The sequence below is a fragment of the Anser cygnoides genome, chromosome Z (genome assembly GCF_040182565.1).
Source record: "Anser cygnoides isolate HZ-2024a breed goose chromosome Z, Taihu_goose_T2T_genome, whole genome shotgun sequence".
Lineage (NCBI taxonomy): Eukaryota > Metazoa > Chordata > Aves > Anseriformes > Anatidae > Anser > Anser cygnoides.
This window is the reverse complement of record NC_089912.1, coordinates 55,768,330-55,840,418: the sequence shown is the minus strand read 5'-3', so window position 1 is coordinate 55,840,418 and position 72,089 is coordinate 55,768,330.

Sequence of the window (72,089 nt, the reverse complement as noted above, 5' to 3'; positions counted from 1 at the left end):
TGAAGAATAGTCAAATTTTAGGATAGATCATTTTAAGGTGTGAACTGGAAAAATGACAAGCTGCACCTTTGGTTAATATTATAATTTGCTATTAAAAAGTAAAAAATAGCAGTAATATTTCTGTTTCTTTTAATTTCTTCTCCCTTCTGCCTTTGATTTTTTTTTTTTTCTTGTAATCAAAGTTCTTAATAATCTGGCTTATCCATGTAGACCTCATTTTTGGCAAGGTAAAGAAGGAAATTCAAAGAAAAGGAATGAAAACAGGAAAAGAAAAGAAAAAAAAAAAGGTCTAAACAGTATTCCTTCTGAATGTCAACTTTACTTAGTTTGTAACACAGTGGCTTAAATTGTACAATACAGTGATCTTCCAGGCTGATGTGTGCTTTACCAAATCAATCCAAAGCTGCAGCTGATGATGATTGCAATGCACTAGCTCATGAATCTGAACTTCACTGTTCCCTGGTGCTTCATTCAGAGCGATTGGATACCTTTGCTCCTGCATTGTTAACTCATGACAAGGACTTGAGTATGTTGAAAAGATTCCAATGCTGTAATTTCTTGCTGACAGATTTACAGCAACTGTTGCAAAACTCAAGTGCTTGCAAACTGAACAGGTTCACCTAATTTTCTTCATTGTTATATTCAGATTAATAGATTCAAGAAGATTTTAAATGTAATTGGGTCTAGTTAACATTACACAGAAGTACCACTAAATGTCTCTACTGTCTGCAACAGATACAGACTAGATATTCATCTCTGGTAGAGTAGTAAGGCTGTTCCCACCTAAGAGGAAGGAAATATTTCTGTTATAAGCATGCAGGCCACAAGAGCTATACTGGTAAAAAGTGGTGATAATCCTAGTGGCTACTGACTTTTTCTATCAGCTGTATACTATGCTCTGTTACAAATTATGAACAAATGGTAATGTAAAAAAATTGTGAAAGGTAGAATAAACAGGTGGGTAAAGATAGGGACACTGGGAATTTATACCATGAATCACAGAATCATAGAACCATAGAATATCCCGACTCGGAAGAGACCCATAAGGATCATCAAGTCCAACGCCTGGAACTGCACAGGTCTTCCCAAAAGTTTAGACCATGTGACTAAGCGCACATTCCAATCTCTTCTTAAAGAACTAAAGGTTTTGTTCATTGTCATGAACTAAGTTTTATTATTTTATTTTATTTTATTTTATTTTATTTTATTTTATTTTATTTTATTTTATTTTATTTTATTTTATTTTATTATTTTATTTTATTTTATTTTATTATTTTATTATTTTATTATTTTATTTTATTTTATTTTATTATTTATTTTATTTTATTTTTTATTTTATTTTATTTTATTTTATTTTATTTTATTTTATTTTATTTTATTTTATTTTATTTTATTGTTTTATTTTATTTTATTTTATTATTTTATTTTTATTTTATTTTATTTTTATTTTTTACTTTTATTATTATTATTATTTTCTTTAGCCATCTGTACGTGTTTAAGATCTACTGCTGGATGAAATCTTTGCTCTGGAATTCAGAATGTTGTGAGAAGAAATATACTGCCATTTTTCCAAGATTTGAAATACTATTCTTCACTAAAGGTTTATTTGAATGTTTTGCAGAGACATAGCTTCAGAGTCAATTATTACTTTTCTCAAAGTCAAGGGGAACAAATGTTTTTTTTGGAAAACAGGCAGAAATCCTCTATTATTTTCTTCCAAATCTGATTATCAGACAGAAGATAATTTAGCTAATGTTAGTATTCCACTTATTAAACCTCTGATGTTTCCTGAAAAATAATTAGTTTCAATGTCCTTTAGGCATATTCTGTAGAACTAGGTAGAAATTGAGCTAGACTTAAAAAACAGTGGAGTTGTTTTTATAGCAATTTCTCAAAATCTTGGAGAATTTTATAGAATTAACAAAATGTAGTCTTAATTATATTGTGTATGTATCAGGTGGGCTTTTAAAAAAAAGAACATAGTGATGTGTTCCACTTTAGGAAAGTTAGGAAAGCATAATGCTTACATGTAATTCCTCTGATTTCCCTTTAAAGCACATAGAAGTTTCTTCATATATAAAATGAGAGATAATTTTTTATTAAAAAAAAAAAAATACAGGTTTAACAAAAAGTAGCAAAATAGCTTGATAAATTGTAGAAGTGGAGAGAAGGAAGATAAAGAGGTGTTGTGGTTTAACCCAACAGACAGATGAGCACCACACAGCTGCTTGCTCCTTACCCCCACTCCAGTGGGATGGGAGAATTGGGAAAAAAAAAAAGGTAAAACTCATGAGTTGAGTTAAAGACAGTTTAATAATACTTTTAATTAAAAGTAAGGGAAAATGATGATGATGATGATATATATATTTATACACACACACATATATATAAAACGAGTAATGCACAATGCAATCGCTCACTACCTGCCAAGAGATGCTCAGTTCCCCCACCTCCCCACCCCACCAACAGTTCCCTCTCCCATCGCACCCTGCTCCACTTTTATTATTCAGTTTGATGCTATAGGGTATGGAATAACCCTTTGGCCAGACTGGGTCAGCTGTCCTGGTTCTGTCTCCTCCCAGCTCCTGGTGCAGCCGCAGCCCCCTCACTGGCAAGGCAGCACAGTAATCAGAAGAGTCCTTGGCTCTGTGTGAGCACCACACCAGCTACCAGAAACAAAATTAACTCCATCCCAGCCAAAACCAAGACAAGGTGACACTATAAAAATATACGTATAATGATACCTACATTGTGAAAATGACAGTCTGGGAATAAATGATATGCTTAAAGGACAAAAAATAAAATATGAGATTTGCTATGGAGCATAGCAAATGGAGGGAAGAAAAAAGGCTTGAAATTATTCTCCACATAGAAAAATGTTATAGAATTCAAGAGAGAACAATAAATTTTCTGTATAATTTATATACTGACTTTTATAACAGAAGTATAACTATGCATGAAGTAAAATGGCTAATTAATATGTAGTTCAAAAGCTGGAGAAAAGATATCATTGCATATTGGCATCCTAATTCAATGGACTGCTTAAGAATATTCTTAACTTTAAGTACAAGCAAATGTTCCAACACTGCCATTGAGGATGCACACGTAAAGTGCCTTCATGTGCTGCGGTTTCAATTCAGTGGGCTTTACCTGAAGTTCAAAATTACTCGGTTTAAGTTTTATGGAAATTTTATGTTTTAGTTGTTATTGAATTCAATAATACATTTCCACAAGAATAAAGGTTTCATTACAAACTCTGTCTATGATTGATTTAGGTTTAGTTGCCCCCCAAAATCAAGTTGCTTCAGAGATGATCCTTTTGCATATCAACAGACTTCAGGAACAAATAAGTGTTATAAAAACACATACCATAGCTTGTACATATGTACATGGAGGGATTAAATAAATTTTCTGCAAATAAATTCTATGTATTTCTCAATAACACATGCATATATGTGGTCAGTATCTGCTCTAAGTGAGAAGCATACACTGTCACCTTATATTTGCTCTTTCTTTTTCCTTTTTCATATAATCAGTCTGCTAGACCATTGCAATTCTACGTCTTTAATAGTGGTAAATATTTGAAGTCCATTACCTTGACTTTACAGGGCCACACATGATTTCTCGGGGAAAAAAAAAAAAAAAAAGGCACATTTAAAAGGGCAATTCAAGTTAGGAACAGAACAGAAACCTGCATGGAATAGAATAAAAACTGGTCTACAGGACTTGTGGCATACAACAGCTAGGAGCTACGACACAAAGTCCTGTGCAATACCCATGCTGTGAGGAGCCTTAGCTTTCCACTTACTCCCAACTCTCTTTCACACAATTTAGTGTGTGTGTTTATTACTTTCCCTATTTTTATAATGTTTATTTGAGAATGAATGAATAGAAGAGAAGGGACAGAACTGTAGAGGTTACATCCCTGGGGAAGAGAGGTACAGCTGGTGATAGAAATTATTTCCTTCATGAACAGCTGTGAAAGCCTTATGTGCCAGTAGCTGCATGTGAACCTTTTATTTTTGTAGTATTAAATCTGACAGGAAAGCGTAACTCTGGAGAGAGTATTTATATGCAACCAAACACATCCACTTTGCATTAAACATCCTTGTTAAGCAGGTTTATGTGCTCATGTCTGGTGTCAGTCAGGTTTCTGTGCACTATCAATCAGTTGGGTTCACCTGATTTCCTGGTTTCTTGCACTTGGGTTTGAATTCACTGCATATCTGTTGGTTGCAAGTTAGTTTCATGCCTCTAAAAATGGGCATAAGTCAATCAGGTTTTCAGTCTGTCTAATATTTCACTTCTTTACACGTTTTTCACACTGAAAAAGAAAAAAAAAGTTTGTTTGTTTCTTTCTTTCTTTCTTGTATGTTTGTTTTTCATTAAATTTGAAGCCCCCTAGCAAATCCAGCAATAGCTGTGGAAGGTGCATGCAACATCTTTCACAGACCAAGTCCTCTTACACTTCCAAAACCTCCACGCATGACAAGTTCACCTTTGCTTGTCTTTGAAAAACAGAAACCTAGGAGTACAGCTCTGTCTATGGCGATTCCAGCTATGACCTTCAGAAACTACCTTACATTCACCCAGGGATTATCTTCTCTCTTTTATAAAATGAGGTGAATGTTCTTCTATCTCTGAGTCTATATAAAATAGAGTTAAAATTAAAGTCAGTGTGCAAATCTTAAAAAATGCAAGCCCAGGCCTACACAATTGGTGTCAGTAGGAGTTTTGCCATGGAATTCAACAGGAGCAGGGTCAGGACCCGGTATAATTGAGAGAAGATGTTAATATACATCACTTACTGCCTGCCTGCAGTTCTTGTCTAGCTAATAAAGTCACTCACTGACATAACAATATAAAGTGCAGGAGCAGGTGACACACTCTACTGTGTGGTTATGAGGTCTTTTATAGCACACCTTTCCTTTCAGTACATAGTGGAGGGTATATAAATATACTCCATATGCTTTATACTACTATATTGAGCAACTTTTTGAATATATGCTTTGGCAGCTCAGCATATCTTAAGTAAAAGTTACTATGTGACATCAATAACACATTAGTAGCTTCCATGCATTCAGGAAAATACCAGAATAGATTTGGCGCCATTTGCTGCCAGTTATACCTAACTGGCTTTTGGAAAGCACTAATAGACACACTTAGATTACTAAGAATTGATGGGTTGTTTGTTAGTTTAAATCTTCTCCTGTGTCATCAAAGGTTTATATTAGTGGCATTCCAAATGTAGAACACTCAGAACAAAATTATATTGTAATCAACATTGGAAACCACTTTTTTTTTGTTGGGGGGACTATGAATGCTAGGCTAAAAATTTGGTAGCAGTGTTATGAAACCCCTAATAACACACTCTTCCTCAGACTTTCATCATTTACTATATTATTTAGATTAATACTCATAAAAGATGCTTATTTTGTAGAGCATATTTTCCTTATGGTCAGGAAAGATTATGAACCAAGGAGCAAGATTATACAAGGCAATGTATATAATATATATATATATATGAATTGGAAAAATATTGTATATCTTGGAATGGAATATTATGTTCTCAAACAATTTGACCTGGAGAAAGATCCAGTGGTTAAAAAATTCAAGAGAAGCTTTTAATTATATGAGCCATTTACTGTCTATGACTAAATAACTACTGAGTTCTAAACAAGAATTAAGAAGTTTTATATCTTCATTCATGACAGAGGGGAGCTATGGATGAAAAGAATGAGTTTGTTCTTGACGTCATCAACTGGAAAAAAACAATGAAAAAGAGGAAAAGATTTAGTCATTATCTTTGGAAATGAATTGTGAATTTGAGAAAAATGTTAAATTTGAAAGAAAGTGACTTGCTTAATTTTGCAAAAAGAAGATCAAGAGATGTTTCTGCTATAATATGTAACTACCTTAACAGCAGAAAAAAATCTGTTATGTAACCACTTTACTCACCCAACAGAGAATTACACTATATTCATATTAATAAAAAATAGGAGAAATTAATTGTTTGTTTTTGTTTGTCTCTGTTTATCATTTGTTTATCTTAAATATACATATATAAATATATATATTTAAGGTTTTTAATTCACAAATTTTATTCATTTCAGAATGAAGAATATCTCTTTCTGCGTTGGAAAGCTAATTGGGAACACAGAATGGGGCCAATTATTTGAGCTATCTCTGGATACTTAGATGAAATTCAAGATGCCATAAACATTCCAGTTACCATAAAAAACGTCTTTGAAAGAGTCCAGTTATGCTACTTCAGATGCATGCTGCTTTAATTGAAAACAAAACAACATCTAGCACTGAAATTACAGAAAAAATACATTAAAAAAAATGTCAAAATGTCTTGAAATGTAAACATAATTGAAGTTTCATTATTTACCTCAAGTTTTATTACTTACTTTACGGGGAAAAAAAAAAAGCATAACTTTATTTTGAGAAGCTTTTCTTTTTTTTCCCCTCAGTTTTAAAGCTCTGTTGATGGACACATCCTTTTAGAACTCACACTATGTCTGGCTGCAGTTGTCACTTTACATTGAATTGTAACTTGACAAGAAATTCCTAACCAAATGCAGTGCTTTAACAAGTCGACACATAAGACAATGAAACCCAAAAGGACATGGTTTCTTTTTTTCACTTTTTTTTTTTTTTTTTTTTTTAAGACACAATGTTTTCCTGAAAAAAAGGAATAAGGAATAAAAAGTATGGGGTCTATTATCACTCGCCATTAACAATGACAACACCTAAGTTAACTTGACCTAACCTAACCTAACTTAACTTAAGCCGTACTCCATACTTCTAAATATGAAAATTGAGGTTGGGTATAACGAAGACAGATAATGCAATAATGAGAAATTATCATTGAGAGGAGTTTTGTGTGCTTGTTTTTATTCTCGAGGGAAAAAGAATATAAAAATGCTTAAAATGAGTTATCTATAAAGAAGGGTATTTTTCATTTTGTATTGTTTTGATTCTTATCTATAACAAACCAACACACTACTAGTCTCAACTTAATATATTCATCTTCTGAAACGTGTCATGGTAAGATGCCCACAGTCCTAGATGCTTGCACTGTTACAACTATTTGAAGGCAAGGTATAATTTTCTTTATGCAGTAAAAACACAAAGAAGCAGAAACAGTGTGAATACAGATCAGGTGTATTGTGACCTGGTGACAGAATTCCTCCACCTCATTTACTTTTCATGGAGAAAAAGTAAAGCATTTGTTCTGTTTGGGATTTTTTTCTGCCAGTGGAGTAAGTTGGTCCTTGAGGAATTACTTTAAAATGTAAATTAACAGTGGAGGTTTTTAGCCACATAAGCTGAGGGTACAGTGTGTTTTGGGATATGGTGACCCATTCTACTGGGAAAGTGAAAACTCAATTCTAGTAGACAATTCAGAATAACTGTGTTAACCAACAAAAAGATAAGGTGTTAACTTCATATCAAATAAATGAAAATTTATTTACCTCTATGCTGATTTTGAATCCTGAAAACTTTCAATAGAGCTTGGCACAACATTCAGCAACTGATGCCAGCAAATCAGGTGTCAGGATCTGACCACAACTCCAACTCCCCTTCTACTCTTGCCTATCCACTGCTCACTTCCAATTCATTAATGCCTTAAGTACTGAAGTCTTCAGCACCATTATGTAATAAATTATTATTTATTCAAGACAAAAAAGGGGGGAAGGAGAAAGTGAAAAATCCATGAAGGTTACTTGAGAAACTCCTCTTTCAAAAAGCACTGTCCCCATGATATTTAATGAAGAACAGTTAGCTTCTGAATAATTGTAAAGCACCATTTCCAGTGTCAACTGAGCAGGAGAGGATATATGCAAATGAATGTCTGGGAGGAGGCATGGCTCCCAAGCTTGTGTGTGTTCTGTCTTTTTGTTTGGGGTACTTCATTTGTGAAGTATGTTTTCCCCAGGGTGAAGTGCAACAAAATTCAATTCAGTGTATTTTTTTTTCCCCTAAATTAAATTAAAAGTGATGGCCACATAGCCCCCAAGGGGGCTGAGGCTGTGGGGAGCACACTTCAAATTCTGATAGGATGATGACTTATTTTGAAAGCAAGTAACTTTTGAGCAAATTTGAACTGCATATGACAGGGGAATAGGATGGTGGAGTGAATTAATGTGAGCATTTAATGAGTTATATCATTACTGTCCTACCTGGAAAGACTAAGGCTTTCTGAAGTATTGAGAAGTAGTATGAAGTGTAGAGAAGCTTACTAGATATATTTCTTTGATATTTTCTTACTATTATTCATTTAAACTTTTACTTACCATTGAGACAGGTCCCATGACTGCAACTTCTTGGTTGCTACAGCCATAACTATCGGGAAAGGTTGCCTCCTGTAACTTTTTAGTATTAGAGTATTCAGGCAGGAACAAGTTACCCAAAAGCAGCAGGCCATAGCCTTTAACACTAACTTGCTCATTTGTGAAAACCAATGAGGACCAAGCTAGTAGAAATTGGCTCAAGTTATTTGCAATAATGGTTAAAGGTCTTTTCAGGTTTTTATCTTCTGTACTATGTTATATACAGATACAGATTTTCCCAAACACTCTACCTGATGAATAAACAAGTAAGCTAAAAATATGAGAAACCAGAAGTATGAAGATAACAGTGACCCAAGATAAGAGAGCATCTTATGGTGTTAAAGGACACAGGAGACGTATTTTAGGCAAGTCACCCTGGACTGAATCCATATTTTAATCTAATCAGAAGTTATGCATCTTACAACTTTGTAAAATGCCTGATCCTGTATGAGATACCTAGGTTTCTGTTTAGAATTCATGCAGAGCATAAGGGGATCAATATATGTGGTTACTGAGGAAATTTATACATATGTGTTAATAAATTCTGAGGAAAGGAATGGGACATAGCTCTTACACTATTTTCATCTTATCCTAAATATTTTGTTACCTGAGAAATGTGGTTTGTATTCTTTTTATCTGTGTGACACAAGAAAGTTTCATTCTGATTAATCTCTTACTAATCTTGGTGCTCTTTTGTGAGTATAATAATCAAATTCCAATTAAAAACAAATATCATATAAAATTGTGAGTAAACGATATAATAATTCATATGAAGTCACAGCATCAGTAAGAAATATCTGCAGAAGTCTCCTTTGAACATATTACTGTATGATCACGCTTGTAATAATCTCTTCTTTATCATTACTTAGAGGCAAGAGTCAGAGTGTGGTTGTCAGAATGATCCTTCCCCCCTCCCTCCCTCCCTCCCTCCCTCCCTCCCTCCCTCCCTTCCTTCCTTCCTTCCTTCCTTCCTTCCTTCCTTCCTTCCTTCCTTCCTTCCTTCCTTCCTTCCTTCCTTCCTTCCTCCCTTCCTCCCTTCCTCCCTTCCTCCCTTCCTCCCTTCCTCCCTTCCTCCCTTCCTCCCTTCCTCCCTTCCTCCCTTCCTCCCTTCCTCCCTTCCTCCCTTCCTCCCTTCTTCCCTTCCTCCCTTCTTCCCTTCCTCCCTTCCTCCCTTCCTCCCTTCCTCCCTTCCTCTCTTCCTCTCTTCCTTTCTTCCTTCCTCTCTTCCTTCCTTCCTCTCTTCCTACCTTCTTTCCTTCCTTTCTTCCTACCTTCCTTCCATCTCTTGCCGTAGATCTTCATACTATGGATTTAAGAGTTTAAATTTAGATACAATTCCAGAATTGGAGTTGTTAGATTTTAGATGATCAAAAGAAAGAGCATAAGGTATAGATGTAATAAAAATCCTCATTATTTAATACTCCAGAATGGTAAAATGAGATAAATTATCTTGTCAGCATATATTTAAAATATACAAACTAAACAATGGATATGATAAAATAGAGAGATATATGTGTCCTCTTGTCAAGAAACATGTGATTAACAGAGAAAAACTGTGATACATTTTTGAGAACTTTAAACCTATTTGAACAAATTTTATGAATATGTGGATCATATATCTCTTCCATAAATGTTTTTTAGATAGTAATATCCTTCAGCAATAACAAAATGATTGTAGCTGATCTATGGTATATTTTTCTTTATGTGTTTTATATCTATAAAATGATAAAAAAATTAAATCTCAGTGATAGATAAGGAGAGAAAGTGTAGAAACATAAAAGCAAAAGAGTTTGTATTTGCTTCAAGCCAAAGCTAATTTTGAAGAGGCATCTAACTCAGTGTATAAGAACAGAGAAACAGTTGCACGTGCATCTCTTGTAGGGTCTTATATAGAAAGATAACTTGTGTCAGTAACCAAAAGAAAGATGTGTCAAGACTCATTTGGCACCTGCTGCACAGTAAGTCAAAGAGAGGGATAGATCTAAAAGATCCTGTAAGAGAGAAATTTTGTCTTTATGTATGTCCCTGAGATTCTACTAAATTCTACTAGATTCTGAGATCAACTAAACCTCTGCAGTAGGCTTTATATTTGATAGCTTTGCTATTAATGAGTGGATGCATTATGCATCACGATGTATAATCACAGCATTAATGAACATGCTATTAACAGATATCACATTAGACATTTTTTGTCCTCCCCTCAACAGGTTTCTTTCCAGGAGCAGAAAGACCAGTACGAATAGTATATTAAAGGAAATAGAACATATTTCTGCCAACAGTGACCTTTTCGACTAGATTATTTTAAGTTGATAATGGGATAGGAGAAAGCAAAGATGGAAAGGAATGAAACTTCTTAAGCTGTTCCAGTTAAATCCATAAATACATGGTGCTGTGTATTAGCATCTTTTCATGGAAATCAGATTCAGAAAGTAGGAACAAAAGGAAAAGAAACTGTAAATTTTGCAATATCACCCATCTTACTCCAGCACCAGGATAATGAGAAGAAGATCCTGTCTGTATGGTGACATTTTTCTCATCCTGAGCCAGTAAAAGAAAATAAATAAATAAATAAAGAGAGAAAAAAAAAAAGGGGGGGGGGGGGGGGGAGGGGGAGAAGGGAAAGGTTAACTCTAACCGACACGATGTCCGGATACATGAGGTAACTTGTGTCTCAGGCTTTGTTGGTTAGCTCCTTGAGAGAGTGTAGTGGGTTTACGTGGCAATGTTTTGGTAGCAGGGGGCCGTAGGGGTAGCTTCTGTGAGAAGGATCTAGAAGATGCCCCATGTTTGGTAAGGGCCCCACTGCTGACCAGAGCTGAACCAATTGGTGATGTTGTTTTGCGCCTCTGTGAGAGCATATTTTAGAACGGGAAAAACAAACAAACAAACAAACAAACAAAAAACACCACTGTGCCACACAGCAGCTGGGAGAGTGAGAGGAGTGAGGAACAGCCTTGCAGGCTCCAAGGTCAGTGAAGAAGGAGGGGGGAGAGGTGCTCCAGGCGCCAGAGCAGAAGTCCCCTGCGGCCTATGGTGAGGACCATGGTGAAGCAGGTTGCCCCCTGCAGCCCATGGAGTACCACAGTAGAGCAGGGTTCCACACTGCAGCCCGTGGAGGAGCCCCCAGTGGAGCAGGTGGACCTGCACAGATGGAGACTGCAGCCTGTGGAGGACCCCTGCCAGAGCAGATTCCGGGCTGGACCTGCAGCCTGTGGAGAGGAGACCACGCAGGAGCAGGGGGTCTGGGGGGAGCTGCTGCCCCTGGGGGACGAGGTTGGAGCAATTTGCTCCTGAGGAATGGACCCTGTGGTACGGACCCATATCTGGAGCAGTTCTTGAAGAGCTGGTGCCTGTGGGCAGCCCACGCCGGATCAGTTCAGCAAGGACTGCATCCCGTGGGAGGGACCCCACAGCACAGGGGACAACAGTGACCAAGAAAGAGCGGCGGCGAAGAAGCGCTGTAGACCGACCATAACCCCCATTCCCCTGATCCCCTGCGCTGCTCGGGAGGAGGAGGTAGAAGAGGGTGGATGGGGGGGAAGGTGCTTTTGGTTTCTTTCTTTTGTTTCTCGCTTCTCTAGCTTATTAGTAATAGGCAATAAATCTTACTATCTCCCTATGCTGAGTCTGTTTTGCCCATCACAATAATAACTGCATGATCTCCCTGTCCTTATCTCAACCCTTGAGCCCTTTTCATCGTGTTTTCTCCCTGTTCCTCTGAGGAGGGGGAGTGAGAGAGCGGTTGTGGTGGAGCTCAGTAGCCCACCCGAGTAAAACCACCACAGAGAGACATAGTGTTGTTTTGTTGAAATGGGTAAAAAATTTTGAACGAAAGAAAGAAACCAGGCTGAAATTACCACAAGTCTGAATGGAGAAAAAATAAAGAAAGAGAGGTGCAGAAACATGTGTATAATGCAACTTTTGTCACATTCTTCTTCCTTTCTCAAATACAGGCACACTGGGGCAGTCCTAATTTGGCCTTCTCTGTTTGAAAAGTGCTTTGAAGTTGAAACATACTTTGTAAGTGCTAACTATTATTATTAAAATTAATTGATAGGGTGATGGTTCTGTGCAGCTGCCTGCTAGCTTAAATTGAGTTATACTACAGGATATTGTTTGTGTTGTACTGAAGAGGGCTGTAGTAATATTGTATGCCTGCCTCCCCCCCGGGAACTTTCCCAAAAGTGAGTTGTACATCTGATGAGAGTATCCCAGTGAGCAATGATTTAAATACATAAATAAAATGAATAGGAATGACAAATGTGTGGTAGGAAATTTGAGGGCTTTATAAACACCAGTCTTCAGTTCTGATAAAAAATGACCGGTTTTCATTTTGGAGGTAATGGTTGGTCCAAGGTTGACTTCAATGGGGGAAAGAGAGAGCATTACCTGAACTCTTATGTCTCTTCTGAGATCACTTTCAGACTCTGATAACTCCCAGTCATTTCAGGGTGGTGTCTTCTGATTTGCTTTAACTAGCAGCTGAAGTTGCAGCCTTTTCAAGGCACCTAAAAGAGGTATCTAATTCAGGAACTTCACTGACCCAGACTTCCATTGTAGTCAGGAGAGAGTGTGGGGGTTGACAGAAATGGTTCAGAGATTCACATGGTTCAAGATGATTCATATCTTAAACAGGCTGTGTCTTCTACTGACTGGAGAAGGAGCCTGCAGGAACTGAACAAAGGTGCATCAGCTGAAGGATGTCCTTAAATTGGTATAGTTTGTCTCTCCACAGAAGTAAATCCTACTTTAATATGGCCCTAAATGGGGTAAGTGTTTCCTGTTACTCACTTTCCTAATACTTTCCTTTTTTGTTTTTGTTTTTTTCCTTGAGTGTGAATTCCTTGAATCCTTTATCTGCTGTTCCTGCTTTCCAGTGCTAAGTCTCCTGCGCAAACAGCTCTGCTAAAATGCAGCTGTCTCATTTTGCATAGCAGATTCAAAACACAGCTCTCCCCAGTCCATGTTATGCTAACTTATCATTGAAACATTCAGACCTGAACCCCTGGAATTTTCCATCTGCTTTTCATCAGCTGAGCTGACGTTAGAAGGGCAACCGCTGTGAGAAGCCCTGCCGGGCAGGTTTTGCAAGTGGGTGTAATTGAGAAACAGTAGCTAACACACTCAGATACAGGGCAAGGGGGATGGTTAATAAAAGAAAATATAGATCAAAAAGATATAAATACAATCACAGCATGATCCAAATCAGTGTTGTTGTTAGGTTGTATTTATATATATATATATATATATATATATATATACACACATATACGCTCTCAGATTCTCAAGACCATGTGCGTTACTGTGTCTCACTGGAGAATTTAAGAAATCTGGTGTTTGTAGAACACCAACAGCATTTAAATGGAGAGAAAGGCCTTATTGTGATTCCGAACAGGGAGGAGGGAAAACAGATACGCTTCCTGACCGACAGTGTCACTAGGTTCTCGAGTAAATCAAGTAAAAAAAAATATAAAAATTAAAAAGATGATTTTGATGATTTTAAGTGCTTGACACAACATGCCTTAAAGTCCCAAGTATACAAATCTGAGTCTGCAGTTTGCTGAGCACTGCTAAGGATCCTGAAGCCTTCTTTCAACCTTGCAAAATGAGTGTAGTAATAGCAGGTGAGCTAGTAGTAAAAAGTGAAGCATTATATAGTAACTGTTATATCAGGGGACAAACAGGACTAAGAACATAAGCTCAGTGGCACTAAAGCTAGTGCTGTCTTCTGTAAATTGCATAGAGAAAGGGTCTGTAACAAGCACTGACTAACAGGCTGTAGTTCCTTATAGGTAGTATTAACAAAGACAGCGATCAAGATTTGACATAAATGAACTTTAATTTGCCTCCTTTTTGTTTTTTTTAATATATATAGAAAAGAAAAATAAAACAGAACCAAATAAAATGTACACACACATACAAACACTGAGAAATCATTATATAAAATGACCAAGGTTAATCAAGGAAAATAATTATTGCAGTTGATGGAGCAGAAACCCCATTATGGCTATATGCTAGTTCACAATGTACAGTCCTAGAGGTTCAGAGCTAAATGTATTTTTCAGCATCTTTACCACAATTTATTAAATTATGTTTTAAAATGAATCACATTTCTTCCCCACTCTATTTTTCTCTCCCTCCTCCTTTCTCTCTACTTAGGCGTTTTTTTCCTTGGCTATATTTTGTATTTTTTATAGTCAGTATTTATCACTGTTCTAGTTTGGTTTGTTTCTTCTCATTTTCAGGGCTGATGCTGAAGTGGGCAACATTCATTAGATACATGCTGGAGATACTATTTACACAGACAGTAAACTCTATAATGGTGTGTGAGGTAGAAAGGAAGAAAGAAAGCATCTAGAAATTCTTTTTGTGCCACATGACAAAAAAGCCTGAGGTGCCTCAACCCAGACCAAATGAAAGCTTCAATGTACAGCAATGGCTCCTGGTAAATTGATGACACAACTGAAGCTGGGTGGATATACATATTCACATATTTTCCTAAGGTGGAAATCCATGGCATTGGTTAAAAATGTACCTAGTCTTCACCTTTTCCAGGAAGAAGTTTCCAACAATGGGGGAATGGAGGGTGGGGTAGGTGGATGGTGGTGCTGACTGAATTTCTTAATCTTAGAATAATTCCACATCCATGCTGATTTCAATGCTGGTCTGAAGCAAATCTGTAAGGGACATAACCCTCTGACTGTGCATCTGGGTAATCCCCAGATCCTTTAGGTGAAGCTAGTGAGACTGTACAGAAAGTATGCTGCAGCTATCTTTCAAAGAGAGAAAAACTGTTCAAAATTGTGTAGCATATGGCATACATTTTTAAGATTTTTTTCTTGAGTTTCATTCCTCTTCTTTTGAACTTAATGTAAGTTAAAAACAAACAAAGAAACAAAGCCCAAACCAAACAATTTTAATTCCTGTGAGATATGAGTCCTGTGTCTCCTGAATCTTAACTCACCTGAGTCATTTTATTTTTAGTTCCTCCCCGTTGATATTGGGTCTGTATTTACAAAGAAGTATTTGCTTTTACAGTCAGTCTCTAATTCTCATAAAAAAAAGAAAAACAGTAACCATTTTTCGGGTGGAGAAAAGAATGGGCAGAAGTGAGTGACACATACCACAAAGAGTGGAAGTAGTAAAATGGAAAATGGAAGCTATAATGCCTATCACAGATATTCTTGTTATAGACACATAGTGTCACAGGATTGGAGGGGATGCCTTATCCCTTATCTATCTTGGCAATTGTCAATATATGGATACTGCAAAATGACTCACAGGTTCAGGAAAGTATAATGAGAAAGTAATGGCAACTTTGGGTTTCTGAGAAGGAATTACAAGAAAGGAAATGGGGATAAAAGCAAACTTGGAAATATCTAGCAATGTCTTTCTCTGTTTTGAAATATAAGAAATGAATTCAGAGAATTCATTCATAAGAAATGAATATAGCTACTGACATGGATTTTACTAGTGTCTACTCACGTATGCGTAACATGAGTAGCTCCAAGTACAACCTGGTTGAAGAGTGATTTAATTAATAACACTCAAACTATAAGCTTTCATTTATAGTAAGACCCTCTGGGGCTTATTTCTTTACATCACTGCTGGAATAAAAAGGAGACTTAAAACTAGCATAAATTGCCTTTACATGGAAGATATACAAAGTGGTATGTATGGAAGTTTCATGCAGATGTAAATAAATACCTCTGCATGTGCATGTGTGTATGAGGGGATAAGTGCTGTGGTGAGTGTTTGGCTCACTGTTTGAAGCTACATTTTTTTTTAGCTGTTTGAAGAACATGTTTTTAAAGTTTTTTATTTTTGATGTATTTTTTTTTCCATTTTTTATTAAAAGGAGTGTGACAAGATTATGTTTTGCAGTTATTAGTAAGGATCTATTTATACAGATGCCTTTCTAAATTATGAGTTCAATCATCATCCTACAGATAAATGTTGAGTCATAAAGGCACATGTTGATTTAATATCTGAGAATGAGACTTTTTAGTTAAAGGACTGAATCACATTAGAAGTGTTGGGTTAGAAATAGTTAGGCTTTGAAACTTAATACTACAGCAAATAAATCTGACAATATGTTTTAAAATTATGAAGGGGAAAAGAAGATAAATGGCAGCCATGAAAGTATCATCAAAGTATTTTTCGACCAAACTGCTACATATTTCAAAGGTATATTATCAAGGTAGTTTTCTGTTTGAGGGCCAAATGAATAACTTGTTCATCAGTGTAATAAAACATGTTTTATTCCATGTAAACTTATATGCTTTGCTTAGAAATCAACAAACAACATTGACTTGGTAAGCTCTGGAGTCTGCCCACACTAGCAAGAATATGAATTACCAGAGGAACTTTTTAAAACATAAGTGAAATAAGTGTAAGAAGTTTTTATTTATTTATTTATTTTCCCCCAAAATGAAATCTATCAAATCCCCCCAAAATTCTGACTGAAATTTTATTTACTTTGCACATTCAGGGCCAACTTGCAGAACAAGAAGACAATACATTTGCATTTAAAATTCTCTTCATGTAAAGTTTTGAATGCAAGCTTACCCATAAGGGTAACACTGAAAGTGTGTAATTGGCAGTGGTGTGTGTAAACTGAAATCATTGCATACTTATAATCTATGGCTATCCCAAAGAAATCCGTATTTAAAGGATCGTGCTATATGTAAACACTGTATTATCTCCTAAGGATGTTATCACTTTTTCTCATCACACTCTTTAATTGGGATACGAGCTAAATCCCAAACAACGATGCAGACTGTCTATTTTCTTAACAGCCTAACCTGCAGGTTAGTTAATCCATTGGTGCTTCACTAATCAACATCCATATTCCTTAGGTGCACAAATCCAGATGCTTAAACGGTCTCCAAAATGCACATCCTAAAAAATGCGTGGTAGTCTTTCACCTAAAACTTCTCTGCAATGCAACATAAAGCATAGAGGCACCAACAACTAATGAAATATTTAGGGAGGGCAAAAATTCAGCCCCATCCACAAGGTGTTTTACCCATATTATGGATCATGGGGCTGTTACCAAATAAGTTAAAGATCCAGATACAATTGCTCTCCCGCAAGGGAGCAATTGAAATAGCTTCTCCTATATAATGGTAGAGAATGGTAACAGGAGAGTGGGGCAGAGTTTTAAAGAGAAAAATTCTGTTTAGAAAGGTTGAGGTTTCACTTGACCAGAACGAATTATGTTTTGAAAGCAAATCATCATTTATATAGTCAATGTTATCTGGGAGGAGCTAACAGCATAAAGTTGTGACAGGGAAGGTTCAGGCTGGATGATAGGAAAAGGTTCTTCACTGAGAGGTTGGTTGGGCACTGGAACAGGCTCCCTAGGGAAGTGGTAACAGCACTGAGCCTGCCAAAGTTCAAGAAGCATTTGAAGAATTCTCAGACACAGGTGTTTTTTTTTGGGTGGTCCTGTGTAAGTCAATGGTCGTGGTTTGCTTCCAACTCAGGATATTCGATGATTCCAGGAGCTAAAATAGGAAGAGCAAAAACAAGTGACAGTTTTCAGAGATATTTTCTTCTCGCTACTTGATATTTATGGAGCTCTATGTACCCTAGATTAATGAAATACTAACATTTCCATGAGGCAGGATCTAAATTAATTGCATAAATTAACTGGGTTAGGTTCCACTGTGAGAGAATGTGAGAAAAATATTGTCACCTTTCTCTCTGTCTTTAAAAAAAAAAAAAAAAAATTAAAAAAAATCAAAGTTTCCAGTCTCATAGCACAAAGGTATTAGTCAATTGCTGGAATCTACCAAGGTAAGATTTTTCTCATTTTACCAATTAACACTAGGTCTACAGGAGATAACATTAGGTCTACGCAGAGACTGGGGAACTATCCTTAGCTGATGCCTGATGCCCCACCTAAGGAAATGTTAATGTATGGATTTCAGAGATGAAAACCTGTGAATTAGTGATTTTGTTCTCTTTTGGTCTGGTCTTTGTCTTGACTTGTTCTGAAAATATTTTGAAAATGTTTTCTGTATTATTAGCAATTTGGAAGGTTCAAGGGTTGCAATGATTCTAGGCCAAAATTCCAATGACTTAAACACTTAACTGTGTTGACAAACTCCCTATAATCTCCTGGATACACTATGCTGTGTGATTCTATAATCTGTAATGCTAAAATGTATATCTAAGTCTGTGCTGTCACAGTAATATTTTTAGGAAGCTTCTCAGTTAAATGTCACATCTATAAATAGGTCTAGTTGTCTGAATAGTCATTTGTGAGTGAAAAAGCCAAGTATTTTTTGTAGATTTCTTAAAAAAAAAAAAAAAAATCAGATCAGTTTTCCTTCTTTTCCATGCTTCCATTTATAGAAAAAGGCACTGACTATGGCTTCCTTTATAATACAAACAAAATGGAAATATTTATGGGGGCTATAAAATAAGATCAGATCCCAACTAAACTAAATATTTTGAAATCCATTTTCTGTTCAATGTGGAGGAGTATCTTGTCCTCTTGGTTTTATACAGAAGTTTGGATTACTTTGATTCAACATAATGACTAAAACCACACATTTACTTTTCAAGTAACATTAGAAATTGTTCTAGAAAGGTCTTATTAGTTATGCTTTTCCAGTTCTCAACAGTGTGACACTATGAACAATGATGGGTTTTACAGACTTAGTAAAATGTGTTATTGTCCTTGCTGACAAGTCCTGGCAAGCTGCTGTATGTGTTTTTACAGAACACAATGTCAAAACTTTCTCACAGAAAGCTTGAGGACCTGTACAGAATAAGCTATAGCAGGCAGAGATTAGCAAATTCCCACTGTAGCTGTTTACAGATTTGTAACTTGTATATTCAGTTGCGGGACATCACGGTTATATACTGAACATCCATAAATCACAAAGCTCTCCGGCCTTGTTATGGAAATATAACAATTCTGCTCAGCACCTGCTCCACCCTCTATTTCTATCACTTGCCAGAATGACAGTGGGATATAAACGTCTTCACATACTAGGGCTCCAGCTCTGATACGATGGAATTAAATGACCTTGGCCAAGATGATATTTTTGATGTGGAGAGCTTATCCCATTCTTCATGCAAAAGAAGCAGAGCTCTAAAACTGAGTGACATAAGTCAAATGTTCTTAAAAAACAGCAGCAACAACAACAACAACAACAAACATTGAGTTTATTTTAATATTTCTTTTCCAATATGCGGAAATTTCACCAGGTGATTGCCCGACACAAATATTTATGAATGTCAGACCATGGAGTTCTATAGCATTTGCTCAGAGAATAGCATCGCTTAATGAATTCTACCATGCACATGGGACTCAGATCTTTAATGAATAGGTCACTCTGATTTCTAGAGATGGCTGTCACTTTGAGATATGAGAATCATTTCTCTTTAGTGAAGAAGAGCTTGGATATGTGCATATTTAGGGGTTCTATTTCCCACAAGTTTAGACCTCTCAGAATGATGCAGAGCCAGGGCTAAGATTTAGGAGATTTCAGGTGTCATATCACTGCCCAAAGACCAGGAGAGGAGAAAGAGGGAAGAAAAAAAATGCTAAACAGATACAATTTCCTCTACAATTTATCTGTTAGTTTATTTATTTCAGAGGTTTCATCCTTTGCCTAAATTTCATGTCAAGATACAGCAATGTTGCCGTATAATATTATAATCATGTTAAAGTAGGTACCTCTTTTACCTTTAGGTAAAAACCTTCAGATCGTTCTTTTTAATGGGATGAAGTAAGTGTGAGCATAATTACTGTATATGGAAGAACTTGATGGTGATTTTCCAGCAACAATCTCACACATAAATATGTACCCCCAAATATACATGGAAAATTAACCTTGAAAATATCAACAATATATCAATAACACTTGCTTCAGCATAGACAAGAACTGAGTTTCTGATTACAGATGAGTATCTCCATAGTTCTTTTATCTCAGTGCTGGGAGGCAATGTAGAGGCAAAGTATCACTGTTCATGGCTCTCCTCTTGGGAACCAGACAAAGATATTCAATTCCCATGTTACCAACTCATTTCTTATTTTTTTATTTTTAACAGCAAACACAAAAAGAAAAGTAATGTCATAAATGCAATTATTTATCAAATCAAATTTAATAGACATTGAAATATTGAAAATCAGTAGATAGTGGGACAGAAGGACAGATATATTTGCTGCAAAATGGGAAATGGTTTCTTTTCATGCAATGGAGATGAAAATATATAAAGTCTATAGAACTGACTCTTGTAATAGAAGAAAAAATAATAGTTTGGATATCACAGGATGTAGAAATGAAATAAGCAATGTCAAGAATTATGAAATGAGAAAAACTGGGTCTTTTTTTTCCACATGCTTTTAATTAAGATCTCCTTGTTCCTTTTGAATTAAAGATACAGTGATATAATTGCAATATATCCAAAACAAAAAATCCACTATACGCAATCCAAATAGTTCAAGTTTGCACAAACCTCTTGTAGAATGTGTTTGAAACAAGAGTTGGTTTCAAATTACAGGACTTCATTCCAGAAACATAACCTCAGTTCCTCCTGAAGAAAGGCATTTGCAAAGACTCTTACCTTCTTTTATTCCTTTTGAGAATTTCATCTTTGCACTCTGCAAATTTGCGGCTATTTTAAGGTGACTGACCCCAAACAGAAAGTTGTATTGGCTGACTCTGCTCTACAGTATCAAAATTACCAGTGTGTCTCTGATAGATTTCCTGTCTAACAGAATCTCTATTCTAACATAAGCACATCATATGCAGAACTTGTCTCAGGACCATCCAGATGTTTTTTACATATTTTTTTCCCCTTTTCTCGGCAAGACATTAAGATCACCTCATTCTAGACTATGTTTCCTCTTTGGAATTCTTGGGGAAGGGAATTGGAAGAATTTCTTTCCATTTTCAGTGCCAGGGAGGCAGTATTTGTTTAAAACATATATGAAGTATAGATTTAAATAAAGAGAATATATATATAATATACAAGTATATATATATAATATATATAATATGTAACAAAATATATAATAAATAACAAAAGATTGCAGAATTTAAATATTATGTAATTTGGTAGGTTTTATAACAACTTAAGAATTTACATTACACATACCGTTTACTGTGCGGTTGCTCTGCTATTTTCTTAATGCCAAAATATTGGATCCTAGAGTTTAGGCACCTCAAATTTAGGTACTTCAAATAGGCGTTTAGCCAGATGAATCTGACAACAACTTGTACAGGGGAAATCAAATAATGTAATAAAATAAAATAAAATAAAATAAAATAAAATAAAATAAATTATAAAACAAAATAATAAAATAAAATAAAATAAAATAATAAATAAATAAAATAAATAAAATAAATTTTTGAAATTGTGTAAGTACAAAATATTTAAACTTTTGTTAAAAAGTCCTTTTCTTCAGGATTTCAGCAATCATTACAAAATTTGTGTGATTGTGATAAATCACACAACACAAATTTATGTCTGGCATTATGGTCAGGAAATACCTGTGAAGAATATCAGTGACTTTAATCCCAACACCCCTTTTTTAAAGATGACAAAACAGCAAATTGTTACCTTAGCTACACAGTTAGCTGAATAAATGCAGAACTGGAACATGGAATAGCCAACTTTGTCCTTTAATAATTTGCTTCTTCCAATTCATCAGTCAATCCCATGCAAATCTTAGAGTAATCTGTTACAGACTTTTTAGTAAGAAAAAGCTTCCACTGGTGAGCAGGAGAAGTATGTTCTCCTGGCTTTCACCGTGTTTTACAGATTTGGCTATAAAGAGGTCACATCCTTTCATTGTTACAGAGACAGGAGTGGATTATAGCAATTTCTTTGGTAACTTCATACAGTAAATCATCCTCTTTCCCACGAAGAATACTATCCAGCTTCTGCCTCCTCTCAGGAAACAGCTCACATTTTGAACAAGAGTTTTTTATTCAAATAAACACCAAACAATAAACTGGTTTTCCAAAAAGGATGCTCTCTTAAAGTGGTGTTGACATCCTGTTCCTTAATCCACTCCCCTGACTCGAGCAATAAAGTGACAAATGAAATCAGTGACTGTTGAGAAATAACCATGTTCAGTTCAACTGGATGCATGCACACACACACATACACTTCCCTTGAACAAATCTGTTCTTTAAACGAGTACTTTTTAAAGTTACAGTGTCACATTGTAAACTATAAGACAAAACAACCAAAACAAGAAAAATCCCAGCCAAAAAAAAAGTCTTTAAAAACATATGGCCAGAGAATAAATAATAGATCAAGTTGGCAGTTGATCAGCTGGTATATCAGATAAGTTCCATAGAAGCAACTGAAGATGTGTTTCTGAGTGTGTCAGGTACACTTGTTCTCACAAAACCCGCCAATATATTAATGGCTCTAAACGCTGTTGGAAACCGAATTGTTATACATATTGCTGTGGAATACCACAGTATTTGTTTTTAATAAGCATCATGTCTAGACTTTCCTCTGGTGTGTTTCTGTTCAGAAAGGCTAATCAATAGTTACTTTACTTACTCTATTGAGTTTCAGCACATTAATTAGTATGTCTCTTAGTAATCATGACATACCTCATCACTGGATCAAAGGGAAGAGTTTAAAATTGGTTTCATTAACAAAAACAACATTTCTCCCTTCTCTCTGATGACCTTATAACAGGAGATTGGAAGTGTAAAAGGCTCTCAGGTTGGAGTAATAGTTTTGTAAACTCATATGGTCAAGGTAAAAATCTCTGTCTCTCCTGATCTATCCTTTGCATTTAATACTGAATGATAAAATCATAATTCTTGGGAAAAAAAAAAAATCAAGAAAGAAAGGAGCATATTCCCCTGACTTCAAAGACTTTATGATTAAACTTATTTTCTTTGTTGTTTTGTTTTGTTTTCTTATTAAAAGTTGCATGGTGTGCAATTTTTGTTTTAGTACTGACGATACTATGAACTAGCACACATAAGGAAAAAAGTTTAATGCTTGTGTGGTTTAGTTCAACACACTGATGATTTCTAACATTTCAATTTCCTGAATTATTGTTTTATGACTTAAAACACTATTTCTTGACTACACACATACAATGTGATAGCAGAAGTCACCACTGCATGTTTATGAACTGAGATGTGGTTATAAATCAGTATTGAAAATCATGGCAGTTTTACACATTAATTTAGATTTCTGAGTGCTAGGCAGGAGTTGCTGCCTCTCAAGTTTTCTCCTTGATTTCAAAACAAAAACAAAAAAAAACAAACAATATCAGAGAAAGTCTGTTATCTCTCATGAGCCACTTGCTGCTGCGGCAGTAGCTGGTGTTGGTGAGATACTTGTTGCAGAATCATGCTGCCAGCGTCCTTACTGTGTAACTGTACCCAGAAGAGGTATGCAATGAGACCTGGAGAAAGGCTACTTGTTTTATGCACCTTCCCAGCTGTCAGTATACATGATGCTGCATGTACTTCTTCACATGTGTAAATGGAAGTTGCCAGGGCAAACTGCTGAAATAAGTTGAAGCTGCAGTGAAATCAGAGATTCCTTTAATAGGCAGCCTCTAACAAAGCTTCATTCCTGGATGTGTTTAATCTGTTGACTAATTTAAAGTGAAAGACAAATGTGTAAGCTATAGCAGAACCCCATCCATGGAAACTTCTTACACTGAATTACTATATAAATAAGCTTGAGAATTTGGGATATTTTGCATGTTTCAGTTCTTTCTTTCATTTCCCTGTTTCCATTGCACTTGCAGGGCAAAATAAACCAGTATAAAACCCTAGTAAAAAAAAAAAAAAAAAAAAAAAAAAAATAAAGACCACAAACAAACACGTAGTGTTTGATCATCTTACTGAAAAATTTTGACAAGTTCCTTTCAGGTAACACCACCAAATGGTCTTCTGATGCACTTTGTTTCTCATTTTCTTATGGTGTACCAGCTCTATTGGCTAGTCTAGTTTACTTATAAACTCACTGAGATTGTTGCCTTTGCTTCAGGACTCAAACAAGTTTCCTAAATTTCTGTTAATAATTTTCAGCTTTTCTCAGTGAATCTTCTGAGAAATCAGTTAGTTGTAACAGCAAAACAACTTTTAGAAATTATGTATCTTCATTATAATTCTTCGATAAGTGAGTACCAGAACTTTTTTCACTTCAAAAATGACTTTGAAACATCCTTTCCCATAAAACCAATGTCAGAACCAGGCAAGAACCTATGATCACAATGCACTCCAAATAATATTGCCTAAAACAGTTTGCTGAAATGGTCTTAAAAGAAAGCTTTCTTTTCCTTTTCCCTGGCAGAATTATTTGTAGAACACAAAGTTAGGATCAAGATGCAATTTCTTAGATATTTCTTTTTTGCTTTTTTTTTTTTTCTTTTGGCATTGATTTAGGCAGACTGTCAGTACTTAACACAAAACAAGAAAAAAAAATCTGCCTATATGATGCCCCTGTAGATGAGGTAGCCATCTTTATCCAGTCTGGATCTATACAATTTCAGATGTTTCCTTCATTGAGTTTTAGAATTTGCTTTTATAGAAACAGACTTCTCTTCTTATAATATAAAATAATGTAATAAATATAATACAATAAATATAATATAAGATAATATAATATATAATACAAGTTAATTTCAAAATCTACACATATCAACATTCAAAAACACAATAGAAGACAGAGCTCTGAATGTCTAATGTGTCATAATGAATATTATTAACTACAAATTAAACAGTACACAGTACATCCTGATTTTCTTCCTCTGAATCACAAGAACTGAAAAATTAGTGAAAACTGTTTTGTTCTTCTTTTTCATTTTATTTCTTAGAATTTGCCAACTATGTATCTTTTTTTTTTTTTTTTTTTTTGCAAATCATGGTTATATTTCATGGTATAAATGATGTTTAACTAAGGAAGAGTCTGCAGTTCTGAACTGAGGCGAACATCTGAATGTCACTCAATAATAAAACAAGATTAACGTAAGAAGCTGCATTTATCTGTTTAGCAATGTGACTGAGAATTAGTCTCTTCCCAGAAGAAATAGATGCATGACAGTACTGCTATACTGACTTGGAAGCTTGGACAATGAAAGTTTAATTGCTTTCAATCTTCCAAAATGTAACTTAAGAACAGAAATGAAAGCAATTTGAACAGATAAACAAAAAATGTGTGCTTTCAGGACCACTGAAGATTTTCTGAAGGTAAGGAAGTTAGTTAGCATACCTAAAAGATGAGGAATCTGTAAAATCGTTCTAACCTTTGGCACTTTGGGGGAATGAACAGAGTTCTACAAAAGGAAAGTTCTGACTGCAGTGACCTGAGTCACAACTGGTCCAAATCAAGTTCACTTGTGCCAAAAATATTGGCTGCAAATTCAGGTTACTGTTTCCATATACACCTTTGCTGCTTCCGTACCTTTTGTATGTTTCAATACGTTTAAAAGAATTGCATTTACTCTTGGTAAACTATCACCAAATATCTTCCAAAAACAAGTACAAGTGCCCTGGTTGTCTATTACTCTGGTCTTTTGCCATAACAACAAAAGGATAGCTGTACTGAGTCAGATGAAATATACATTTAGCCCAGTATACCTCTCTGACAATTGCAACACAAAGCTGCAGGAAGAATATAGGAACAGGACAGTCCCGGGAACATTCAAGATTTATTTGAGGAAGAGATAATGATGTGCCATACTCTGCCATGCAACTTTGTTTTCCATAGCAAAAGAAACTGTGATACAATGGTCTAAACAGAAGCCATTACTCAATCCAGCCAGTTCTCAGGCAAGATAATCACAGTCCGCAATGCAATGCAATGCCATGAACTGCATATTCTTTCAGTAAAAATTGTTATAATGCAGTTTTGAACTGGTACTTTAATAAATCAGCCTCTCTCCCTTTGCTCTTTAACTGTTTCCTTCCTAGGATAAGAGGTGAAATCTCAACATTCTCCTCTATGTCTATGGTACCCCTTGGGAAAAAGAGAGAGAGAACAAAAAAAGAAATAAATTTTGAAAAAGGGGGACTGCACAACTGCTTGATAGACTGCCTCACAGTCATGTCACATACAACACCTGGAGCCTGGGATGAAGGGTATACTGTGAATAGCAGTCATAACATGCACCATTGTGATCAGGAGGCTTCATTAGTTTCTTTTGCTTTATGCTTCTATATTAAAAAAATAAAATAAAAATCAGTCCCCCGCCCCCCCACCCCCCATTTTTAAAATGTTTATTTTATAATGTCCAAGTTCTATCCAACTCTTCTTGAGCAATGACTATTGATATGACTTATTCATAGGTCACAAGTACCACAAAATGTTTGCAAGCTGGCTTATGTATTACACAACTAGATTTTTTTGTTAGTTCGTTTTGTCACCTCTGCAAATTTTGCTGTGTGAACTTTCTTCAGCTGTTCATCTGGTTAAGAGTTCAGTTGAGTGAAAGTATTTTTATCCAGGTTAATTTATGTGTAGTTTGATGAGATATATTTTATGAAGTGGATTATTTGGAGAAGACTTGCCTAAACAAAGCTTTCAAAAATACCATCATATCTCATCTAAGTTTTTCTTAGAAGTTAGAAGAAATACTGACTACAAGTGCATAGTTCTGCTGGAGTTGCCCAGTCTTGTGGTTATAAGCTGTTTTCTCACATGTGAAATGAGATTCCTCTACCTGGACTTGTGCAAAGGATGGTTATATTGAAAGGATTTTGGTCACTGGCTCAAAGTCAAGGTGCAGACCAGTGACATTTGGTGTTTCTCAGGGGTCTATATTGGGACTCGTATTATTTAACACTTTTGTTAGTGACATGGACAGTGGAATTGAGTACACCCTCAGCAAGTTTGCTGATGACATCAAGCTCAGTGGTTTTGCCAACATACTGGTTAGAAGGGATGCCATCCAGAGGGACCTTGACAGACTTACGAGGTGGGCCTGTGTGAACCTCCTGAGGTTCAACAAGGCCAAGTGTGAGTTCCTGCACCTGGAGTGGGGCAATCCCAAACATGGGATGAAAAACTCAATATGAGACAGCAATGGGCACTTTTAGCTCAGATAGGCAACTGTATCTTGGGCTGTATCAAAAGAAGTTTAACTAGCAGGTAGAAGGAGGTGATTCTCCCCCTCTAATCTGCCCTTGTTAGACTTCACATGGAGTACTGCATCCAGCTCTGGCGCCCGCAGTATGAGAAAGACATGGGCTTATTAAAATGTGTCCACAGCAGGGCCACAAATATAATTAGAGGACTGGAGCACCTGTCCTATGAAGAAAGGCAGAAGGAGTGGGGGTTATTGAGCCTGGAGAAGAGAAGGCTCAGGGGAGACCTTACAGCAGCCTTTCTGTATTTAAAGGGAGCCTACAAGAAAGGTGAGGAAAGACTCTTTATCAGGGTGTGTAGTGATAGGACAAAGAGTAACAGTTTTAAGCTATAGATTAGATATGCAGAAGAAGTTCTGGAACAAGTTGCTCAGAGAAGCTGTAGAAGCCCCATCTCTGGAAATGTTCAAGACCAGGCTGGATGGGATCAGACAAGGTTGCTGACCTGGTCTGGTGGGAGCTGTGCCTGCCCATGGCAGGGCTGTTGGAATTAGATGATCCTTAAGTGTGCCTTCCAACCCAAACTACTCTATGATTCTGTGATTCTAGTTAATCCCTGTCTTTTCTACTTAAGGAGTTTGGCCTAAAGTCTAGCCTACTGCTTTGTCTGTCATTCAATGGCTTTGGAATAATCTCTGCTGGTAAAAGTGAGCCTCAGGGCTACAAGTGGTGATAGCCCCATGGCAACTCTGTATGGGTACAGAACTATAAATACATAAACATCTTCAGACCTCTTAATAACTGTTTATATATATTTTTTTTCCAAATTGATTTCTTGTTATTTAATTGGTCTTTCTCCATATGAAAACATGCAAACATATTTTTATTTATTTTATTTTATTTTATTTTATTTTATTTTATTTTATTTTATTTTATTTTATTTTATTTTATTTTATTTTATTTTATTTTATTTTATTTTATTTTATTTTATTTTATTTTATTTATTTTATTTTATTTTATTTTATTTTATTTTATTTATTTTATTTTATTTTATTTTATTTTATTTTATTTTATTTTATTTTATTTTATTTTATTTTATTTTATTTTATTTTTTCTGTACTGCTCCCACCCACAGGATGCTTAGGCTTTACACTGCTTTTAAAGTATTGTTCATCCAACTCACTTTGAACTTTAAAGCTTTTTACTGAGATAACAGGATCTGCAGTGTGAGATCAAGCTTAGAAATCACAGCTTGAAATGCCCATCCAGGGGAAGTCATGCAGAAAATGAAACATATCTGGCAGAACAAGACTGTGGTTGGAGTGACAAGACAAAGTCAAGGAAAAGGGCAATGAGGAGAACCCAAGACAGGAAAAGGCTCCCTGATGCTACTGGGAGAAAAAAAAAAAAAAAAAAAAAAGGTAAAGGTCCAGGGAAAATGAAGAGTTAAAACCCACCTAGCAGGGCTGAGATTGAAGTGTGTGAACAATCCCAGCTCCCCTCTCCCTCCTCCTCCCAGCAAAGGTCATTCTGTGTAAAAACATTTTCCTGCCTCTACCTCTTTGCTTTTATTTTGGCCTTTATCTGAAGGAATTATTTCTAGGTGCAATTGTGTCTGTTTCAAACTATTCAATCTCTTTGCTGTCTCTGGGATTAAAAAAAAAAAAAAGGAATTCTAAAAAAAAGCAGGTTGGAGACAGTATATTTAGTGCTGGGTGGATGGTACTGGATTGACAGCTATGTGACCATCGAAGTTACAACATGGGCAAAAAAAATTTATTCTCTGCTGGCAACTCTCAACCTGTCTCATTTTCTTTAGTGAAGCACTCCCATAAAAGCACCCCGAAATGCTTTGCATACCCCAGCCACTAGCCTTCCTCTCTATCTTTGGTTCTGTGCTCAGTGCCCTGTGCTCTGCACAGGCAGCATTTGCCAGTGGGTTCACTGTAATCCCTTGAGACCAGAGACTTCATTGCGCAGCTATCCCTGACCCATTGACTCCTGGTCAGTATCTACTTACTGTCCCAGTTCAAAACTTGGATCTAGGCAGTAAAACCCATCTGTCTCATAACCAACCTCCTGAATGGACTCTTCCCTACTACCTTGACACTATCACAAGAAAATCAGCTTACAAAATAGTATGCAGTTTGCTCCCCTCATCCTCCATGGTTAGGCTGCAGTAACGCTCAATGTTCTCTGCTTAGACAGTGGAAGAGATATTGCCCTTCTGAAATGATTTGTGCTCATGTGTTCTTCACGAGGAGAAAGGTAAAAATGTAGACATGGAATACATTTTATAAAAAGATAAACAGCTTCCAGTGATTTAAAATATGTTTGAGAATAGAAGGAAACTTATTTGACTTCTGCTTAGCTGTGTTGCTGCTGCTGGGCTTCCTCTTACTGATAAAGCACTGTAGTAGCAATGAGCAGAGTGTACATTCACAGGTTGTCACCTGCAATTTTTAGATTACCTGAGTAGTCCTATCGAAAACAAACAAACAAACAAAAAGCAACAAATGTTTAAAGCATATTCAGAGGAGCTCAAGCTTTCTGCTATTTATGACACCATGACCAGATGCAACTCCAGTGTGAGTACATAGTGTTTCACCTGTATGACCAAGAGTGTGCTTGGGTGGACTGATAGACTAGAGATATGAGTGTTCCCTCACTTAATCCATCTTTTGAAAGCACAAATCCAGCCTACAATTGTAACTAAGTCTTTCTAGATTTTTAGGCAACAAGCTTCTCTAATAATAACTTAAGAGATGTTTCAAACAGTTTTGATAACATTTCATTTAAAAATGTCATTTATATTTAATGAAGAATGAATAAAATATAAGATTTTAATACTGTATTTGGTAACATTTACTAAAAAAATATTTGGGAGGGGAAACACCTTCTATAAATATAGATCAGTTTATTCACATATAATGCACAAAATGAATGTAATTGATTTGAAAATAAGAGAATTGAAATGACACTTTCCCTCAATTCCAGCTAATTTCAGTTTTTTTTTTTTTAAAAAAAAGAAACAAAAGAAACAAAATAACTCACACACAATTGTGAATAATATTTAATAGATTTTTTTTTTTTTTGATATTACTATTGTTAACTACTTAAACCCAGACAGGGGTTATTCTGAGTTAATTGAGAGCAGAATAATAACAGTGGTTCTTAAAAGTTAGCCTGTCTAACTTAAATAGATTAATTTCAGGCAACTTTTAAGATACTAGAAGTGTTCAGAAAAAAAAAAAATAGATTTAAGAAGAAACCTTTTTTCCTTGAAGGAGATTTTCTGCCTTTAAGTGTGGAAATTGCACTGAATAACATTGAGTTGTATAAAAGATCTTTCTGTACTTTCAGCAGGACATGTAGAAACATAAGGCTTTAGGGCAGCATGAAGGCAACTAAATGTTATAAATTATTCTTAGTTACTGAATAAAAAGAATAAAATAAAAAAATATATAAAACTGAGAAAAATGTCTCAGAATAGAATCCCATTTTTGTTAGTATATTACATTTTACTTGACAGCTTTTTCTCTTTCTAAAAATAACTGAAATTAGCCATCTGCAAATTTTACACCTACATATATTAGTTTATAAATATAATATTTACATTTTTATTCATTTTTATAGATATGAATGTACAAACAAGAAACTAGGTGTGGCTGTAAATATATGAAGGTGTTCTTTGTGAATGTGTGTGTACGGATATGTACGTGTCTATCGTTTCTTTATCTTTGTATGAAACTTTAAAAAAAATTCCTTCTTCCATTATTGCTTTGTCTAATTTCAGACTCTTCCCAGCATATGTTCCTGTCTTCTGTCTGCGTTACCATTTATAAATAATAAGAGAGAGAGACAGATTTATTTTAAAAAAAAAATAAATAAATGTCTAGGACATCTTGTTTATTTTATTTTAATTTTTCATTTTAAAAAAATCATTAAAAATGACATTGTCCTCTAATTTTCCCTTTATGCAGCAGCTGCCATTGTCAAGCTGTTGTCTTTGTTACGGCATTTTCGTATGTGAGAGAGAGAGATTGCAAACCCATGGTGTTTTCATGTTTTTGTTTTTTGTTTGTTTGTTTTTGTTTTTGTTTTTTAATATGACAGCTTGCTTTTAGTTTGAGACAGATTTTAATGGAAGCAACCTCTCTTTTTAACCCTTATTTCTCTTTTAAATATCTACTCCTGAAGAAGAACAGAGCCAGATGCTCAGCTGGAGAAATAGCAGTGGCTTCATCTGGTTTACACCTATTGAAATTGTGGGGTGTACAAATTATAGCAACAACCTTCATGTGGATTATATTGAATGGTGTTTTAACTGAGCTCATGTAAGGAAGGTAGCCAGCATATAAACAATAATCTGATCTACTCATTCTTCAGTGTAAGTCTGTTTTTATGATTTTTCACAAGGCTGTCTGATTCCAAACACAAAGGGAAAAAGATGCTTTAAAAATATTGTTCTTTCTTATACAAGGTTAAAGGAAGGAAGTAATGAAGGAAAGTTGTCCAGCTAAATGGGATAGCACAGGACTCCAAAGCGATGCCAGTTTGTGTTCAGGTACCCGAGTTTTGTAAGCAAATAGGTAACAGCAGAGATTTAATGTTAAACTTCGAGGACAAGAATTTTCAGCAGTGACTATCCTTTTCCTGATAACAAACATTTGAAATCTGATTTTCAGAGAACAAATATTAAACTATTTATTTATTTATTTATTTATTTATTTATTTATTTATTTATTTATTTCTAAGTGTGTGTTAGTCTGATCTCTGTGGAAGTAATACAATTTAGGGCTGTTTGTGCAAGCCAAATCCCATTTTCACATTTTCAAATTACAAACAGACTACCACATTTGTACATGGGAAACTGAATGCTTGTAGTTTTGGATATGTTCATCCAGACTAATCCAGCCCAACATTAAACACTTAATTCAACTGCTAAAGTTAGACATATATTAAGGTTTCCAAGGAGACTGATCTGTTTTCATTGTAAATATAGGGGCCCATGGACGGCCCTCACTCACTCACTGACTAGGACTAAAATTAAATGAGATGATTCAAGGATCTCAATCTGGATTCGTTCATCACTCTTTCCTCAGTTCATAATTCTGTAGTTGATCTACATTCCATTACACAATAAAATATTCACAACATTGCGGAAAATGTATATAAAAAAAATAAACCTTACAAACAACGAAGCACAAAAGATATATTTTCTGAAATCTCATCAGTTGCTGAAAATGGTTCTCTGCATGATCTCACAAGCAACTAATTGAGAGGGGTACAAAATAGGAAGAAGGATGGAAGGAGGGTGGAAATTAAACTTTATTGCTGTTGAGTTCCTTAACATACAAAATCATGATTTTAGGGCATGCAACTCCATTTGTCCTAACTTCCACTCCATATTGACTATATTTCCTTCTGGAAAACAACAGAACTAGTATGTTCTTTGTATAAGTGAGGACCAGATTGGACCAGGTCCTTAAAAAAGAGAGATTTTTCTATATGAAATACCAGTCTAACTTCAAAGCTGTCTTTCAGGAGATCTATCTGAAGCCTCTGTTTCAAGACAGGAAACGTGCTTACAGTATTTTCTTAAAAGGAAAGGTATGAAACACCCTCTTCTGTTCTCAGTCTAAAATAACTTAATTTTTGTTACCTAGTATGAGGTTAAAATTACCTTAGACAACTATTTATAAGTTCAAGTCTGTCTGCAATCACTGTGATAACAGGTAAGAGCACATCTAAGAACAACAAACATATTTCTGCATGCATTATCTAGGTATGGATACACATGCTTATATTTAACAAGACTGCAAAATCTATGTATTCCTTTATCTTTGATGTCATGAGTCTCAATAAAAAGCTAATCATATCTATTATTTATATAACACATCAACTCCTATTTACAAGGAGACATATATATATTAATCATATTTCATGATAGAGTAATTCCCAAGAATATAATCTTTTTTTATACATAATCTGTAATGGGTAGCTCAGTTTACAGCTGATGTTTAATTAGGAGCTTGCAGTTGTAATAAACTTTTTTTTTTTTTTATTGCACTCAGCCAAGGTACAGTATAATGAAATGTAAGTGACCCAAACTAAATGGAAGCACTGAAGTAGATAATGTGGCAATATATCAAGTAAAATACACTGATTCTGCAATCAGTTCATGCCCTAATGGCAGAAAAAAAAGGTTTGAAAGCCACTTTAACCATAAGTAACGTGTTTATGTATTATTCACAGTAGCAAATAATTGCAAAATGTCAACATTTCATTTTCCTCTTAAGAATTTCTTTTGATTAGTGACCTAATTAACAATTAAGAAGAGAAAAAAGAGTATGTATTTTTATTTTTTAATTTTAAAGATAAAATATGAAAAACAGGAGTGTTGCTTGCTAGAAAGTAATTCGTGATCTTAAAATGTCACAGTCAACATTAATAATATCTTATCAATTGGAAATAAAATAAATGAATAAAATGCCCTAATGTCTTCAACATATAGAGTTATGTTTTATTTATTTATTTATTTATTTATAGTGGTGGTGAGATTATTATTATATTTTTTTTGTTTTTAACTAATATGAAATAAGTAAATCATTCAAGATTTTCATTATTGTTGTTGTTTTTATTGGTTTGTTTGTTTGTTTGTTTGTTTGTTTGTCTGTTTTTCACTACCTGGAAGAAGTACTGGAAAAAAAACAGCCATAATATGCATAAACAGCATTACATTTCACCAATTATCTCAGGCTTCCTGCTCAGTTTACTAAGTCTTAATTTAGATTGCTATTACAATATACACAATGAAGTAAGGCTGAATTTAGGACCTAGTTCTTTTAGAAAATGAAAAAGAATTAGAGATGTTCTCAACTTTCTTTAATTTGATTATCAGCTGCCTGCAGGTGGCTCTCCTTAATTTAACATGTTTATAGACATTCTTATTACTGTGATTATTCTTTATTTGTTTGTTAAAAAATAACTGTATGGTATGTTTTGGACAATGATCATCGTGTTCTAGACTCCATACAAATACAAGCCTCAAAAATTATTTGTCACTATAGAGGTCCCATGAATTCAATGAAACCAAATGTAGTGAGATTCTAACAGAGAGATTAAAGTTGTCTTCAGTGGATTTCCATATCTGATTCCCACAAATGTTGCCAATGTATCATGTATAAACCCTCAAAATCACTTCTTGCAGGTGCTTACATCTATTAGGAATAAATAAAGTTGGTTAATGACATCTACATCTCTGGGTATGACCAGAATTATATTGGGTCTGAGCCGACCAGCATCCAAACTTGTGAAGATTCCCAGCCTTACTTTTCACCGGTTACACCTGTTGTGAAAGAAAATCTTGTAACAGAACTGTTAGCATACACCTTCCACGATGCACTGCAGACAATATTTCATGGCATTATTAGACAGTTTTCTGACACGTAGGATCTTGAGATTCACATTTCTGTTCTGTTAAACTACACATAACAATATCATCCTGAGTGTCTGTTCTTCCTGATTATATCCTGTGGGTTATATTATATAGCCATTGGACTTCTTTCTTAGTGAGTATTTATAAATTCTATTTTAAGGAGAAGGAGAATACCTGCAACAGATCAGGTGGAGAAAGAGCTTAAAGAGCTTGCACTTAGAGCTTGGTGTGGTGGTGGCCTCAACTGTGTGAGTGCCTGATCAATTTTCTCATTTCTAACCCCATATTTTTTGGTATACCTTGCTTTCATCAGCCATGATAAAAGTATCCAGCTACCTAATTCAAGCTGGACTTTCCCTGACATTTAATGAGCTTTATATCAAGCTTCAGCCTTATTCAACATCACTTAAGAAGTATGGATGAACTAAAAGCTATTTTTTTTTCCTGTGATGACTTCTTGTTCAGTGCTACAAATGAAAATCCAGGTACCTGTTTAGAAAATTATTCTTTAGTTAGTTCATATAAATCCACTCTTTTCTGTTGTGGACTAGCAGTCTTTTAAGAAGTCTGTATTTGAGATTTCTTATATGGTTCACTGCTTGCCAGATAAGTAGTAAAAATAGTGTTTCTTCCACCACTATGCAAACATTGTTCTGTGCTAATTCAGCACTCACAGATATCCTGCTTTATTGTTCCTCCCCATCCCCCCCCCCAAAAAAAAAAAAAAAAAGAACAAACAAACATATCCTATCTGAACTTTGTTACTGAGGTTTAATTTGTTGCTGTATATTGCTGCATTAACTGACCATTAATGAAGTGAACACACTGCAATGAGGTAAAGAACATTCGTTTAAACTGCTTTCCCTCAGGTCTATGTTAAGACATAAATCTTGTGTTTGTTGCACGACATAGAGGTCCAAACTGTGATTTACTGTAACTCAGACCATAAAATAATCCAGGTTAACTCAACCATGTGTCTAAATATATAACTATTAAGGGATAAATATATGGTTTGTAGATTGGAAATACTGCGAAAATCTTGGGTTGTAGGATAACTTTAGGTATTTCAACTATCTGTGGCAGTTAGTGCACGCGCTAACAGGACCGGCTTGGCAGTCAGCGCAGGCAGTTTGCGCAGGGCAGTTCAGGCGGGGCAGGGAGGAATGCAAGGAGGATCCTCTCCTCCCTTTTCCACCTCCCTTTCTCTTCCTCTCCTCTCCTCAGGAACTCTGCCTCGTTGCACCTAGAATTTACCATGATGGGCACCCATCACAGCAGCTGGTCCGAGGCAGCAACCCAAACGGAGGAGATATGGCCTCTCTGGGCTCATGTGGGCACTCAGGTGGATTCCCTGAGGGGTGAAGTGGCAGTCCAGGCTGGAGATTGCTGGGAGCTCCAGAATCTGGAGGCCCACCTGGGTCTTGAGGGAAGAGAGGGCTGTCATGGGTGCAGGTGTGCCCTGCTCAAGGAACTCCTCGAGCGGGTGGCTGGGCTGCAGCGAGAAATTGGCAGCCTGAGGGGCTCCTGGGAGTCTCTGATGGTGACAGATAGGAGGTGTCAACCTGCTCCTGCTGATGTCCAGCAGCCCCCTCCTAAGTTCCTACACGGGGTAGTAGGTGACCCAGCTGATCACATGCAGTACAGAGGGCTTGACTGCCCACAAGAGGAAAGGGGCTGGACCCTTGTCTCAGCTCGAAGCAGAAAGAGACGTTTATCCCCGACACCCACGGTGCCACCAACCCCCATGGTGTCCCTAGGTAATAGATTTGAGGCTCTCAGGCAGGAAAAGGAAGAGGTTGAGGGTCTGGACAGTAGTCGGAACCCAGGAAGCAACCCTGAGAAGCATGTCAAGACTGGGGGAAGTACCGAGCATAAGGAGCAGGGCCGGATGGGGCACTGCATCACAACCAGTGCCACAAAAAAAGGGCAGAGAGTCTTAGTGATCGGAGACTCCTTGCTGAGAGGCACTGAGTCTCCCATTTGTCGCCTGGATAACCTATCCAGACAGGTGTGCTGTCTTCCTGGAGCACGTGTCAGAGATGTTAGGAAGGCTCTGCCACTGCTCATTAAACTGGACGACTACTATCCTCTTGTTGTCATTCAGGTTGGATCCTGGGAAGCTTCAACAAGAAAAATGAGGAATATTAAAAAGGATTTTTCATCCCTGGGAAGGTTGTTGAAGGGATCAGGGGTGCAGGTAGTGTTCTCCTCCGTGCTCTCGCTGGGTGACCGGGACCCAGAAAGAAGGAGCAGAATGGGACAGGTGAACAACTGGCTGAAGGGGTGGTGTCTGGACCAAGGCTATGGATATTTTGATCTTGGGCAGTCCTTTGAGAAGCCAGGTATGTGGGCTGCTGACCGACTCCAACTCAGCAAGCGGGGCACAAGTGTGTTGGGGAGCAAGTTCTCTGGGCTGATTACCAGAGCTTTAAACTAGGTTTGATGGGGGAAGGGATGGGAGCTAAAAGTGACAGAGGAGGGCTGGGGGAAGTTGTCACTGCTGTCACTGTTGAAGAGAGTAAGGAAAAACCTCTGAGTTGTCCCATAGGATTGTCTAAGGGCTCCTCAGAGAAGGTAATGATCCCGATACCCTGTCCGGAATCTTCTTCTTCCATCCCTCCAAGGTTAACTGTGCCTGCTGCTTCCCTAAAGTGCCTGTATACCAATGCATGGAGCATGGGACATAAACAGGATGAACTCAAGATCTATGTTCGGTCGCAGGGTCACAATCTCGTTGCAATCACAGAAACATTGTGGGACAGCTCGCATGACTGGAACACTGTCATGGAGGGCCAAGTCCTTTTTAGGAAAGACAGGCTAGGGAAGTGAGGATGTGGGGTTGCCCTTTATTTGAGAGAGCAATTAGAGTGTACCCAGCTCCACCTGGGGGAGTGTGAAGGACAAGTGGAGAGCTTGTGGGTGAGAATTAAGGAGTGGGCTGGTATGGGGGACATTGTTGTGGGAGTGTACTACAGGTCACCAGATCAGGAGGAGGAGGTCGATGAGGCCTTCTACAAGCAGCTGGTAGTAGCCTCACGATCCCGGGCACTGGTTCTCATGGGCAACTTCAGTTATCCAGACATCTGTTGAGTAAGCAACTCGGCCAGGCACTTGCAGTTCAAATGGTTCCTACAATGCGTTGAAGATAATTTTCTGATGCAGGTGGTGGAGGAGCCGATGATGTGGGGGATGCTTCTGGACCTTGTCCAGATGGGCTTGTTAGGGATGTGAAGGTTGGGGGCAGCTTGAGATGCAGCGACCATGAGATGCTGGAGTTCAAGATGGAACTTGGTGGAAGAGGTAACGTTAAAAGCAGGATTGCTACCCTGGACTTTCAGAGAGCTAAATTCGACCTCTTCCGGGACCTGCTTTGGGGTATCTCATAGGCTAGGTTGCTAGAAGGCAAGGGTGCTTGTGGGAGCTGGGCAACATTTAAATAGCACTTCTTCCAAACTCAGGATCGGTGCATCCATAAGAGTAGGAAATAGGGGAAGGGGGTCAGGAAACCTGCGTGGGTGAGCAAGGAGCTCATCGATAAGATCAAAAGGAAGAGGAAGGTCTATGAAATGTGGAAAAAGGGCCTGTCCCCTTGGGAGGAGTATAGAAGTGTTGTCAGGGCCTGCAGGGAAGCGACAAGGAAGGCTAAAATCCACCTAGAGATGAGGCTTGTAAAAGAGATAAAGGATAATAAGAAGGGTTTTTTTAAGTATGTAAACAGTAAAAGGAAGACTAGGGATAATGTGGGCCCTTTGCTGAACGAGGGGGATGTCCTGGTAACAGGAGACACTGAGAAGGCAGAGATACTCAATGCTTTCTTCAGTCTTTGCTTCAGTCTTTGCTTCAAGGATGCACCCCCCCCACGCCCCCCAGGACTCCTTGGCCCTGGTGGGAGGACAAAGGGTCTGGGAAATGGAGGGCTCCCACCTGGTTGACAAGAGAGTGGTTCAGGAGCGTCTGAGTGGGCTCAACGCACACAAATCCATGGGTCTCGATGGGATGCATCCACGTGTGCTAAGGGAGTTGGCAGAGGTGATCACCGAACCACCCTCCATCATCTTTGAAATGTCCTGGAGAACAGGAGAGGTGCCTGAAGACTGGAAGATAGCCAAAGTCACTCTGGTCTTCAAGAAAGGCAAGAAAGAGGATCCAGGAAACTACAGGCCAGTCAGTCTCTCTCTGTCCCTGGATATGTGTTGGAACAGCTTGTTCTGGATGCCATCTCCAAGCAATTGGAAGAGAATAATGTTATGAGGAGTAGTCAGCATGGATTCACCAAGGGGAAGTCATGCTTGACCAACCTCGTTGCCTTCTATGATGGCATCACCAGCTGGGTAGATGGGGGGAGAGCAGTGGATGTCATCTACCTTGACTTTAGCAAGGCTTTCGATACTGTCTCCCATGACATCCTGCTAGCAAAGCTAAGAAAATGTGGGATAGAGGAGTGGACAGTTAGGTGGGTTGAGAACTGGCTGACTGGCCGAGCTCAGAGGGTGGTGATCAGCAGCGCAGAGTCCTGCTGGAGCCCTGTGACTAGTGGTGTTCCCCAAGGGTCGGTGCTGAGTCTTGTCTTGCTCAACATCTTCATTGACAACCTTGATGAGGGAATAGTGTCTGCCCTCAGCAAGTACACCGATGACACAAAGCTGGGAAGAGTGGCTGACACGCCAGAAGGCTGTGCTGCCATTCAGTGGACCTGGACCGGCTGGAGAGATTGGCAGGAAGAAACCAAACGAGGTTTAATAAGAGCAAGTGTAGAGTCCTGCACCTGGGAAGGAACAACCAGACGTATCAGTACAGGCTGGGGGACAACCTGCTGAAGAAGAGCTCTGAGGAGATGGCCCTGTGGGTCCTGGTGGACGACAGGTTGACCACGAGCCAACAGTGTGCCCTGGTGGCCAAGAAGGCTAATGGGATCCTGGCATGCATTAAAAGGAGTGTGGCTAGCAGGTCAAGGGAGGTAATCCTCCCCCTCTACTCTGCCCTGGTCAGGCCTCACCTGGAGTACTGTGTCCAGTTCTGGGCTCCCTGGTACAAAAAAGACAGGGATGTCCTGGAAAGAGTCCAGCGGAGGGCCACAAAGATGATACGGGGCCTGGAGCATCTTCCCTATGAAGAAAGGCTGAGAGACCTGGGTCTGTTCAGCCTGGAGAAAAGAAGACTGAGAAGGGATATCATCAACGTGTATTTATACACATATGAGGTTTGGGAGACCAAGGGATTTGGCCAACCTCTTTTCTGTGGTTTGTGGGGACAGGACAAGGGGTAATAGCCACAAGATGGAGCACAGGAAGTTCCGCACCAACATGCGAAAGAACTTCACAGTGAGGGTGACGGAGCACTGGAACAGGCTGCCCAGGGAGGTTGTGGAGTCTCTTTCTCTGGAGATATTCAAGGCCCAACTGGACCCCTACCTGGGCAGCCTGCTCTAAGGAACCTGCTTTGGCAGGGGGGTTGGACCCGATGATCTTTCGAGGTCCCTTCCAGCCCCTACAATTCTGTGATTTTGTGATCTTATTTGAGTTTGGTGTAGTGTAAGTGGGGAGAAAAAGTGTCAAAGAATCTTGTCTAAATTACTTCAGTCTGTTCAGTATCTTTTTTGTTAGTTTTTTAATGCCATAAACTCACAATATATGGAGATTTGCCTTGGACCATTTGTGTTAACACTAATATATTCCTATTACCACAATTACTTCAATCAGTGTAGGTGCTATTATTAACATCCAGTTCTCATACAAAAAATTCTTAAATCTTTCTTTGCTCTTAGGAAATAAGGAGAAATCCCCTAAAACCTTTCTAGGAACCCAACATGCTGTAGTGCTTCTCTTATATGCCTGTACACCAATGCATGCAGCATGGGGATTAAATAGAATGACTTAGAGACATACATGCAGTTGCAAGGCTATGATCTTATTGGGATCATGGAGACATGGTGGGATAGCTCCTCTGACTGAGAGTTTTGCAATGGAAGGATAAAGGCTCTTTAGGAAGGACAGGATGGTCAGACAAGGAAGGGGTGATGCCCTTTATGTGTGAGATCAGATGCCTGGGGATGGGCAAGGACCTGATCAAGAATTTATGGATTAAGATTAAAGAGAGGACGGAAACAGGTGACGTTACAGTGAGTGTCCTCTATAGGTCACCTGAGCAGGATGAGGCCCTCAACAGACAGATAGGAGCAGCATTATGGTTGCAGACTCTGGTCCTAAAGGGGACTTCAACCACCCTGGTATCTGTTGGAGGGGCAGCAGAGCAGGGTATAAACAATCCAGGAGATTCCTGGAAAACATTGATGTTAAATTTATTTTCCAAGTGATAGAGAAGCCAACAAGGACAGGTACTCTGCTGGACCTCCTACTCACAGAATCACAGAATCACAAAATGATTAAGGTTGGAAAGAACCTCTGGAGGTCATCTGGTCTAATACCATTGCTTGAGCAGGACCACCCAGAACATATTGTCCAGGACCATGTCCAGGTGGCTTTTGAAAATCTCCAAGGAGGGGAATGCAAAACCTCTCTGGGTAACCTAACTGTATTGTCACTCACACAGTAAAGTGCTTCCTGATGCTTAGACAGAACCTCCTGTGTTCCAGTTTGTGCCCATTACCTCTTGTCCTGTCACTGGACACCATGAGAAAGAGCCTGGCTCCATCCTCTTTGCACCCTCCCTTCAGGTACTTATAGACATCGACAAGATCCCCTCTGAGCAAAGTACTGTGTTTCACAGAAGCCAAAATGTTTCACATAGGCTTCTTGATTTAAAATGAAGGTTTCAGGTTCAAGCTATCTGTTCTCTTCTGATGGGAGAACAGCAGAGAAGAAAAGAAAAAAAAAAAAAAAAGGAAAAAAAAATAAAGGGAGAAGAAGACCTAGCAATATATGCAAGATTTTTTGTTGTTTATTCAAACATGGAAACCTCAGAATTTTCTTGCAAATATGTATTCTTATCCCTCTAAATAGAGATACAGTTACAGACAGTAGTCTTTAGCTCTGTTTGAGAAGCAAAGATTCTCTTTCTCTCTCTGTATACGTAAAAATGAACTTTACATATGTTTTTAATCCCCCTCCCAGCTTTTGTGGATTTACATTGGACACATTTTTAATGGCATGTTAAAGACGGTCTCTAAATGTAAATCAGGCATCTCATCTGATTCTTTCATAGATTCATAGGTCTAAACTCCAGAAAGGACCCTTCTGATCTGCCACTGCAAAACACTGCCATAGTATTTCTCTGAATTAATTAGTGTTACAAGTCCAATATCTTTACTTGAATCAGAGGGTATCTTCATGTTGTAGTTTAACCCCACGCAGCTGCTCACTCACTCCTCCCCAGTGGGCTGGAGGAGAGAATTGAAAAGCTAAAAGTGAGAAAACCCTTGAGCTGAGATAAAGATAGTTTAATAGATAAAGCAAAAGCTAACTGTACAAACAAAACAGAATAAGAAATTCATTCACTACTTCTCATTGGCAGGCAGATGTTCAGCCATTTCCAGGAAAGCAGGGCCCACCACATGTAACAGTTACTTGGGGATACAAATGCCACCACTGAATGTTCCCTCCTCTGCCTTCTCCCCGCCCGGCTTTTATTGTCATGTGGCATGGAATAGCTCTTTGGTCAGTTTGAGTTAGATCTCCTGATTTTGGCTCTTCCCAGCTCCCTGTGCACCCTCAACCTACTCATTGGTGGGGGAGCATGAGAAGAATAAATTTTCTTGATGCTGAGCAAATATTGTTCAGCAATAACTAAAACATCAGTGTGTTATCAGCAATGATTTTGACAGAAATCCAAAACATAACACCATATGACATTCTGTGAAGAAAATTAATTCTATCCCATTCAAAAATAGGACACTTCAGAAACAAACAAACAAACAAACAAAAAAACAACAGGAACAAACAGAAAATTAAGTTTTACATATAAACCTAAAAATATGCTGTGAGGTCTTTATTATTTTTGATTAACCTTTTTATTTTTTGTTTTGTTTTGTTTTGTTTTGTTTTCCCTCAACATATTTCTTTGTCTGAATATAACAAAAGATATCCTCTTAATGTAGAAACATTAAATATATATGAACTTTGCAGTACTACCATGGCTTTCACCTAAGACTTTGAAATGCAGTTGAATGATGTAAACCAACAGTCAGGTCATTAGCAAAAGAACCATGAGTGGTTAATCACACTTCTTTAGAGTTGTTATGTTGGAGATGTCTATAAAGAACAAAGCTTTCCAAAACCTTCTCCATAGCACTAAGACAATAGGCCTCCATGGTGAACCTGAGCTGTCAGCAAGAAACCAGGACCATTTCAAGTGTCTTACTTCCATTCTGCCTCTGCTTCTCAAAAGCGTACACTGTCAAGCAGGCCTGGATGCTACCAGTCTGAGTTCACAGGCAAAAGGCAGATTAAGAGTTTAGTCACAGGATGGGAAGAAAGTACTTTGCCATGCTGATCTGCCTGTTAGAACTGCTCAGAGACTGAAATTTCAGTAGTTGAGCTCTAGGAAAAGCTCATTTACACACTTCAGCCAGCCAATAATATTTCTAGAGTAATTCTTTATCCCCAGTTCTCTGAAGCCTTACCCTAAAGGAGGAAATTTCAGAACAAGACACCCCAATCACACAACCAAATATTTAAGAGACAAGTGCCACCACTTCACAGCACATGCACTCATCTCTCTCCATGCGATTGATCCTTACTTCACTGTTTAATCATTCGGGTACAATAGATGCAAAAGGGAAATTTTCAGCCCAGAATGCAGCTCAGATAATTTGGAAGGATGAAAATTTGGATAAGTTGAGGTCACTGTCCTTAACGAAGTAGGAAGCCAAAGAGGTACAAACAGCTCTTTAATTCCCTTATCAGCCAGGTTAGTCAAGGATACTAGGCCCAGACCTTTTGTAATGTTATTTGCCAGTGTTTTGGGACAAAGAGTAAAGGGGTTTTAGAAAGGCGTTTGCTTGTGTAGAGCCAATTTACTAAGATGAGTGGTTCTTTTGATATTTATTAGTACTTCTTTTATTTCCATATTGTGCTGTGTTGAAAGCCACCTAGGTAGATATTTCATAACAAATAGAATTTGGTGTTTTCCTTCCCAGGAATAGTTGTTTTTGAAAGTCATAATTCCTCTATTGACCTACAAGTCCTTTGACATATGAACAGAGATATCAAGCTGAAGCTTGTAGGAAATTTCAAATATCAGACATTTACTCTGATGGAAGACACCTCTGACTCAAAACAAGGCCAACGTTCAAGCTAGAGACAACTTCAGAGTAAGATAAAGTTGTTCAGGGTCATATCCAGTCAAGTTTTGTCTGTCTCTGAAGATGGAGGTTCTACGGCCTCTCTTGACAGCCACCTCCAGTGTAGAGGTAACTCGATTTAAACATTTCTAGTGATGAAAATGCCAACATAACCCTTGACGTGTCATTCCCACACATTGTTCATTACATTTCCTGTTAAACCTAAGTTTTATTTACAGTTCAAATTTTTCTAACTTCAACGTACAGACACTCATTCTTACTTTTATTTCCTCTGCTGAACTATTTTATTCAAATCCTGTTTCTTATATTCATAAGAAATATGTTTGTAAACTGTGACCATGTCACCCTTATTTATAAGCTGAATAGATCAAGTACCTTGAGTGTCTCATGATGTGGCATGTTTAACTCATTGGTCATTCCTAATGCTTTTGTCTCAAACTTTTTCTTTTTTTTTTTCCACATTGTTTAGAATTTTGGCCATGAAAACTGGATAAGCAACAATTGTACGTATTCCACACAAAGAAATAATATGAATATATGACTTTTCCAGCTTTTAAGCCAAATGCATCTTAACTCCAGTTTTAGTGTCCAGAGGCAATTCTCTTCTTGGACTAAATCTGCTAGATGAAAAATACAAACAAAAGGGCCAGTCAATTCCTTAGGCTCATTCTATGTACATTGTACATTTCAAGAACACATTTGACTTTTTATGCAGTAGGGGCTACTTGTCGTTGCATTTTGCAATCTAGCTTTCAATTTGATGGATCAAAAATTCATACAAGGTCATTCTAACAACAACAACAATAATAAATTCCATCTATGTATAAATCAGGAACCTCTGCGGTGAAATAGTGACATTCAATACACAGAGAAGCTGTTTCAAAAACATTCACTAAATTTCATAAGCTTGTGATTAGAGCTGAAGCATGACTTTGAGATTCCAGGGGAATCTGGCATAGAAAGACTGTCATAACAAAACTACAGTTCAGTCAATGGTTACACTTTTAACACTTATGCATACAGTGTTCTGAACACAGTTCATTGATGTTCACTGTCTTTTCCAGGAGCTGATTTATAGCCTCTAACTGAAATTCAGCACAACTGTCAATCCTGATGTTTATAACTAGTAGTGACAGCCACATACCAACACGGTTCTGCAGCCGTGTTGCACGGATGTGCTGATAGCATGGCTTAGTACTGGGCCTGACAATACAAAGATGCACCAGCAGTTTGCAATGCCAGGCAAGTAAATCCAGACCATGTCCAGGGGAAATGAGAGCTCTTGTGAGCCTAAACATCATCCAAAAACATATTCACACATCCATTTAAATGTAACCATCATTTGAAGAAAAACAAGCAAACAAACAAACAAACAAACGGACTAAAATCATTCCTGTACCAGGAAGACCAGATCCTGAAAGTGTCTCTGAGAAGTGGACATAAATTTTGAAAATTTTTTCCCAAGCCCCACTGGAGATATTTGAAAAGCTCAGTTTTCATTATTGCTGCCTGTGTTCACTTCTCATAAACTCCACCAGAAGTCTGGGGAGCTCAGCAGCACAGAAAATGGGGCCTCAACTAGGCTCTGAGAAAATGAACCAGTGGGGCCATGAGCTCCTTTTTAAACAAAGCTTAACAATGACCCACAGAAGGAATCCCATGTGTTTGAAATGTAGTCTCAGTAATTTCTCTGTCAATTAAAAGTAAAATGTATTGAAAGTAAAGTGATGTTATAAAAAAAAAGTATATTTTAGTAGAATGAGAGTGACACATAAACATGTCTAATTTAGTAAGCTTAAAACCCTGGTTCTTTGCTTTTACACTCTCCTCTGCCACACAAATATACACATATTTAATTGGGTTCCTGACAGCTCAATACAGCAGATAAATTCCTTCTTGCAAAACATTTCTTGCTGACTTGTTTTTTAATAGCAAAACAGTTGGAACTCTTATGCGTCACTACAGAAAGTTAAGGGGAATGTGACTATGTTGGACGCAATAAAAACTCAGTTTAGTTTGTACAGTTTTTTAAACAGATTGTTATTACTTTCAAAAGCTTCTGGCATTCTGCAGACTATAAGAAGGTCATAAAATCCCTTCCTTCCTTAAAACATCCAGCTTCAAATTTTCTTTATGAGAGGAGCAGAAATCTTCCACACCTCTACCTAATCTTCCCCAGAGAAGAAAGGTACTGTCATTTCAGACCTGTTAGTGGGTACTTTCAGAGTAGATGGGGAATGCTGGGAGACAGCCTGGTTACGTGTAGTATCTTTTCCCAGTCTAAAAACCTTGTAAACCTGAGAAGGTCCCATACTGGTCTGCAGTATGGAAGGGAACTATTGGATAATTGAATACCCTTCAAGATTTATGCATTTTTCATTCAATAAGAGTTTAGCATAGGGTTGCAGGCATCTGCAATAGCAGCTGTGTTAATAAATTGTTTTGAATCTCAACATGTGTATAGATTTATTTTTTACTAAACAGTTGAACAGATTTTCACTGACTAATCAATAATTTAGAGTACAGGAGAATCATCCTGTGCAGTGTAGTTCCACACCTAATGCCAAGGTTGAATTCAAATCAAATACTTTCAGGGAATCTATTGTTAAGGTCCACTTTGTATTTATTTATTTTTCTGTCATCAGAGTCTATTTTGGGTCAGTTAGATTGATTTGTAGATGCACTAAGGCAACAGGCTGACACTTTCTGAATAGAGCCTGATGCTAAGTTAGAAGCCTGTGTATAACAGGTCCTCTGATTTCTGAAGTTTCTGGATCTTGGTAACTCAGACATAGTTTAATTCACTCCAGTGGAGTTGCACTCTCTTATGCAAACAGTGAAGTTCATCCACCAGTTGTGAGATCAGCTGTAATGTATCAGCATCCTAAACCTAAAAGATTTGCTGGCCGAATGTTTATGTTGGGAAAAAATTAAATGTAAAAGATGCTTGTGATTAATTCTTAATTAATTTTATCAAATTTGGCAAATTCTCAATAAATTGTATGTAAAATAAATATTCAATCTCTGGTTTTGTATTTTATTTATTTATTTATTTATTTTTAAAGTGAAAGTTTTTGATCATGATGTATTAAATGTTAGGCTGAAATTCTGTGGCCTATCACCCTTTCAAAATAGGTGATCTTACTAGATTCCAGTCTTCAAATCTGTGAATCTGTGAATGCACTATGTAAGTTCATGTCAAATACATATAAAGCTATGATCATTTTTGATTTATCATTAGTTGTTGCAGTTTCGTTCTTTCTGGTTGTTTGAAAACTTGTTGAATCATATGAATCCCTGAGAAATTCACCTTCACACAGATTTGTTTTTTCATATAGATAAAAGGTTGAGAATGTGAGGCAAATACATTCCACAAGCTCAGAAACCACACACAGACAAAGACACAGACACATACACACACAAAAGAAAAAAAGGAAAACAAAGGAAAAAGAAAACTAGTTCCCCATGTCTGTCAGTGGCACAAACTATTTGGTGTGGTTGTAGGAAAACTGAACATTTCATCTGTTGCTTCATGTACCCACATATTTGCATGAAATCAATGAGACCTTAACATTTTTTTGCAATATTAGACTTTTTATCAGACTTGGTTGAAACTAGCTGGCAGGTTATCAGGCAAGAGGGAAGTCTGAGAAACCAGTAGAACAAAAATATATGTTTTTCTCTTAGAAAAGACATCCTGATCAGTGACAGCTGTCTGATATAATTTTACAGAACCATTCATAATTTTGCAAAGATTCACAATACTTCAGTGGTGAGGATTAATGATATTACCACTATCATGGTAAGCAATGCTGTTTGTCCACCACTTCCCCCTGTCTGCAAAGGGTATTCAGTCTTGATTGTGTTACACACAGATTTATGAAAAAAGCTTATAAAATCTAACACAGCATGATAAATTTGCTATGGAATTTTCAAAACCAATATATAATATTATATTGCAGGGATACAATTTTCTATAAAACTCTGTATAATGGTTTAACAATTCCATAGAAAGATTTCATTCTTTACTGCATTATGTTGCACCTCAGAATATCTTTTATGTAACTCTACTCTTGTCCTTTTAAATCCTGTTGTGCCAGAACAAAATAAAAGAAGATTACATTTATATGTCATCTTCCATCTGGATAAGTCAAAAATCATGTTAAAAACTACCTACCACCATGAATGTAACCATGTCTGGTTTGAAGGGTGTGCAGGTTCACCTTACATGAAAGTACACTGATAAATACTCTGCACTTCTCAATGCATACAGGCAACTTTATATAAAGAGGATTATATTAGCACTGCATTCGGTAAGAGATGTCCTTCAGGATTCATAGAAACCAAAATAAGCAAGAACCAGTTAGAAAAAGACCTTTCAGGAATTCTTTGGATGTTACAGATTCTGCCCTGGGGCAGGATATGTACTGGATGACCTGGTGTAATTTCTAGTTGTTGCAGTTCTATACAGACTCATAGAATCATAGAATAGTTTGAGTTGGAAGAGACCTTAAAGACCATCTAGTTCCAACCCCCCTGCCACAGGGAGGGACTCCTTCCTTTAGAACCAGCATCTCCGTTTGCAGAGTATTACAACCAGCATTGATAAAGGAAAGATGTTATTTACTGTACCTCTACCATCCATGTTACCATTCAGGTCTTGAACAGGCTGGAAATGGTGTTCCACAAGTGCCTGGCATGGCTCTGATGATCCTTTTATAAGAAGAATTCAGGCTATGCCCATGTCAGCTTTTTACATGAAATAAGGAGTTCACTTTTGAATTGAATCTTTTTATCATACCTACTTACCAGGCTTAAGTTAGTGTCACTGAGCAGTCATCAGAGCACAATGATGAAACTCCTTTAGGATAAAAATGAAACAGAATATGCAAGATTAACCTGTACCGACATTAAATAACAGCAGTTCAATCCACAGGATATAATCAGTCTTGGTCTGATGTAACTGCCCATAATGCATATGGTGTGGCAGTAGGGTCCCCCACAAAAACAGTATTTCCTTGCAGATACACTCCTATTGCACCATGCTACTTGCTAATGCAGATTTAGCTTCCAAGAAGTTTCTGTACTGTAATGGCCTTTTGATGCCAGGAGGGCACTGTTGAAATGCAATGGATCCTAAGACAGGATAATAGGCCTGTTCTTCTAGACTGGAAATGAGTGCAATTCAGTGATCAGGGGCCTCAGAGGAAACAGAATGTGACTACATAAATTGTATTTATTCCTTCAGCCTTGGCAGAAGCTGATCTAAAAGATATTTGTATTTCATCCTTCTAATAAGTATTCCAGAAAACACATCTCAGTATTAATTATGTAACCTACTATTCAGAGCTCAAATGAATTGCACTCCTTTTAGAAGAAGCATATTTTAATTACAAAAATTTGGAATTAATGCAATATATTTTTGCGAAGCATTTTTATTAGGCATGCTGCATAGCTTTTAAAACAATACAAAACAGCTATTGCTCTGCTGTGGAGTTTTTTTCTAAATATCCAGAACCAAAATGAATCACTGTCTTACATGATAATTGATTACAGATATGCAATTATAATTTTTTCCTTTTAAAAAAAAATATAATTAATATTTTGTCTAGCATTTGACTAGCAAAAAAAAAATACAATAAACTACTGGTCACTGGTATTGAATAAGCGATAGTGATTATCCATTTTGTGACTACTGTGCCAATATATCCTCAGTGGTTATCTGTGTTTGTATCTTGGTCACACATTATTAAACCATGGTAAATCATTGCCTTCTGTGAATTTACACAGAGCTTCAGTTCTTAAACTATTTTTTATTTTGTATTTATTCTTCTATTTTTTATTTTATTTTATTTTATTTTTTTGGGGGGTGGGGGGTAAGGCAGACTCTGTCTTTGGAGAAGCTGATTTCAGTAGAGAAGAGGGAGCTTTATAAGGCCAATTCTGGCTTCTTGCTTCTTTTCTTGTGTTTTACTGAAGGCATGACATGTTGGAGAGTTTCATCTGATGAAACTTACTACACTTTCAATACTTATATTGCATCAGCAGGCCAGGACTTCCTTGTGTCATGAGATGTACAAGCACAGTAAAAAGCTGTTACAATATCAGTACAGATTAAGCTGGCTGTTCAAAACTTCGTTGTCCTTAATAGTTTGCCAAAGCTGGACTTGAAAAAAAAAAAAAAAAAAAAGTCTTGGTTTTATCACTTCTGTTCCATTCAAGCATTCACATATTACGTATAAGATGGATTTAAACTGATACTTCCAGAGGGATTCAAGCTAGCAACTAACATTTCATTTCACAGTGGACAGAAAAAGAGGAAAAAAATGTTTAAATTTGTTGTATTGGGACCTGCATTTGAAGTTTGAGCTCTTGAAGTCTCACAGCTAGAACCAACCACTTTTTAAAATATTAGCTACCTGCATTTTTTTAAGTCTTGTGAGAATAAATATGGGATTCCCCTGCTTATGTTACTCATCTAGAAAGCAGTTGCATAGCCTAAAGCAGATAACTTACTTCTTCCTATAGGCAGTAAAACAAAGAAAAATATTTCCAGAAGGGAGTTCATCTCATCCTAAGCTGGATGCCTAAAGTAACTTTAATGAATCACCATCTGAAAGTGGCTACTTCTCTTTTCAACAACAACAATTTATGGACAATTAGAAAACAAACTATTTGAGGTCTAACATTAGGGGAGAACAATCCTGTATTTTACAAGTGCATTTGAATAATCTAAACGAAATGTTGTTTCTTCAGAGTCTAATTCTAAGTCTGAAGTTATTAAAGATGAAAATCAAGGTTATATTAAAATTGTTTCTCTAGTTCTTATTTGTTAATATTTAAACTGCAGAAGGAGACCAGAGAGACACACATAACCAGAAGGCCTCAACAGATGAAGCCTAGTGTGAAGGCTCCTACTAATAGACTTTTTTTTTTTATTGCAGTAAAAGAAGAACTCCTCCATGTCAGGATTCTTGGCCAGAATAAGTGATAAGTAATGTGGATATGCAAAGTGAAAAAAAAAAAAAATGGATCCTGTCCCAGGGAATTAAAAAATTATCAACAGACATCCATTTAGACATTAAATTGAAAGCTGAAGTTGACTTTGATTGACACCACAGAAGTACTGCATGCATATGATGGATGGATAACACCTTTGTAAGGATCAGGTAGCTGTAATACAACCAGATGTAGCAGATAGACAGATACAGCTATTGTGAAGGACCAAAAGGTACAGACAGAACTAATTAAAGTAGATGGGCAGCCAGATAGTTAAAACAAAAATAGGGTTGTGACAAACAGACAGGTATCTAGAAGGGACTCAAGTATAATTCTTCATATCACCAATTTGTTAGCAAAGCGGTATCCCGTCTTTAAGGAAGGGACTGCTATTTCCCTTTTGTTCTGTATGGTTTATCTAGATCACCTGTTTACAGGAATCCTGAATCATACATTCAGTCTCAGCTGTTATAAAATTTCATTGGCTTCACAGTTACTCCAAGGATTTATTTTATTTTATTTTATTTTATTTTATTTTATTTTATTTTATTTTATTTTATTTTATTTTATTTTATTTTATTTTATTTTATTTTATTTTATTTTATTTTATTTTATTTTATTTTATTTTATTTTATTTTATTTTATATTTTATTTTATTTTATTTTATTTTATTTTATTTTATTTTATTTTATTTTATTTTATTTTATTTTATTATTTTATTTTATTTATCTTTTCAAGGGAAGATTTTAGCCCACCAGTGTAGTGTTCAAAATAAGAAGTTTCTGGCTTGCTTGAGAATGACACCAGATGAGCCACTGTGATGAAGATGGGGAAGCATGAAAGAGAAGCACACCGTGAGCCCCTGTTAGAAGTTGTTCAATTAACTATTCATTTCACAGTAATATTTTTTTCTCTAAATAAATCTGTGGTATCTTTATATATTTAAGCTCAATAGTTTTCTGCATTAGCTTGATATGCATATCAAAATGTGCACTATTTCTTAAATTAGTAGATAGGGCAGGTTTGCCATTAACATTTATGCATTTAAGTTTCATAGTCATGTGTTTAGAATACATTTCTCCTTCAAAGATTTGTACAGCTTTCAGCTTGTAATTTATTGCTGGGTGTATTAGGTACACTGAGTCCTTCTGATTCACAGCTTTCTAATCGGCTATTTAGAGTTTACACCAAGCAGAAAATCAATGTATTCAATATGTAGTAGCTCTCTCGTTAACTCTAGTCATTTGCTTAAAGGGTAATGTTGAGCTGATAATTGAAATATGGTCTAAACCATGCATTTTAATTTAAAATAAAAAATGCTTGAAATATTTTTTTTTTTTTTTTTCCTCTTCTTCATCTCCTCTAAAGGGCGTATTTATTTCAGTCCATGGTTTGGGATCCTAATTCCATGGCTGAATAGGATTTCATAATAATATCTTTTATTTCATATAGCAGACTACAGAAATGTTGAAATACTTTATAAACTTTTAGTTGAAAACCTGCCACTTCTGGGTTGTGAAATATAGCATTTATCAACATCTAGAAACATCTTACATATCGCAGCACAAGATATAAAAAATATTTGAATGGAACTGTACAAGGGGAATTTATAGGAGGCTGATTATAAAGGAATTTGGCTAAGATGGCAATGTTTTACGTGGGTTTTGTTGTTGTTATTGTTGGATTTTTTGTTTTGTTTTGTTTTGTTCTGTTTTGTTTTGTTTGGGAAAAAAAAAAAAAGCAAAAAAAAAAAAAAAGCCATAGAATCCTTAGAAACAGACAGATTAAAAAAGAAGGATATTCTGAATGTGAAAAATAGATACTAAAGAATCAAGTTGTTCAGATTAATTTAAATTAGCTTGGTTTATCATCATTTAAATATTTTGCATCAATATATTGAGTTCTTGAGTAAGGAATATAGTAAAAATGTAGGATTGGGCTTCTATGTGATACAAACTGGCAAAGTCTGTTTGAAATTAAAGGAGCAATAATGATTTGCAACAGATGAGATGATAAACTTCTTTTGTTCTGACTTGTTGCCTAAAGTTACGCTTTTAAACACTTCATTTTATGTGTTCAAAACAGGGAGTCCAACTAAAAGTTGAAAATCTAGCTACAGACAGCCAGATTTGAACACAGGGTTTATATCTGGGTAAAAATGAAAGGAAGCAAATGTGTAGTTACAAGTGTAGCTATAGATATGTATTCCACTTTATTTTTATCTTTGTTATCTACCAACAATTCACTTTTATCTCTGAGGGTACATGTAAGATTACAGCTTAATTGTACAATAGCTGCTACATTAACTATACCAGTCAAATCACTGTCAGTTCTATTGTAATTCATTATTACACAACTGCTTCAGGGAAGCTGGAGTATAGCTCAGGAGAAAAAAAAAAAAACAAAAACAAAAAAAACCCACACCTTTTTAATTTCATTTATTAATTTATTATGCTTTTCATTTGATGTCTTTTTTTGGGGGGTAAAATGAATATTTTCAAGTTGATCAAGTTTCAAAAGGTTTACAGCATATTTTTTTTTTCTTGTTCCATTAATTTTTATTTCTGATAAGAATAGTTATAAGCATTCTTATGAATTAAAATAATCTGAAAAAAAATATATTTTTTTTCTTGGAATTTTTGTTTGCTTGTTTGTTTGTTTTCAAGAGCATCTTCCTCTCTCCTCCCAGTATGTTGCAACTACAAGATAAATGTGGTAGCATTTCCCAATTAGCTATTGCCTTAAATATTATACTGTGCATGAGGTTTACTTACAATCAACTGTACACTTTTACAATTGTTACATTCTGTAACTCCATACTATTTTTACATGTATTTGGTCAGTCTGGTGTCCTTTTGTTTCCCTTCTCTTTAACATCTTCTTTTCTGGGAAATGGCATACATCTTGCAGTGATATTGACAGGGAAATGCCTTCTGCTGCCTTCTCTTCCATTTTCAGTGCCTCCTAGACTTGTGGTTTTTTACCCTCTCTTCTTGCAAAGAGCACCCTGAGCTCCAGAAACTGAGCTTTCCCCCTTGCCGCTAAGGTCCTGACACTCAATCTGCATAGCTCTTATCTGTCCTCCACAGAAGGAGGGAGGGAGAGATGTGAGAGACTATTTGTTGCAGTTCAAAGTCAGCTTTCTTTCTATGTTTTGTTTCTCTTTTCTCCCCCCTCTTCCCTATTTTAATCCTCCCTTCCCCCTGCCCCAAGATAAATAGAGGTAGAAAGGACAAGTGGTTTTGATTAGCATTTAAAATGTTGTCAATTTTTAATGAAAGTGTAACCTCCAACTATCAACTTTGCACAAACTGGAGACAAGGTTGCAAAATGAATGCTAATATCTTTGGCACGCTTTGCCTAGATTGCCCTTCGGTGAACTTCCCTTGTTGTTAATTTGTTGTGTCAGCCCGTATTAGTAGTTTTCTGAAGTCTGAACTGGCGAGAGTATCAGCCTTAAGGAGCCAAAGTACATAAGAGTTTGCTGTTAGTGATATTATTATTTATTTGCACACAATGCTTTGAGGTCTGGGTCCTTCAGCACTGTACATTCAGCAGACCTGAAGCTTAGCAGATGGTGTTTCCCCAAAGGGACTTATCACTTAAGTGTAAAATGAGAGACAAGAAGTGAGGATGGCAAAGAGAGAAGGTAGAGAAGTAGCAGGCGAGATAATTCTACGTGACATGAGTTGCTTACATAAAGAAGAGGCTATGCTTTTTACAAGCACATGCAGTTGGCTTCATAAGCACTTTAGATATATTTCTACAAGTCACTGCTGTGTACAGTGAATGAAGAATTTGAAAGAAGTGGTGACATGGCTTTGTAGGTATTCATGAAGATGTTCCTTATGCACAGAGGGAGGAAATTGTAAATATGGTATGGGAAAATTCGAGCAGTAGAGCAGCAAAGGTTGGCAGTGTTGGCACTGCTCTGAATATTCCATTATACTTGGAATATTCATTTTGTTATTAAGCTCCATGTGAAAAATCACAGGGTAAATTGCCTTTTTCTGACTGAATCACCTTTATACTTGCCAGGAGACTTTCTAACATATGAAATAGTCATGCAGCTTCACAGAAACTTCTATTTAAAATGAATCAAACATAAACATTGAGCAAAGTAACACAAAAGACAATGTTCCTTTGCTCATGACATATCAGTCAGCTATGCAGGTCATTTCATAGATTTGGATCTTAGCAAGGGTAGGCAGCAAGACCAAATTAGTGTTTTGTTCCACTAAAAACAAACAAACTAACTAACAAACAAGCTGTAAATAGGAGTTTTAAGCTGTTTTGAAGCTTATTCTGAATACTAAAATCAACAAGTTAAATGCTACCTGACTATACAATTCATTACAGGGATGTTTTTATCATCTGTGTGATATACCTGTATGTATGTGTAGATAAATGTACGTTTTTACACCGTATGATATGCAATTATGCAGTGCAATTGTTTCTTTAAATAAGTTGCCCTGGTATGATAAAAATGCAGTCAGTAGTGGCACGCAGTGCAGTGATTGTTTAGCAGTGCAGATCACTGCTGTTAAGAGAAGAAGCAGAGAATAATTCTATATCTAACTGAAACGTGAAAGGCTCAATCTTGTGATCACAGACGTCCATGCAGACACTATATAGGTCTCTGCATTTCCTTGCCAAAAATGGTGTACCTGCATGAGTGGGAAGCTCAGATCTCTGTAATACATGTCAGACATCAAATGAAGTTAAGAAAAGGGACCCAGCTGAATATGTAGGTTGCAATATTCTCTATGCAACGTTTCAAGGACAGAGGTACTGATACTACACAATGTGCAGTTTGTGCAATATAAGAACATACACCCTGGAATGGATGCCTGTGCATCTGTCTAGATGAGGTATGAATACATGCCAGACTTTTACACACAAGAAGAAAAAAAGGAAAAAATTAAAAATAAAGGTCATGAAATTTGATCATCTCCATATTTAAGGTTACTCCAAGCACTCTGCAAATAACAAGGTGCTTTAATACCCTACTTGCACTTTAGTCTCATTTAATGTAAAACCTATGAAAGATTATTCCTGAAGTCATTATCTTTAACTGTTGAGAGCATAGATCATGCCTAAGTGACTGAAGTGCCATGGGAACTCTCAATGGGATATTGCTGAAGATCTGATATATGTCTTTTGGTCTCCATTGGAGTCAAATGACACTCAGAAGAAGAACAATGATGACTTTGAAGAATGAAGTGTGTTCTACAGGCTGCCAGGATCATGAGCCCTCAGCAAGCTCATGATGAGTGAACAATAGCATGTAAAACACTACTGATTTCCAAATGGCTTTAATGAAACATTATGGATGACTTGTTCTACTTATTAATCCTGTTTGCTTTGTAGATTGACTTCAGGGGTGGGAGTGAACTCCTTCCTAGTGTTTTGTTTTGGAAGCAGAGACTAGAATGACTGTAAGCAGTTATTCTACCTTTTACTGACTCCTGTTCAAGTGGAAACACCCTGAGATAGATGACAATTAAGAAAAAGTCCAGCCAAATTTATCTGAAGATTCTGTAATCAGTTGAGTAGAAATATACAAACAATAAAACAGATGAGTCAGATTTTAATGTAAGGAGTTAGAAAATCAGTTTGAGAAAGGGAAAAAGATTTTTTTGGAAAGTCAGTGACAAAAAAGAGAGAGTGACCATGTAATTGGAACTCTTAATATACAGAGCAACCATGGCATAACAGAGAAAACACTGGCCACCCGGACCTGGGAAAAGGAAGAGGTTTGATATCTTTTTTTTTTTTTTTTCTTCCCCACCACAGCAACTTAGATGTTGCCTAACAAATATAGTTTTCTTGACGTTCTGTGAAAGAATTGCAACAAAATGAAAACAAATTAGCAACTCTTTATTATTCATTAATCCTTATGATGAATATTATTCACAAGTCTGTTAGTGAAGAAATTATTTTTGATCCTTGATTCCATTTGTTATGACTGTAAAGGTACGGAAGACCCAAAGTTCTGGATTCTCTGTTTTGCTCTTCTTAAACTGGCTATGCAACCTAAAGTGATTCACAGATGCCCTGCTTATGTGCCCTGCCCTGCCCTGCCCATTTGATTATCCCCCAAATACTTACAATCACACTTAGTTTCTTCAAGGAATCTTGTGAATTTTTGAAGCCTGGAAAGGGCTTTGAAATCTCAGAAAGTAATATGATGTCTCAATCCAACATCTCATCATTCAATTACAATTATTTTGTGCCTCTGCCAGCATTTTTTTGACTTTAGTGTTTTTTTGAAAAAAAAAAAAAATGATGGTCATTTATATCCTACCCCCCCCCCCCCCCCGACTCTTGGTTAAAGATTATCAAATTATTTGATGAACATAATATTCTCTGAAGATATAGGCCTTTTTTCTTGACGTGAATTATGCATGAAATGATCCTCTCTGTTGCAGACTTCCGTATCTAACTACTTGACGAATGATCATCATCAGATGAGCAAACTTTGGCTCTTTGGAAGAGGAAAACAATGGTTGCCTGCCTTGTCCTTTTGCTTTTTCACTGCCTGCTGTTAAGACAGAATATTTGACAGAATAGTCAAAATCACTGAATATTCCCCATATAATAATGTCTGTAACTGTGAGTTGAAGGAATTATTTATTCCCCTTCCTCTTCCCCTTCCCCTTCCCCTTCCCCTTCCCCTTCCCCTTCCCCTTCCCCTTCCCCTTCCCCTTCCCCTTCCCCTTCCCCTTCCCCTTCCCCTTCCCCTTCCCCTTCCCCTTCCCCTTCCCCTTCCCCTTCCCCTTCCCCTTCCCCTTCCTCTTCCTCTTCCTCTTCCTCTTCCTCTTCCATTATTTTAAGAAAGATAATGAAATTGAACTGTAGTTGGCCTCAAACTGATCACCTTGTTTCTGGTTTACTGGAGAGTCAGGAATAATTTCTGCAACAATAGCTGAAGAAATTTCTCATATATATATAATCATAGAATATGAGGAAGGAGGTTAGATTTCATAATTATAATGTTTATTTCTAGCCCTAAAAGCCCATGAATCATTAAAATACAGGAATTCAAATTAAAAACAACCATTCCTCATTTTTTTTGAAAATTTTGAAAATTTTGAATTTTGATTTTTTTTGAAAATTTTGAAAATTTGGAAAAAGCTGTAATGATAGAAACAGTTACAAAGAGTATATAACAGAGAAGCATAAATCTGTCTGCATTTGGATATTAACAGGCCATGAGTTTGAGATTGAAAAACATAAACCAAAACAGAATTCATAGGACTTGTTTGTTCATTATTTCTATTTAGTTTTCAGAAAGTCTTGAAGGTCTCAGACCTTCTAATCCATCTCTCATCTTCATTAATGGATCATTTTTTATCTATTTAACTACACCCCATACCTTTTCTACTTATCTAAATAGAGTTTGGAATTCTCTAGGTATATACATAGAAAAATCTAAATGCATTAATAATGGGAAAATAAATCTTGCTACTTCAACTAGTTTTTGTTTGTTAGAGATTGTGGTGGACAGATGAGATCTTGAGACATGAAGATCAAATCCTCTTCTCAGCTTCTCTGGAGTTATAAATTTGCTAGCTGAGACAGGATTAGGAACACAGAATCCTGGGGCATATTCCCCACTTAGTTATTTTTTTAAGGACATGAAACTGTTGGAGAGCGTACAGAGGAGGGCTACGAAGATGGTGAAAGGCCTGGAGGGGAAGACGTACGAGGAAAGGCTGAGGTCACTGGGCCTGTTCAGCCTGAAGAAGAGGAGGCTGAGGGGAGACTTCATCACAGTCTACAACTTCCTCGTAAGGGGGTGTCGAGAGGCAGAAGACCTTTTCTCCATTAACACCAGTGACAGGACCCGCGGGAACAGGGTTAAGCTGAGGCAGGGGAAATTTAGGCTCGACATCAGGAGGGGGTTCTTCACAGAGAGGGTGGTTGCAAACTGGAACAGGCTCCCCAGGGAAGTGGTCACTGCACCGAGCCTGTCTGAATTTAAGAAGAGATTGGACTGTGCACTTAGTCACATGGTCTGAACTTTGGGTAGACCTGTGCGGTGTCAAGAGTTGGACTTGATGATCCTTAAGGGTCCCTTCCAACTCAGGATATTCTATGATTCTATGATTCTATGATTTTCTTGCCGTGCACAGTCCAACAAATCACTTAATCTCTTTATACTTTGTTTTAGCCATGTGTAATTATTATAATTAAGTAGGTATTAAAATTGTCCAGAGTTGATGATCCTGATAAGAGCCCTCTTGTTTTAGATACTGTACAAAGATTTGGTAGGTGACACTTGAGGAATTTACTGGTGAAGAAACATACTAAAACCTAAATGCCTAGGGGAGGGATGTTATAACTCTTTTAAGCTGTTCTCAGATCTCTAAATACATCAGGTTGTATATAGATAATAAACATTAATATGCACATCAGAATGTATATGCATCATCATAAATTCAGCATACCATGTTATTCGTATGCACACACTACATGTACATATGCACATGCACTTCATCCTCCCCATGTTTTGTGAACATATTTCTCCAATTGCATATAAATTTTATCCTTGTTCTGTAATGATATGGCAGTAAATGAATTACCATAAATAAACCAGACACAGGGATCAGTGCATAAAGTTGTCCCACCTTCATATGAGATCTGACCTTGGAACAAAGAATACTTTACATCTGTGATGATTCTATCTGCCGTTGATGAATCACAACTCCTGCTTATGTTTAATCACTGCTGACAGTAACAGCTGACAGCTAGTTAGGAAGAAAAAAGTCCTCGACAACTAATTTCTTTTCTCCAGAAGAAAACAAAACTCTTTTTATATGACTGGTTTTGCATATGGACAGATTGATCAGAAGGATGTTCTGCAGATTTTTATAAACTAAATAAATATAATTTAAATATAGCTGCGTTTATTTGTTCATTTTCACATCATTATGATTTCAGTTGTGGCTTTGGAGATTTTTTGCTTAGCTATTTTATCAATTTTGCTCAAGCCAATGAGTAGATTTTATATATAAAATTCAATGATAAAAATACTATTCTTCTTTTGTTCGGATAGAATAGGGAATTTGTAGTGATACTTTTATTTCAAGCTCAGTTCAGTATATTGTTGATGGCCAGTCATTTTTCAGAGTTGATGAAAGGAAGATGTTAATATCAAAGGCTATCTTTTTTTATTATCATTATTATTTTTAATTAATTTATTTATTTTTGTCATTCTGTCCTTTTTCATCAATGCACTCCTACTATTGGCCCACGAAAATTAGTGGGACAAGAGGACAGTAGGCTTTATTTTATGTGAGCAGCAACTATGGTAACCGGCTGTGTATTATGAGATTACATCTTTTGGTTGGGGAATTAAATTTGTTGTGCTCAGACTTTGGGTGTGCACTGTTTATGGTATGAGTGTAATTGGTAACTTTCATTTACAGGATCCTACATGATTTTTCATCACAAAAGCATTTATGGTCAAAAATTTCGTATGTGAAAAAAAAAAAAGAGAGAGAGAGAGAGAGAGGGAGAGAGAGAGAGAGAGATTATGAATTTATTACTTAATACTTATTTATTATATTTATTTAGCTGTGAGATGACTTAGAGTAAGAGATGGCCAGAAGATTCAGCCTTATTTGTTGTGCCCTTCAGAATATGGGTTTGAACAACACAGTCAGTAAGTGATCAAACTGCTTAATGCTCCCGAGAATCATGGAATGGCTCTTTACCTAAAATTTATTCTCATTTGGAGAATAGATTGCAACTCTCCAAAAATCACATCCCCATTTCAATAAAGAAAAGTCAAAGAGAAAACAACAAACTCTTCTGTCTGTTCCTTAAGCTATCTGACATGTCCCTGAATACAAGTCTTGCTAATGTGGGTGTCATGCTACCACAATATATCTGTAGGGCCTTTGGAGTACAATTGCCATACATCCAGCTAGATCATTCTGGAAAGAAAGTACTTGTGTTTTTCTACATGGGTGGCTTTGCATGCATAAATAAGTTTGCTTCTCTCAGAGGAAACAACAAAAACCTGCACATACACACACCAGTTCATCAATGGGAGTGTGTTTTAAAACAAATGACAGTTGTGAGTACTGAAATTCAAAGGCAAGTGTTTTAGTTCTGGGACACTTTAGAAGACACAGGGAAGCAGTACTACTGGTTTCATTGCTGTGTTCTTGTTCTATAAAACTGATTAGAAAATAATAATAATAATAACAACAACAACAATAACAATAATAATAAAAAATACCTATGGATAAGGACTATAAACGAGTTCCTAGTAATGATTTAATAATTACATTATTAACTTTAAGAGGAGAAACAGGAAGTTATTTAAGCATGTCTCATTAAGTGACCCATGAAAAAGATCCTAACAGCAGATATTCCTTTAATAAAGACTATCAACTTCATCAAAATTCTTATAACTGGAAGTTGAATGTAAACAAGCTTAGTCTTAAACTAAAACAAAATAGTTTTTCATTCATTTAAACCATGGAAATAATTAGCCTTAGGTCAATTTATCCAGAATCCCATTTTCTCCAAAATGTAAAGACTTCAAAATTTTAGCAAAATTTAAGCTTTCTTGAAATGGTTTTGAAGTAGGAAGTGATGAAGCGTATGAAATTCATTGATCTCCCTTCTGAAAATCAGGACAGTTACTTAAAATTACTTCAAGTCTGCTAACTTGGGGATTATTGTTTTTATTATAAATAAGAATTTTTAAAACTATTTTATCTTTACTTATTTATTTATTTATTTATTTATTAGTCTTTTGCATTTCTGATAAAATATAAATGAATAAAACCATACAGAACTGGAATCAGTCTTGTCCTGTTTATCTCCTTTTTTTTTTTTTTTTTTTTTTCCTGAATCTGGTGATCTTTCTTATTCAAAGATGTCAGGCGGGCACACTAACAAGCATAACTGACAAAAGGCACTGAATTAATTCTTGTTGATGATATGTCTGTGAAGCAAGGTGCAGAGTGCAGCCGCCTCCTCCAGCTGCTCAGGCCCAGCCCAGCTCCTGCCCAGCCTCTGGCACCACAGATATGACTCCAGCAGCTGGCACTAAATTCACTTGCACACACACAGGTCCACCGGGAGCTGACACCTAGTTCTTCAGCACACGTACACACGGGAGAGTGTGAGTATGCAGAAAGAGAGTTGAGAAAAGATTTAATGAGAAAATAATATATATGAAGTCAGTTCATACTGCTGTGACCACGTGCAGGGCTTGACTAGACAAGTGTACTGACCACTCCATTTTATACATGACCTCCCCTTTTCTACCCTTTCTACTGACTCCCCTTTGATCCTCCTGCTGCCAGTCCCCTGCGCACCCCCATGGCTGCATTTCCTGCACCCTCCCAGTCTGGGCCCCCTGATCTTACCAGCTGCAAAGTCCAGGCTGATCTTCCTGGAAGTAGGCCTCTAGTTTGGTAGCCTGTCAACTAGTGTGACTTAAAGGCTTGTTTCTTGTTATTGTCACCATTTTGTTTTGTCAGATCTGTGTCTCAGCATTTTGCTTCCTTTTTTTTTTTTTTTTTTTCTGATTGTCCTGATCCAGAAATCCTCAATCAGACAACCTTGCTTGAACCTTGCATCTGGAGTACTGTGTCCTGTTCTGAGCCACTCAGTAATAGAGAGACATAGACATCCTGGAAAGAGTCCAGTGGAGAGCCATCAAGATGATCAAAGGACTGGAGCACCTTTCTGTGAGGAGATACTAAGAGAGCTGGGACTGTTCAGCCTGGAGAAGAGGAGTCTTCAGGGGGATCTTATCAACGTTTATACGTAACTGAAGGGAAGGTGCAAAAAGGATGGAGCCAGGCTCCTTCCAGTGGTCCCCAGTGACAGGACAAGAGGCAGTGAGCACAAACTGGAACACAGGTGGTTCTGTCTGAACATCAGGAAGCACTTCTTTACTGAGCAGGTGACAGATCACTGGAACAGGTTACCCAGACAAGTTTAGCACTCTCCTCCTTGGGCGGGCCTTCAAAAGCCACCTGGACATGGTCCTGAGCAACCTGCTCCAGGTGTCCCTTCTTAAGCAGGTGTGTTGGACCAGATTACCTCCAGAAGTACCTTCTAAGCTTAAGCATTCTGTGATTCTGTGAATCAAGATTTCCACATTTTGCCTCTCTCCTTATTAATTTGTACACCTGTTTAGTTCTGACCACTGCCTCTCTTATTATTCCATGTTGCATTAGAAAAGGTCCTTGACCAGATACCCTTGAAGGAGCAGACCCTCTCCTTCTACGTACTCTTACAAAGTGTTTCTCACCAGGAAATATAAAAAGGCATCCCATGTTGGATGGGCAGTGTGTAATGCAAATACTATGGATGCATGTGTGTGTGTGCTATATACATATATAGAGAAAGGGAGACACCTGATATTAACAGTTTATATGTTCTCTTCTGATAGTAATAATCAAACAAGAAGGTTCTTCCTTGATGTTAAGCATGGACTAAACGTTTGCAGCTCTTTCTAGGAAGTCTAGATAAGTATGACCACTGTATAAAGCAGATGGGCTAATTGTGCAGCCATTCAGCTATAACAAGAATTTTACAGATAAGTGAATAAACTTTGTTCATTAGATTTCCTAAGTGAAATGTAATGTCTGTATGGGTGCTAACACAAAAGTCAAAATTGGATTAATTTTCCAATTTGTCATTAATAATTACCTTCATCTTCCACTCTCTTTGGAGCCTGGTTACTAAATACTTTTACCCTGGGCAACCTTTGCACATCTGAAAACTGACAAATGTAATAGGTCCATTACTGTCCTCTAGTGAAGGTAAAGAATACCCTACACTGAAAGTAACAGTGCTGAAGAGGTGCTGAAGAGGTGCTGATTTCCACTCTCTGGTGACCAGTGGTAGCGTCGAAGGGAAAAGCATGAAGCTGTATCAGGGGAAGGTTGGATTGGATATTAGGAGAAAGTTCTTCCCGGAAGGGTGATTGGGCACTATAAGAGGTTCCCCAGGGAAGTGGTCATGGCACCAAGCCTGATGGAGTTCAAGAACACATTGTTGACAAGATGACAACATTCTCAGATATACGGTTTGATTTTTAGTGGTCCGGCGAGGAACCATGGGCTGGACCTGATGCTCCTTTTGGGTTCTTTACAATTCAGGATATTTTATTATAATTAAAGTGGAAAGAAGAATGGACTGGAAGAAAGAGATGAATGAAAGAAGAAAGGAAGAAAGAAAAGAAAGAAAGAGAAAAGAAAGAGCGGAAGAGCGGAAGGAAGAGCGGAAGGAAGGAAGGAAGGAAGGAAGGAAGGAAGGAAGGAAGGAAGGAAGGAAGGAAGCGAAGGAGGGAGGGAGGGAGGGAGGGAGGGAGGGAGGGAGGGAGGGAGGGAGGGAGGGAGGGAGGGAGGGAGGGAGGAAAGAAGGCTGACATCATAAGAGCTTCTAAAAAAGCTAAATTTCAGTGTTAGTGCATTATTTCTTGTAATTTTACCCAAAATGTTATCCTGAAAAAATTATTCTTATTAATGTTCTCTCCACTTCTGCAGCGGGCATAAAAATAACTGATGAGTGTGAGAATATAAACCGTATGGTTAGTGAGGCAGAGGTGATAATTAGAACATGCTGTACTACGCAGTAAACAAAGCTATTATGAACGATAGAGTTCTTTATAGAGTATTTAAAAGGGGGATGGAAATAATATACTTTCCCTTGACTGGCTTAAAAGCTCTGTCTATAACTACCACGAAAAAAAAAAAAAAGGAGATTTAAAGTTAATCATTCAAAAAGGTTGGTTTCCAGTTAAAAACAACTGCAAATATCAATACTTATTTAATTTTATACTAATTTATATATAGCATATTATTTATTTCTCATTTAATCATAAGTTTGGGGAGGATAAATCATGTCACAACTAGAAATAAAATGTTGTAGAATAAAAACACTATAGATTTATTTTCCTAGCAGAATTATCTGTCTGTCACTGTACGTGTGCTCTGTTTTCTGTCAGACCCTCATATTTTCTGAAGACAAGTGTAGTTTATTGCAAATACTGCTCAAAAAAGGGGTAAATCCAACATAGAATTTCATGTTGTAAGGTTTTTAGGACAAAAAATGACTTCTTATACTGGGATCACTAGATGGATATCTGTTGTTGAGGTTACTGTCATCAAAGATGATCTCAAGGATAACCTCACCTTCACATACTTTAGATGCCTCATAGGAGTAAGCAACTGTAAAAAATATCTCATATGAAATCAGAGAGCCCATTCTGGGATACAACACCAAATTCTATTCCAAGACAAGTAGCCCTGGGGCTCTATATCATCTTGAAATACACCTTACACTGAATCTTGAGAGAAAAAAAAAAAGACAGAAAGTAGTGCCCTAAATGACAAAGATATTTTTTGCCTCTCTAAGGCCTGCCTGACCCATCTTTTCTTTTTTTCTTTTTTCTTTGTAACAGAAAAATTTCTGAAAGTAAAAACATGACTTAAGACAAATCAAGATAAGTAAGCATGAGCCAGCATGAGCTTAAGAGCCAAGTTTTTTGGACTGAACCCAGACAACCAATGTGCACACACTACTGTGATACACTGGTTCTGCAACAGAAGGCTTTGACCTTGTGAGTCACTGTTTGAGAAAAGAGATGTTGCTCTTCCCTCAATATTTATATACATTGGATTTACTGAATCCTGGATTAAATTCCAAACCAGAATGAGGAATATTCTCCTACTGAGAAGGAGTTATTAGGTGGAAATAAGAGATAAATAACAGAAATGGATGAATATATATATATGTATGTATATGTGAATTTCTTGAATGAACTAAAATACCTCATTGGAAGGTGGCATATTATAAAATACTTGCCAAAGGAGAGTTAAAAAGAGAAAAATAGGATTTAATTATGGTGACACAGGAACAGTTTATTCACATGAGATATGTTGAATGTGCAGCAGAATTACATACAGGACAATATTTGTGACCAGAACCTGGCAAAAATTGTTCATAATATAAATAGGTATATCTACATATCTGGCTAGAGGTGTGTGTAATGCACAGAATGGCAGATAGTTAGATGAAAAGAAGTATTACTGCTGTAGACAAAATTGTACAGCATATAACATATGCACATACCTTAAGTACATAACAATTTTCTCTTTCTCTTTCTTTCTTTCTTTCTTTCTTTCTTTCTTTCTTTCTTTCTTTCTTTCTTTCTTTCTTTCTTTCTTTCTTTCTTTCTTTCTTTCTTTCTTTCTTTCTTTCTTTCTTTCTTTCTTTCTCTTTTCTCTCTCTCTCTATTTCTTTCTTTCTCTCTTTCTCTTCCTTCCTCCCTCCCTCCCTCCCTCCCTCCCTCCCTCCCTTCCTTCCTTCCTTCCTTCCTTCCTTCCTTCCTTCCTTCCTTCCTTCCTTCCTTCCTTCCTTCCTTCCTTCCTTTCGTCACTTTATTTGGAAATACACACAGCTACAAAATGGAGAGGCAGACTAAAGCCTCATGGATTTTTAATATTCAACAAGAAACCATGATTATTTCTGAAAGAGATGGACAGAATCTGAGTCAGGAAAAGTACTAACTCCTTGTCAGAAACTTCTGTTGCATTGACTTGGGAATATTTCAAGGAAAATTTGATTCTAGATTTTAAATAAAATACGAGGAAAGATAATTTAAACTTACAGATGCCTTTTTGCAAAACAAACAAAGCAAAGAGAGTATTTCTCTCCTGTCACTTCAAGAAGGTTTTTCTTTTGTTGAATAAGTTAAAGAAAAAAGCAAAAACAAACCAACAACAGCTAAAATATATGTTTCTATGCTTGTAGTAGATAATTAAACTAAGATCCTTAAAATTTTTACTACAAGTACATTACATCTGGTGTCTTTATTAGCATTCAACTAACTGTCATAAACCAGTGAAGAAGTATTCTGAACAATATTCCCAGGAGGATCTTTCATTTTTAATTTCTTCACTTTTTCCATGGAATTCTTTGAATTCTTTTGTTGTTGTTGTTGTTGTTATTTTTTTGTTATTTTCCTTACCCTTTTCCTGCACTTTCAAGTCTCGGTGCTTCTTTTTACTCTTCCATTGTGCCTGTGAACTAAGTAACCTTGCAAATGCAGATCCATTCCAGCTGTAGGAGGGAGAGCTCCCCTACAACTGACACACATAATTTCTGATGAAAGGGTGTTTGAAACATAACCATAAGACTGACCTCCACATAGTAGGTGGTAGGAAGCACTGCTTTCTTCTGCAAAATGATAGTGGGAGGAGAAGGGTGATTCTACCTCTTCTCTGGCTCAGGGGCTTGGATTCACATGCCCTCTTTCCCAGGAGATCGTTCTAACGACTGGATTACTGTTTTTTCTTGCGTAAGTATTCTCTCAGTCTTTTTCTTGAAGTTATTCCTCTTTGCAAGATAAAATTAAATATTCATCAAGTCAGCCAGAAAGAATGAATAAGCAAGATTCCTTTGTCTGTTGGGTTGGGTAGCCATGTGGGAGAAGAACACATGGGTTCTGGTCCCTACTCCAATAAATACTTAATATATATCAGTGTATAACTCTAGGAGCAAGTCCTTCACACAATACAGGTAGAGACATGAATGTTTCGTGAATCTCGGGGGGATATAGGCATAAGATAGATATCTCACTTTGTCAAGGCTGGAGTTCTTGGCATGCTTAGAGCAGAACTTTAGATACCAAGGGAACCTCACTGTCAGAAATACTCATGAGTTTGCACAGAAGCAGCTTTGAAAATCTGAGCTTTAAAAATTAGAATCCGACATCTTGGTAGACCTAATCCTAAACACTGTTTTTAAATTTGGTTATTTTTATTTTTATTTTATTTTATTTTTCTCAGAACATGTACAGAGTTTGTGGTGGATTGAGTAGTTGGACTGCCAACTACTAAACAAAAACCTGGTAGAATATGCAATCTCTTTTTTACTTTTTAAGTGTTCAGAGTATGTAACTATAAGGAATACATTGCTACAATTATCGCTGTTCCAAAGTCTAGGAAGAAATCTCCATTACAGCCTGAGATGGAACCTACCCACACAGTTAAATGTACAGGTCTATGTGCACAGCCATGTGCACGTGAGAGGATGGCCAATTGTCTCTCTGTTTGAGGGAGATATTTAATGGTTTTGTTACCAAACATCACAGAAGGTCAGAAGGGAAATGGATGGTGATAAACTAACAAGCAAAATTGTTCTAACAAAGCATCTGTGAGCAACTGCTTGATCAAAATGACAGACATCAATCAGAATAATAACTTCAAATATGAGATTTTCAATTAGTGAGGGAACATAAATAAATGCGTCTGGAAAATAAGCATAAGGGATTTGGGAAGGAGACAGCACATACATAACAAAAGAGGGAGAGAGGCAGCAGGAAGAAAAATGGACTGATATGCACAAAGCAATGTGCACAGAAGCAGACTTACAAAGAGGTCTGCTGGGAGATACAAAGATAAACAGAAGCATTACAAATATTGTCTCTTGCTTGCATGCAGAAAATTCTTGCTAGAGTTTTGCAAAGATCTTACGCTGCACTTTGCACTGAAAGGTAAAATTATTATTATTATTATTATTATTAATAATAATAATAATAATAATAATAAATTAAACCTCTCTGCTATAAATCCCCTCCCCTTTCCAAAATTTCTCTAACACAAAACTGCCTGTAGGAAATGTTCATCAGATATATAATCAAAGGGAGCAGCATATTGAGGCTGAGTGCCTCTTTTGCCATTTCCTTACCTCCAATATTGTCGATTGCATCAGTAGAAAATGGGTGTAAACTGCAGCCTGATCAGAATGACAGAATTTTATTTTCACTTTGCACTGGATGATGGGCAATGAGAACCCAAGTCACAATCTCAACCTTACAAAATTAAAGACACCCCCTCTGTCTCAGAGAAACTTTGATCTGCAGGTTGCTGAAATACAGAAGATATATCAGGGAGGTGTTATTATGCACAGATCTGGTTCTCCTACTCTCACCAGGGTAACTGCTATTGGACTGATCTCTGGGATAGATGGACATTTGGTCTAAGCATGCCATGACCACTCTAAAGTTTTTGCAAACAACTTCAAACTAATATGCAGACTTCAAAAATATTGGTGAATTAGAAATAAACTCTAGATTTATCTTCCTCAAAGCCTCTTGACTATGACTTTGTTTTATACTGCTTCTTGATAAGTTTCCAAAAAACCAAGTTCTGAAATGTACCAAAAACTTCAGGGATGAAGATAAGAAAACAAGTGAAATTCAAAAGTCTTAGAGAGAAGACAGGAGGAAACTAAGTCCCAGTTCATGCTAAAAAAAACCTGCTAAAAAACCTGAAGGGATCAATTAACAAGCCTCCTTGTATGAATCTAAAACGTGCATTGTTCATCTTGCTCTAGCAGGAATATAATGAATATATTGTTGCGGAGAGGTGGGTGGGAAGGAAAAGAGTCAGTATTATGTATTGTCAAGTTTTCAGAGAGAGATAACATTTCTTCACGAAAGTGATTGTTTTTTATTTTTTTATTTTTATTTTTTATATATTTTTTATTTTTTTATTTTATGTTATTGTTAGAAATTACAAGGCTGGAGTCTTTATTCAACCAACTATACTGGCTATTACCAATGTCTTAAGACAAAGATACCTGACATTTTTAACAGGCCAGGTGAAGAAGGAATTCTTCTGTATCTCATGCAGGACTTGGGTAAACTTCCATTTGAAAAAGAAATTCTAATAGAGGTAAATTTAGTTCATATGTGTGTTACAGATGACTACCTATAACCAAGATTTTATACCTTAAGTGTTACTGAATATCTGTGAATAAAAAAAGAGTAGGAAAACAAAATGTTTTATGACACAGAGCAACTTTCAAAGAAAGAGGTGATAAAAATTTCCATAATGGTTTCTTGCAACTTCTCTTGTAACTTCTAAACATCCAGTGAAGTAGACATTCTGAAGATTCATCTATTCAAAGGCATACTAAGTCTGTAGGTGATATAAATGAGGAGGAGCTGTTGACTCTGTCAAGGGTAGAGAGGCCTTGCAGAGAGATCTTGACAATGTACATGGGGCTGGAGAGCAGTCCCATGGGGAGAGATCTGGGGGTTCGGGTTGATGGCAGGTATAGTAAGAGCTAGCATTGTGTCATCGCAGCCAAAAGGGCCAACTGTATCCTGGGGTGCATCAGACGCAACATTGCTAGCCAGCTGAGGGAAGTGATTGTCCTGCTCTGTTCTGAGCTGGTGCTGCCTCACCTCAAGTACTGTGTGCACTTTTGGGCACCACAGTATAAGAGAATATAAAGCTATTAGTGTCCAAAGGAGGACAACAAAAATGGTGAAGGGTCTAGAGGGGAAGACATAGGAGGGGCAATTGAGGTCACTTGGTTTGTTCAGCTTAGAGAAAAGAAGGCTGAGGGGAAACCTCAATGTGTTCTACAGCTTCTGCACAAGAGGGAGCAGAGCAGGAGGTGTTGATTTCTTCTCGCTGGAAACAGCAATAGAACCGGAAGGATGTGCCACATAAGTCTACACATTTCAATTTGTACACCTGTATTGTATGTGGCACCTAGCAATATTCCACAGTCCTTACAAAGAAGCCAAAAGAGAATAGCTAAGATCAGATTAAAGTATTATATCGTATAATGGTAGGTAAATCTACATTCATTTAAGAACTATGGACCCAATTCTATCCTTGGTACATTTTTTGTGTGTGTCCAAGGACAAACATTTATTCCATAATTTTTAATAATTTAGACTCAGCTTTGTTTGTGATTGTGATTGTAGTTTCTCTATGATGGGGCACTTGCCCTGTTTTATGCTAAATACCTGTCAAAGTGTCTCACAGCTCCAGAATTTGGTTTCCCCTTGAGCAGCTCCCAAGTTTATTAGTTTGACCTTTTCAAGCTTCTTTTAAGGCAGCTCTCAACATCAGTCTAAAGTTACAAAAATCCTTTATTCTTGTTTTCAAAATTACAGCTTTTCCAAACACCTCATTGTCAGACCTGCAGCCTGAGCATCTTACCTAAAAAATCACTCAAAATCCTAGGTTCCTGTGGCAAAGAAAGAAGAATGATGGGAACACAAGGGGAAATCAGTGCTTCTCTTCTGCTGTATTGCATTCACATGGCACTGTTTTGATAGTAGAGGCTGCCAGGTTGCTCTCTGTGAGAAGACCCTAGAAGCTGTCTGTTGTGGTTTAACCTGGCTGGCACACGGGTTTGCCACACAGCCGTTCACTCACCCTCCCCCCCTCCCTCTCTGGGATGGGGGAGAGAAACGGGAAAGTGAAGCCTGTGAGTTGAGATAAAGACAGTTTATTAAGACAGGATAATAATAATAATAATAATAATAATAATAATAATAATAATAATAATAAATAGTACTAATAATGTTTATGAAACAAGTGATGCACAATGCAATTGCTTACCACCCACTGACCAATGCCCAGCCTATCCCCGTGCAGCCGGCCCCCCCACCCCAGCTAGCCACCCCTATATATTGTTGACGTCATGATGGTACGGGCATCAGCATGACGTCAGATGGTATGGAATACCCCTTTGGCCAGTTGGGGTCAGCTGTCCTGGGTCTGTCCCCTTCCAGCTGCACCCCTAACCTGCCCGCTGGCAAGACAGGGCGAGAAGCTGAAAAGTCCTTGGCTTGGTGTAAGCACTGCTCTGCAACATTTAAAACATCAGCATGTTATCAGCACTCTTCTCATCCTAATCCAAAACATAGCATCCTACCAGCTACTAGGAGGAAAATAAACTCTGTCCTAACTGAAACCAGGACACTGTCCCACATTAGATAAGAGCCAGTTCCAGCCAGCTCCAAAAGAGACCCACCACTGTCCAAAGCTGAGACAATGTGCAATGCTGGTTTCACCTTTGAAAAAGAACATTCAAGAAAATGAAAAATCCTGCTGTGCAATAACAGCTGCTAGAAGAGTGAGAAAATGTAGGCAGAAACAATCCTGTCAGTGAAGAAGGAGGGGGAGGAGGTGTCCCAGGAACCAGAGCAGACGTTCCCCTGA